General features: G+C 44.4%; 1 protein-coding gene across 1 annotated transcript; it reads right to left on the bottom strand.

Moving 5' to 3' along the window:
- Window positions 1-18581: 18581 nt before the first annotated feature.
- Window positions 18582-23760, bottom strand: LOC124653367 (ferrochelatase-2, chloroplastic-like). The gene is made up of 9 exons (XM_047192433.1): window positions 23566-23760; window positions 22819-23137; window positions 22130-22273; window positions 21846-21947; window positions 21432-21535; window positions 21223-21349; window positions 20250-20402; window positions 19922-20022; window positions 18582-19186 (listed from the first exon to the last, which is right to left on the bottom strand). The coding sequence occupies exons 1-9, from the start codon at window positions 23628-23630 to the stop codon at window positions 18871-18873; spliced, it is 1431 nt and encodes a 476-aa protein (XP_047048389.1). The 5' UTR covers window positions 23631-23760; the 3' UTR covers window positions 18582-18870.
- Between the last annotated feature and the right edge of the window lie 48329 nt (window positions 23761-72089).

Raw genomic sequence — 72089 nt, forward strand, 5'->3', positions numbered from 1 at the left:
CCCCTATGCCTCGGCGATGAGGCTCTATCATGTATGCCATGCTATGTACTAGACCGGATATAGCACATGTTGTTAGTTTGACTAGCGAGATATCAAAGTGATCCAGGAATGAAAAAACTGGACAGCGGTCAAGAATATCCTGAAGTACTTGAAAAGAACTAAGGATATGTTTCTTTGTTATGGAGGTGACCAAGAGCTCGTTGTAACCAGTTACACCGATGCAAGTTGGAACACTGATCCTGATGACTCTAAGTCACAGTCTGGGTACGTGTTTATATTGAATGGTGCTGCAGTGAGCTGGGCAAGCTCGAAGCAGTGCACGGTGGCGAAGTCTTCAACAGAATCGGAGTACATAGCGGCTTCAGAGGCTTCATCAGAAGCGGTGTGGATGAAGAGGTTCATTGTAGAGCTCGGTGTGGTTCCTAGTGCATTGGACCCACTAGTCATCTACCGTGACAACATGGGTGCCATCGCCAATGCACAAGAACCAAGGTCACACAAGAGGCTGAAGCATATCAAGCTGCGTTATCATTCGATTCGCGAGTACATCGAAGATGGAGAAGTAAATATTTGCAAAGTACACACTGATCTGAATGTAGCAGATCCGTTGACTAAAGCTCTCCCTAGGGCAAAGCATGACCAACACCAGAATGACATGGGTGTTAGGTACCTTACAATGTAATCTAGATTATTGACTCTAGTGCAAGTGGGAGACTGTTTGAGATATGCTCAAGAGGCAATAATAAAAGTAGTTATTATATATCTTTATGTTTATGATAAATTTTTATATACCATGCTATAATTGTATTAACCGAAACATTGATACATGTGTGTTATGTAAACAACAATGAGTCCCTAGTAAGCCTCTTAACTAGCTTGTTGATTAATAGATGATTAGTTTCATAATCATGAACATTGGATGTTATTAATAACAAGGTTATATCATTATATGAATGATGTAATGGACACACCCAATTAAGCGTAGCATGAGATCACGTCATTAAGTTATTTGCTATAAGCTTTCGATACATAGTTACCTAGTCCTTTCGACCATGAGATCATGTACATCACTTATAATAGAAAGGTACTTTGATTACATCAAACGCCACTGCGTAAATGGGTGGTTATAAAGGTGGGATTAAGTATCCGGAAAGTATGAGTTGAGGCATATGGATCAACAGTGGGATTTGTCCATCCCGATGACGGGTAGATATACTCTGGGCCCTCTCGGTGGAATGTCGTCTAAATAGCTTGCAAGCATATGAATAGTTCATAAGAGACCACATACCACGCTACGAGTAAAGAGTACTTGTCAGGAGACGAGGTTGAACAAGGTATAGAGAGATACCGATGATCAAACCTCGGACAAGTAAAATATCGCGTGACAAAGGGAATTGGTATCGTATGTGAATGGTTCATTCGATCACTAAGTCATCGTTGAATATATGGGAGCCATTATGGATCTCCAGATCCCGCTATTGATTATTGGTCGGAGAGAGTTCTCAACCATGTCTACATAGTTCGCGAACCGTAGGGTGACACACTTAAGGTTTGATGTCGTATTAGTAGAACTTGAATATGGAATGGAGTTCGAAGTTTTGTTCGAAGTCTCGGATGGGATCCCGGACATCATGAGGAGTTACGGAATGGTCCGGAGAATAAGATCCATATATAGGAAGTCATTTTATAAGTTTGAAAATGATCCAATGCATTTATGGAAGGTTCTAGAAGGTTCTAGAAAAGTCCGGAAGAAATCACTTTGGAAGGCGGAGTCCCGGAGGGACTCCACCACCCATGGCCGGCCAACCCTAGAGGGGTGGAGTCCCAGGTAGACTCCACCTAAGGTGGCCGGCCACCCCCCTCATGGAAGGGTGGGAGTCCCACTTGAGGTGGGAATCCCACCTTGGGTAGGTTTCCCTACACATGGAAGGTTTTGGGTTGGGGTCTTATTCGAAGACTTGTAGTCCAACACTTGGGGGTTCCACCTATATAATGAGGGGCCAAGGGGAGGGGGCCGGCCACCACAACACCACCACCTTGGACGCACCCCAAGGAGGCCGGTCACCCCCTCTCCCAAACCCTAGCCGCCCACTCCTCCACCTCTCCCGCAACGCTTAGCGAAGCTCCGCCGGAGTTCTCCATCGCCACCGCCACCGCGCCGTCGTGCTTCCGGATTCAAGGAGGAGCTACTACTTCCACTGCCCGCTGGAACGGGGAGAAGGACGTCGTCTTCATCAACACCGAACGTGTGACCGAGTACGGAGGTGCTGCCCGATTGTGGCACCGTCAAGATCTTCTACACGCTTTTGAAAGCGGCAAGTGATCGTCTACCGCAGCAACAAGAGCCTCATCTTGTAGGCTTTGGAAATCTTCAAGGGTGAGTCTCGTTCATCCCCTCGTTGCTCCTGTCTTCTAGATTGCATCTTGGCTTGGATTGCGTTCTCGCGGTAGGATTTTTTTGTTTTCTATGCAACGAATCCCTACACTCCATGACATTGTATAAACACGAAGTCTTTGATCACCTTATCAAAGCGTCGGTTCCAACTACGGGATGCTTGCTTCAGTCCATAAATGGAACGTTGAAGTTTGGCCGAGCCAGGTATACTAATAATGGGTACCCGAAGGGTATGCCCATGCAAGTAGCCCCCGAGTTTATAGGGAAGTCGAAGACTTGCGTAGAAACTCCAAGCATAACCATCTCCGAAGTCGAAGAAATACAAGGCGAGGTCCATGTCGTAGATCATGTGTAGTGTAGATGATGTTGACGATTCTTGAAATTATCGGGTGCGCGGCAGCGCTCCCGATGGGAGTAGCCCCCGAGTCTATGGGCAAGTGCTTGCACTTAGGCATAGACTCAAGTTGTACTACTCGATGAAGAATTTGACTGTACTTCTGGGCCCAGCCCCTTTTTTTATCGACTCCTGTTAGAGGACTTAATGAAATCCAACATAGGCATACCTTGTCAGCATTTTTAGGATCGACAAAACCTTTGGGTTGTACCATATACAACTCTTCCTCAATGTCACCATTAAGGAACGCCGTTTTGACATCCATCTGCCAAATCTCATAATCGAAAAATGCAGCTATTGCTAACAAAATCCTCACGGACTTTAGCTTCGCTACAGGTGAGAAAGTCTCATCGTAGTCAACTCCTTGAATTTGTCGGAAACCCTTTGCGACAAGTCGAGCTTTATAGACAATAATATTACCATCAGCATCTGTTTTTCTCTTGAAGATCCATTTATTCTCGACAGCCTTGCGGCTATCAGGTAAGTCTACCAAAGTCCATACTTTGTTATCATACATGGATCCCATTTCGGATTTCATGGCTTCATGCCATTTGTTGGAATCTGGGCTCATCATCGCTTCTTCATACGTCGCAGTGTCTTCATCATTGTTGTCCACAATCATGACATTTAGACAGGTGATACGTCTCAAACGTATCTATAATTTCTTATGTTCCATGCTACTTTTATGATGATACTCACATGTTTTATACACATTATATGTCATATTTATGCGTTTTCCGGAACTAACCTATTGACGAGATGCCGAAGGGCCAGTTGCTTTGTTTCTAGCTGTTTTTGGTTTCAGAAATCCTAGTAAGGAAATATTCTCGGAATCGGACGAAATCAATGCCCAGCATCCTATTTTTCCACGAAGCTTCCAGAACACCCGAGAGCCACCAGAGGGGAGCCCTGGTGGGCCCAGATGATAGGGCGGCGCGGCCAGGGCCTGGGCCGCGCCCCCTGTTGTGTCGTCGCCTCGTCAGCCCTCCGACTCCGCATCTTCGCCTATTTAAGCCTCCTCGACCTAAAACCTCGATACAGAAAAGCCACGGTACGAGAAACCTTCCAGAGCCGCCGCCATCGCGAAGCCAAGATCTGGGGGACAGGAGTCTCTGTTCCGGCACGCCGTCGGGACGGGGAAGTGCCCCCGGAAGGCTCCTCCATCGACACCACCGCCATCTCCATCAACGCTGTTGTCTCCCATGAGGAGGGAGTAGTTCTCCATCGAGGCTAAGGGCTGTACCGGTAGCTATGTGGTTAATCTCTCTCCTATGTACTTCAATACAATGATCTCATGAGCTGCCTTACATGATTGAGATTCATATGAGCTTGTATCACTATTAGTCTATGTGCTACTCTTGTGATGTTATTAAAGTAGTATATTCCTCCTTCACGGTGTAATGGTGACAGTGTGTGCATCGTGTAGTACTTGGCGTTGGCTATGATCATAATCTCTTGTAGGTTATGGAGTTAATTATTACTATGATAGTATTGCTGTGATTTATTCCCCCTTCGTAGTGGGATGGTGACAGTGTGCATGCTATGTTAGTACTCGGTTTAAATTGCAAAGATCTATTATGCTCTAAAGGTTACTTAAATATGAATGCCGAATGTTGTGGAGCTTGTTAACTCCGGCATTGAGGTGCTCTCGTAGCCCTACACAACGAATGGTGTTCATTATCAAACAAGAGTATATGTAGCACAAAGGAAGAGAACTTATTTATTTATGTGATCAATGTTGAGAGTGTCCACTAGTGAAAGTATGATCCCTAGGCCTTGTTTCCAAATACTGCAATCATCGCTTGTTTACTCGTTTTACCGCATCTTTACTTCCCGCAATATTACTACCATCAATCGCACGCCAGCAAGCACTTTTACGGCGCCGTTACTACTGCTCATATTCATTCATACCACTTGTATTTCACTATCTCTTCGCCGAACTAGTGCACCTATACATCTGACAAGTGTATTAGGTGTGTTGGGGACACAAGAGACTTCTTGTATCGTGATTGCAGGGTTGCTTGAGAGGGATATCTTTGACCTCTTCCTCCCAAAGTTCGATAAACCTTGGGTGATCCACTTAAGGGAAACTTGCTGTTGTTCTACAAACCTCTGCTCTTGGAGGGCCAACACTGTCTACAAGAATAGAAGCACCCGTAGACATCAAGCACTTTTCTGGCGCCGTTGCCGGGGAGGTAAGGTAAAAGGCACTCATACTCCGGTCCCAGGTAAAGTACTTTTCTGTTGCCGTTGTGTGAGTGCTCGAAGCTATTTCCTTTAGATCCTGCAATTGCACCTTTTTGTTTCTTGTTTACACTAGTTAGGCATAATGGAAAACATCTGTGAGCTTTTTGTACTATTTCTCGAGTCAAGACATGAATGGTTTAATGCGAAAATTAAAAAACCTATGGAACCTTATTTGCATGCTCGGTAGTAATATTAGTATGAACGCTTTGAACACCATTGTTGCTAATGATATAGAAAATTCTAAGCTTGGGGAGGTCGGTTTTGATGAAAATGATCTCTTTAGCCCTCCGGGTATTGAGGAGAAAGTTTATGTTGATTATGATATGCCTCCCATATATGATGATTATAATGATAGTGGTCTTTTGGTGCCACCTACTATGGAGGATAAAGTTTATTATGATTATACTATGCCTCCTATATTTGATGATAGCTACTTTGTTGAATTTGCTCCCACTACAATTAATAAGAATGATTATGCTTATGTGGAGAGTAATGATACTTTTATGCATGTGAATAAGAATGCTTTATGTGATAGTTACATTGTTGAATTTGTTCATGATGCTACTGGATATTATTATGAGAGAGGAAAATATGGTTGTAGAAATTTTCATGTTACTAAAACACCTCTCTTTTTGCTGAAAATCTTGAAGCTGCACTTGTTTTACCTTTCTATGCTTGTTGCATTATGCTTCATGAATTTTTTATTTACAAGATTCCTATGCATAGGAAGTGGGTTAGACTTAAATTTGTTTTGAATTTGCTTCTTGATGCTCTCTTTTGCTTCAACTCTTATGTGTTGCGAGTGCATCATTAAAACTGCTGAGCCCATCTTAATGGCTATAAAGAAAGCACTTCTTGGGAGATAACCCATGTGTTTATTTTACTACAGTACTTTTGTTTTATATTTGAGTCTTGGAAGTTGTTACTACTGTATCAACCTCTCCTTATCTTTATTTTATTGCATTGTTGTGCCAAGTAAAGTCTTTGATAGTAAAGTCAATACTAGATTTGGATTACTGCGTAGAAACAGATTTCTTGCTGTCACGAATTTGGGTATGGTTCTTTGTAGGTAACTCAGAAAAATCTGCCAATTTACGTGCGTGATCCTCAGATATGTACGCAACTTTCATTCAATTTGAGCATTTTCATCTGAGCAAGTCTGGTGCCTCTTTAAAATTCGTCTTTACGGACTGTTCTGTTTTGACAGATTCTGCCTTTTATTTCGCATTGCCTCTTTTACTGTGTTGGATGGATTTATTTGTTCCATTACCTTTCAGTAGCTTTGAGCAATGTCCAGAAGTGTTAAGAATGATTGTGTCACCTCTGAACATGTGAATTTTTGATTATGCACTAACCCTCTAATGAGTTTGTTTCGAGTTTACTGTGGAGGAAGTTTTCAAGGGTCAAGAGAGGAGGATGATACAATATGATCAAGAAGAGTGAAAAGTCTAAGCTTGCGGATGCCCCCGTGGTTCATCCCTGCATATTTTAAGAAGACTCAAGCATTTAAGCTTGGGGATGCCCAAGGCATCCCCTTCTTCATCGTCAAATTATCAGGTTTCTTCTCTTGAAACTATATTTTTATTCAGTCACATCTTATGTACTTTACTTGGAGCGTCTGTGTGCTTTTATTTTCGTTTTGTTATTTTCATTCTCTGAATAAATGCTTGTGTGGGAGAGAGACACGCTCCGCTGGTTCGTATGACACATATGTTCTTCGCTTTATCTTTAATGTTCATGGCGAAGGTTGAAACTGCTTCGTTAATTGTTATATGGTTGGAAACAGAAAATGTTGCATGTGGTAAATGGTTTAATGTTTTGAATAATGTGATACTTGGCAATTGTTGTGCTCATATAGATCATGTTTAAGCTCTTGCATCATGTACCATGTACCCATTAATGAATAACTACATAGAGCTTGTTAAAATTTGGTTTGCATGATTGGTTTCTCTAAGTCTAGATATTTTCTGGTTAAGGTGTTTGAACAACAAGGAGACAATGTAAAGTCTTATAATAGTTACAATATGTTCATATGTGAGCTTTGCTGCACCTTTTATACTTGAGTTTGCTTCAAACAACCTTGCTAGCCTAGCCTTGTATTGAGAGGAATTCTTCTCGTGCATCCAAATCCTTGAGCCAAATACTATGCCATTTGTGTCCACCATACCTACCTACCACATGGTATTTCTCTGCCATTCCAAAGTACATTACTTGAGTGCTATCTTTAAAATTCTATTCTTTGCCTTTACAATATATAGCTCATGGGAAAGTAGCCTTAAAAACTATTGTGGTGAAGAATATGTAGCTATGTATCTTATTTCTTATAAGTTGCTTGTTGAGCGGTAACCATGTTTCTGGGGACGCCATCAACTCTTTTACCTTTGTTGAATATCAAAGTTGCTATGCATGTTCGTCTTGTCTGAAGTAAGGGCGATTTTCATGATCATATGGTTTGAGTATGCATACTGTTAGAGAAGAACATTGGGCCGCTAACTAAAGCCATGATTCATGGTGGAAGTTTCAGTGTGGACAACTAATCCTCAATCTCTTATGAGAATTTTAATTGTTGTTGAATGCTTATGCATTAAAGAGGAGTCCATTATCTCGTTGTCTATGTTGTCCCGGTATGGATGTCTAAGTTGAGAATAATCAAAAGCGAGAAATCAAATGCGAGCTTTCTCCTTAGACCTTTGTACAGGCGGCATAGAGGTACCCCTTTGTGACACTTGGTTGAAACATATGCTATGCAATGATAATCCGTGTTAATCCAAGCTAATTAGGACAAGGTGCGAGTACTATTGGTATACTATGCATGAGGCTTGCAACTTATAAGATATCTTATACATAACACATATGCTTTATTACTACCGTTGACAAAATTGTTTCTTGTTTTCAAAATGAAAAGCTCTAGCACAAATATAGTAATCAATGCTTCCCTCTGCGAAGGGCCTTTCTTTTACTTTATTGTTGAGTCAGTTTGCCTACTTCTTTCTATCTTAGAAGCAAACACTTGTGTCAACTGTGCATTGATTCTTACATGTTTACCTATTGCACTTGTTATATTACTTTGTGTTGACAATTATCCATGAGATAAACATGTTACAAGTTCAAAGCAATTGCTGAAACTTAATCATCCTTTGTGTTGCTTCAATACCTTCTACTAAGAATTTATTGCTTTATGAGTTAACTCTTATGCAAGTCTTATTGATGCTTGTCTTGAAAGTATTATTCATGAAAAGTCTTTGTTATATGATTCATTTGTTTACTCATTATCTTCATCATTGCTTCGAATCGCTGCATTCATCTCATATGCTTTACAATAGTATGATCAAGATTATGATAGCATGTCACTTCAGAAATTATCTTTGTTATCGTTTACCTACTCGAGGGCGAGTAGGAACTAAGCTTGGGGATGCTTGATACGTCTCAAACGTATCTATAATTTCTTATGTTCCATGCTACTTTTATGATGATACTCACATGTTTTATACACATTATATGTCATATTTATGCGTTTTCCGGAACTAACCTATTGACGAGATGCCGAAGGGCCGCTTGTTGTTTTCTCGCTGTTTTTGGTTTCAGAAATCCTAGTAAGGAAATATTCTCGGAATCGGACGAAATCAATGCCCGAGCATCCTATTTTTCCACGAAGCTTCCGGAACACCCGAGAGCCACCAGAGGGGAGCCCTGGTGGGCCCAGATGATAGGGCGGCGCGGTCAGGGCCTGGGCCGCGCCCCCTGTTGTGTCGTCGCCTCGTCAGCCCTCCGACTCCGCCTCTTCGCCTATTTAAGCCTCCTCGACCTAAAACCTCGATACGGAAAAGCCACGGTACGAGAAACCTTCCAGAGCCGCCGCCATCGCGAAGCCAAGATCTGGGGGACAGGAGTCTCTGTTCCGGCACGCCGTCGGGATGGGGAAGTGCCCCCGGAAGGCTCCTCCATCGACACCACCGCCATCTCCATCAACGCTGCTGTCTCCCATGAGGAGGGAGTAGTTCTCCGTCGAGGCTAAGGGCTGTACCGGTAGCTATGTGGTTAATCTCTCTCCTATGTACTTCAATACAATGATCTCATGAGCTGCCTTACATGATTGAGATTCATATGAGCTTGTATCACTACTAGTCTATGTGCTACTCTTGTGATGTTATTAAAGTAGTCTATTCCTCCTTCACGGTGTAATGGTGACAGTGTGTGCATCGTGTAGTACTTGGCATTGGCTATGATCATAATCTCTTGTAGGTTATGGAGTTAATTATTACTATGATAGTATTGATGTGATTTATTCCCCCTTCGTAGTGTGATGGTGACAAGTGTGCATGCTATGTTAGTACTCGGTTTAAATTGCAAAGATCTATTATGCTCTAAAGGTTACTTAAATATGAATGCCGAATGTTGTGGAGCTTGTTAACTCCGGCATTGAGGTGCTCTCGTAGCCCTACACAACGAATGGTGTTCATTATCAAACAAGAGTATATGTAGCACAAAGGAAGAGAACTTATTTATTTATGTGATCAATGTTGAGAGTGTCCACTAGTGAAAGTATGATCCCTAGGCCTTGTTTCCAAATACTGCAATCATCGCTTGTTTATTGTTTTACTGCATCTTTACTTCCTGCAATATTACTACCATCAACCGCACGCCAGCAAGCACTTTTCTCGGCGCCGTTACTACTGCTCATATTCATTCATACCACTTGTATTTCACTATCTCTTCGTCGAACTAGTGCACCTATACATCCGACAAGTGTATTAGGTGTGTTGGGGACACAAGAGACTTCTTGTATCATGATTGCAGGGTTGCTTGAGAGGGATATCTTTGACCTCTTCCTCCCTGAGTTCGATAAACCTTGGGTGATCCACTTAAGGGAAACTTGCCACGCCAGCTATTTTGACTCAGTCAAAGCTGCGTGGCAGCTGACATGGACACTGGCCCACTGGTCAGTGTCAGGTGGGTAGAATAGCCGGGTACACTTAGTTATTTTTCTTGTTTTAATTCAAATCCTATTAAATTGCTGCAACTTTACATGAATTGATAAATTTCAATTTAATTCAGAAAAATACAAATGAGATATCAAAGTTCTTATAAAAGAAAAATCTATCTACTAAAAATATAAAATGAAATTTTCATTTCTAATAAGAATTCAATTATTTAAATACCTATTAAATTAAGCCTTTTCTTTTAATTCCAAATGCAACTAAAATTCAGAAATTAAGAAAAAGGTTCTAAAATAAATAAAAACCAGTAAGTAAATAAGGAAAACATTAAAATTAATTTTCCTTTACTATTAACTTATTAAATCCTTATTAGGAGAATTTAAAACCCTAATTAATAATTGTCTTAATTATTAATTCTTTTAAAAATAATAAAATGCCAAATCCTATTTTATTTTATTTTAAAGTGATTAATAACTTCAACTTTATAATGAAGTTATTACCTTAAGAACTAGATGGTAGATTAGGACACCCTAATTCCATTATACATAAAATAGTAGTTCATAATTTTATGTGGGATTCTAAAACCCTAATGCCATTAAGAGCACTAGCTCCATTAATCCATATGAACCCTAAATTGTCCTAAACCTAAACCTTAGGTTATACCATGTGATCATCATACTTTGTTTTGATCCATAGCACCATAATCAGCAATTAAATACTTGCCATGTCCACATAAAATGTAGGAACCCTATTATCCATAATTCCATTCCATGTATGCATACCTATCCCACCTAGATGATCAAATAGGATCAAAACTAGTCCTTAGTACCAAGAATCTTATCCCTACTCATCCTTAATTAGCATCACACCATTTTGATGAGCTCCAATAGCATCTATGCCCAATAATTATCATTACATAACCATAGTCCACTAAACCCTACAAGTACTTCATAATTATGAACCATCCTATTTAGGAGCCAATCATTTCTTACTTAGTGGATCCAATAGCAAACCCTAGTCAACCACCACCCTAATTGAAATACTTCTTATTACTTAAGAAGTATGTTCTTCAAAAGTTATTCTTTTGAAGAAAATAAAGAGTAGCCATCAACCCTGCCTTATAGGACAGATAAACCCTAGCTAGCTATCACCAGCAAGATGAACCCACCATGATAGCAACCATGTATAAACAATTGCTTAAGTTGCTCATTCTTAAGTAAAACCAATCAAGCCTAGTTGCTGATGAATCCAACCATGTTGTGATCCATCTAATACTTACTCCAGAAACTAGTAGAAACCATAGTCAACCATAGAACCCCAACAACCTAATTATCATACTTGTTCATTATTAAAGAACAAGTTCTTCAAAAGTTATTCTTTTGAAATATATAATAAGTAATCATCAACCATGCACCATAGGACTTAAAAATTGACAACTGCTCTTTACTTATTATACAACTACTATTCCTTGAGGTGTATGATTGTTACTATGCATTTTACCACTTGCTTACGATTCTTAAACAACACAAACCTGAATAAGAACCTTGTTTGTGAATCACTCTAAAAGTGTAACACAACCAATCATATCAACTCACTAATCTTAAATCATCGGGGTTAGGTTACGCTTAGAGCGATTGCATCTCATACTTATGCATTATTGCATCCTTGCCAATCTTTTAAACATCGTCCTTACCGGACGATGATGCTATTTCAGAATTTGGAGTTATTGCGTATCAAAGACCTTGTCTGCATAATCTTGCAGCCAAGAAAGGCAAGTTCATCACTTGCTCATGTCATTTGAGTATCTCTATCAAATTACTTGCAAAGTATTATGGTTATCACTATTGCATAAAAACCAAAACCACTACTTTCATAACTATGAATATGACTATGTGGTGGGTAATGGAACCATGGATTGTGTTGATATGGTGGAGGTTCCATTGCAAGGGTTAATATCCATCTAGCATTAAACAACAAATGTCGCCAGTGATTCTTGTGCCGTAATACCCGTGTTAACCATAAGATCCGGAGTGGGACGGAGTAGTCAAAAGTGTTTCCACCTCTCGTACATCAACGGATGCGCTTACCGTAGACACTTGACCCAGGTTGGGCAAGCGGTGGGGTGGGGATCCCATTCTAATTCCCCACGGTAAGTGGTCTATGATGGGTTGCGGACTACCGGCGAAGGAGTTTGGTTAACGAGTCCCAAACTGTTGTCGTGGTCGGGGTCCATCCTTAACTCGGTATAAGAGGACCGACGAGGACCCGTGGTCGGGGTATGCAACAAAGGGTGGGTGTGCGAGGTAGCGGAGGAACAGGATTGGCTAGACCTTATACCGGGCCTCACACCATAGGAAGTGTGGACGGGTCATTCCCGGTTGGCACCAAGGTTAAGATCTCTTATGGGTAAAGCAACACACCTCTCGCGAGTGTAAAGAACCGTGACATGTCACTCCCTGTTCCGGGATATGGAACTGCGAACGCTGCCGGAAAGGAGCTCCATGAAGTTCTAGTAAACCGGTGAAGGCTGACGGACATAGTTCTTCCGAATAAAAGCAACCTCTTGAAGAAATGATTATGAAAACCTGCATTGGTATTAGACTTTCTGGTCTAATGCTGTAGCTAGTGCATTAAACACCTCTTTCCTATAATGAACTTGTTGAGTACGCTAGTACTCATCCCACTCTTAAATCCCCTGCTTAGATATGGAGGCATCGAAGGAGGATCTACAATACAACTCGAAGGCCGAGGAGTCAACAACTACTTCAAGGGACAGGACCCTGTCAGAAGAGTTAAATACTACATCCAACAAGGAGAAACCTAGATTAGTCATAGGAGGGAACTAGCTTCCTAAATATAGCTCCTTTTTAGCTAGAATCTATTCTTAGCCTCTGTAGCTAGTTAGTTACTCTACAAATAGAGTTCGTGTTAGGACTAGACTACGAGTCGTTCTTCTGGAGTTTATTTGCAGTTTTACCTCATTGTAAAGTAGGAGGCTGTGATGATCTTATGTAACAGAGTCTTTGTGTAATTCTATAGACATGCCTTGGACCCGCATATGTTTCTGTTGTACCACTCTGAGCGATATAAGACTAGTGGAACGGTGTTTCATTGGTGTTATATCAGACTTGCATACTACACCATGCAGTGGTATGCCGGGTCACCACACATTTGCCCCGGTAAGCGGTGGTGGTGGTGGTAGCTGCTGCTGACGCGGCATATCTTGTGGCGGCGGCATCATTGCATTGCCCCCTTGTCCTTGGGCATCTTTTACCGCCCCCTTTTGCATCAGGTACTTGGTCCAGGTGCAATCTTTCGTTAAGTGGTTTGACGGGTGAGCCGGATTCGGCGTGTGCCACCGGCAGGGTTGATCCATGGCGGCTTCCATGGTGTATTTTGCGGGTTCTTGCCAATTCTTTTTCTGGCCCCAGGGTTTCTTTTCGACCCACTATTTCTTAGGACCTGCCCATGGCTGCGATCCGGTTCTTTGCCTCTGGCTGCCGCTGGCATCAGAGTTTTCTTGCACAGCGGCAACTTGCTGCGAGCCATACCTTCGATCCGGGAAATCTTCCCTCCTTTTGTTGTTCCGGTTATCCCGGTATTGCTGCTGAGGCGGGTTTGACCGTTCCGGCTCGGCTTGTATCGCCGGTTGCATTGGGTCTCCCAACGCATAGTTTTCCGCCACACGCATCATCTCCGCCAACGTTGTTGGCATGTTCCTCTGCAGCCTTTGCCACAAAGGCGAACCTCGCCGGCATCCTTGGCTAAACCAAGCAATGGCCTCGTGCTTCTATCACTCCTTCACAAGAGTTTCGGTGGAGTTCCACCGAGTCGAGTAATCCCGGTCTGTTTCTTGTGGGCGCTACACGCACAAAGCAAGCTGCTGAGGCCTGTTTGGCCTTCTGTAGGTGCTGCTGAAGTTGCTCACAAAAGCTTCCTCAAAGTCCAACCAGCCATTTATGCTTCCTTCCGGCAAGTTGTTCAACCAGATTCTTGCCGGTCCTACCAGAAACGTTGGCACGATTCTCACGGCCCAACGCCGGTTTCCTCCTCCAGCTATGACACCTCCGCCACCAGCAACGTATACCGCGGTCACGTAATCCGCGAGCCAGTCTTCCGGCTTAGTGGTGCCATCGTATGTTTTGGTGTCACGGGGCAACTGAAAGTTGCGAACTGGTGGTTGCTCTTTCATGATCCTTGGGCCAAAGCACTTCGGACCCGGAGGACCCTCTGCCTCAATCATTTCAGACAGGTACACTCTGTCCAGATGGTGCCTCGCATCCCGTTCCGGCAAGTTTCTTTCTCCCAACCGCTCTCCCAAAGGTTTCCGGTAAGCGGTGAGTCTTGTTGAATCAGCTTCATCGTAATGTTCCGGTACCGCGGCCCTTGCCTGCCGGTACCTTGGTGGAGGCATCTCCTCATCATCATACGCTGCCCTTGCAGCCGGATAGTTTTGCCCGGTTTCGTGTCTGCCGGCATGATTGTTTCCGGCATGGCCTCCTTTGGCGTAGCCTCGATCTGCCCCTTGGCTTTTTCTGCCGGCATCGTGTTGCCCGGCTTGTTGTTTACCGGCAAGGACCGGATCGTACACGATCATCCGCTGTGCGTTCACCTCTTTTTCTCTTCTTCCGTCCGGATGGGGGACGAGGCCTTGCCCATGGGACTTGCTTCCGGCATTCTTTGTTGAACGCGCGGATTTTGAGGCCATAGCCTTGTTCAGCTTAGCCAGCTGCTCAGCGTTCTGCTGCTCTACAGTATCTAGCAGCTCTCTGACACGCTCTTGTTGTTTTGCCAAAGCCTCTCCGGTAAGCGAATCACACAGATCTACGGCAGCCTTAGCAGCTTTTATGGTTTTATCCGGACTATCGTACTTAGGTTTCTCTACGATGCTAGCGAGATGCAGAGGTACTCTTGCCGGTAAGAACTTCCTTACGCAAATCCTGATCTAGATTGCGAGCCTTAAGCCGGTTCTCCGGTATCCTAGCAGCATGAGCGCTAACAGAAGCAAAGCCATGGGCAGCATTATACTCACGTACGGTTAGGTTCAGCTCGCGCTGCGCCCTGGCGACGTCCTTGCCGCTCTCGAGTATCTTCTGGCGTTGCGCCTCCAGCTCCGCCTGAGCCGCTGCCGGTTCGATGTTCTGCGCGATGGGCGTTGCCAGCACGTTCATCGCCGCCTGGAGAGGTGTTGCCGGTGGTGCGGAAGACGCTCCCGGTGCGCCGGTGTCGCGCTCCAGCGGTGGCTTGGCCGCACGGGTTGCAGCCGCACGACCAGCAACTTCATCCGCAGCCTCCTTGCCCGCACCGGCTGCGCCAGCCATCATCACCTCGACGCTGCTGGCAGCGCGGCCAGCACAGAGCCACCTTGGCGGGTCCGGTGCCACCAGCACCGGCGAGAGGCGCTGGCGCACGGGGACGGTGCCGAAGTAGACGCGGTGGCTGCCGAACTCGATGATGCGGCCGTTCTTGGGGAAGATGCCGCCGTTGGCGAAGCAACCCGCGTTGTCGTTGATGAAGTCGATGGAGTAGAAATGCTGGACGAGCGCAGACACTGTCCGCTCGCCGGCGACCTCGAGGATGCCCGCCCGAATGTGTACTCCAGCAAGCGCCACTTCATGCCCCACGGTGGGCGCCAACTGTCGTCGTGGTGAACAAACAGATGCCATAGGATGGCTTAGGTTGGGGCCGAATGGACGCAAGAGGATTTGGAGGAGGGTTTGTGATTAGATGGGATGAACTTCCGGATGGTTTCCTCAAGAACTTAGCCAAGGCTAGAGGTTGAAGAAGAAAGACATAAGGAAGAACTCGCTCTAGATCATCTTCTTTATTGATCTCAACAGGTTACAAGTTCCTCAGTACAAGTGTTCTTCTAACCTTAGCTCTTTTCGTGCGTCTCTCCGTAAGAAGGGCTGCCCCCTCTCCTTATATAGGGGAGAGGGTGGCTTACAGGGCAAGAAACCCTAATGGCATCTTTGACTAGACAAACTACTTTATAAAGCTACTTTTATCATAGATGACACCGGAGTACTCTTTAATCAGGGATGCTGACGTCCTCCGGCTTCTTTGACCGTCATCCTTCTCTTTATCGTCACCCCTTCGTTTAAAGCTACTTTGCTTAGCTCATCTTTGTCTTCTAGCTCTGGAGAGAATCTTTGACCAGTTCTGCCGACACGTTCTTCCTTCCGGTAGCCCGGTATCTTCTTATCCGGTTCCGGCATACCCCTCTTGGGGATACCGGCTTAGCCTTACTTAGCTAAATTCTTATCTCTATGTTCCGGTACGAACATTAAACCGGTATCTCGATGGCTCAAACCATCCGGTTTGACATGCCTTTGGCATACCGGGGGTCATCCCCCCAACATCTTCCAACACCTATGCAAGAAGAGAACATGCTATCCTCCTCCTCTACCCGCTCAACGTCGCATGTCCCCTCTTAAATAAAAATCATTCAAAGAAACATATATGATTAATTTTCTATATGAAAGTGCACCTTCTTTTTAGTGTAGTGTACCATCACATATCCCTCTCAAAGGTAAAACATCCAAAGAAATACTATATATGATTAATTTCCTATATGAAAGTGCACCTTCCTATTACAAGTAGTGTGACCAAAACTTTGGATTCCGTTTTGTGTTTTTTACCGGGCCCGACCTAACCGGCCGAAATTCGGATAACTCATACCAAAAGCTCAATTTTTCTTTTGAAATATAGAACAAAAAACGAACGCAATAACAACAATAAGAATGAAAAATGACTGATTTTTTCCTTACTTGTTTTGAATAAAGCAGTAGCAAAATGTATAGCAGAATCACCATCAATTTGAGGAAAATGTATAGCACAATCACCACCAACTTCAAGACGACGCCCTCAAGAGGGGGCACGACGAAGAATCGACGCCGTCGTCCGATCCCGCGGGATCTAGGCTTTCACCCGAAGACGTGAACCCAAGGCAGCGAAGGCCGTAGAGCTCCACGACCACCCCCCAAGAAGGACGGCAACATCCGCAGACGCCGCGTGGTCAGGCTTTCGCCCGGAGCAAACGAGCCACCACACCCTCACGCGGCCGGACAACAAGACGAAAACCGAAAACGCTGCCAGCCCGCACTCCGAAGACACACCTCATGTGCAGAAGCGGTGCCACCGTCGCACACAAGCCACCACCACCACCACCACCAAAACTAGACCAAGGAGCTCTGCGAGCTCCGCTGCCACCACTCGCACCGCCCGGGGCTGAAGAGCCGAGCCGCAGCAGTACTGACGACCAAGCTCACCGAGAAGAGCTCCACGGGCGCCGCCAACCGCCATAGAGAGGGAGCTTCGACAGACGCCGACACAGGGGTCGAAGGTTGAGCCGTCGGCCGCAGCAGCGCGAGCTCCCCGGTCCAGCCACCTATGCAGCCACAACGGCCGCCAAGCCACCCAGAGCACACACCGGGCCGCCACCCCGCAGACCACCCCCGCAGCCAACCCATGCGCGCGCCGCCACACCCCACCACGTTGCGCCACCGGACAGCACGCCGCGCGCCCCGGTCAACACAGCACCGCATGTCGGCGCCCCTGCCATCCCCGCACCGCACGCCGGCCGGGGACCGCACGCGTCGCCGCCCTGCCGCCCACACGGCCCGAGCGCCACCGCATCCACCGGGCCGCTGCCATGGCCCGCCTCACCATCAAATCGGGGCGTACCTGCCCGGATCCGCCACCCCACTGTCCCGGAGCCGCCGCTCCGGCGTCCTAGCTCCGGGGAGCCACCATCTCCGCCCCAGCTAGATTCGGCGGCCGCCCGCAACGCCACGAAGAGGGAACCACCCCCGGCACCATTTGGCAGCGGGGGGCCACCGCCACCGTGGTGCGAAGGCCGGCAGCAGCGGCGGCAGAGGGTGGCCAAGGAGGAGGATGGGGGGCGGCGTGGGATTTTGCCCCCGGTGCCGCCCGGGGTGCGGCATGGGGGAGCTGTGTTTACTACCCTGCTTCTGACGATCGATCCTGCGGAGGAACCAGAAAGTGCATGATCACCATCGATCTGTAGTTGACCTACATCGTGTTCTTTGTAGTTCTTTCCTTACTAGTTCTTGAACTTATAGATCAGGCGAAACAAGCCTCTTGTACGTATATCTCGTATGAAAATGAAAAATTCTTGATGTTTTTCATTTTCAGTTATTTTTATTTTAGATTCTTTTGTTATTGCCGTCAAATAACACATGCATCTTAGGGTTTAGGGTTGCACCTAGCAAATCTTGTTTGTGAGTGATAAGTGCATGGCGGACTCGGAATCTAGAATGTTCTCTATCCTTGTTGGGAGTCCACTGTGTTTTTATTCAATGCATCCACTTTGAACCTAGAGCTACTCGGGAAATTTGAGACCAAAAGTTTGTGGGCGATTCACATCTTTCTTACGGAGATATCTGTTGATTTATCGTTCACTAGTAGAAATCCGTAATGGAAACAACTTAAGATGGTGGCCACAGGCATATGGATTGTCAGAAGAAGTACAAAAAACAACTTTTTTATATATAGGAAAGCCACCACAAAAACAGAGATTATTAAGAAAAGCTTTGAAGCGAAGCATAATTTAGAATTTTGAAACACAAGTTGTGAAAATAAGACAGCTAGAAGGATTGTGTATTTCATCGTTTTATTATATTAGTAATTAAAACTGTTCTCTGTTGGGGCCAAGATTACATGTCAAGTAGCACTATCTTACTCAAGTGCATAAACACTCCGTTATCTCGCCCAGACTTTCTTGCTACTATGGCAGATCACCACAGCAAATAAATCAAAAATCATTCGACACTAAATCTATATGGTTTCAAGTTACAATCACCAAAATAGCTAACCCCGGAGCATCCACATCAAAAAACTGCACACACCATTACTGCTTCTTGAAAAAAAGTAGCTCACCGCAGAGTGTTCCTGAAAGCAGAAACTAGTCTTGGCGATAACAGCAGGAAGAAGGCCAAGACAGAGCCGAAGAACATCTTCGTCAGGTAATGCCTCATGTCCATGTCAGAGTCGGTACCCTTGACCTTTCTGGTTGTCAACGCGGAAGCAGAGGGAAGGGCTTCAACAACAGCATCTGCGAGGTCCGAGATGAAGGATGAGGTGCATCCAAGAGCTGGAACCCTGCCCCAGTTCTCAATGCCTGACTCTAGAGCCAACTCTCTGTACTCCATGTCGATTTCTTCCAGTGTCTCGATATGCTCACTCACAAAGCTGAATTTTATATTAGTACGTAAGCAATAGTCGAAAGAATGGCACAGAACGAACAAAAAATTATGGCGACTGAAAGACAATAATATACTTCTCCCTCCGATCCATAATAAGTGTTGTGGTTTTAGTTCATTTTTAGTCAAATTTGAACTAAAACCACGACACTTATTATGGATCAGAGGGAGTATTAAAAGAGTACGACATAAAGATGCAGCCTCAAGTTAGATATCAAAAGATCCTAACAGAATATACCAGATAATCATTATCTTGATGTGTAAAATGTACTGTGCAAAATACTATACCTCTCCCAAAATGTAAGACATATTTTGACTCATTAAGATTAAGTCTTTGACCAACAATCACTCGATTACTACATGGTTTATATGAAACAAAATCGTAATCATAAGTATACTGGGCCATTAAGATTGACAAGATTGTGCAAGTGACAACAATGTAAGGAGCACACAGGTACATGATGAACAAGTTGAGGTAAATGAAGATATGGAGCTAGCCATAGAGATTGATGATGGCATTATACTACAAGGCAGAAACTAATATATGCAGTTGAGTTGGTTTAGGTGTGAACAGGGGGCCTAATAACCAGAAATAGATAAAGGTGCATCGAAAACCATCCTTGAGGAAAATACTGGAGCTAATATATGCACTTCAAAGTGGTTCAGGTGTATACAGAAAGAGATACATAAACTGGTAAAGCATAATTGAACATTTGAAGATTACCTTACTGGAACAGCAAGGAGACTCTTTACACCCTTCTGACCAAGTTCCACTAAAACTTCATCAGTATAAGGCTTAAGCCACTGAATTGGTCCCACGCGACTCTGCCATACGTGTAGAAAGGTTAATGCGAGAGTATTAAGTAAAAGGAGAAATAACACAACTGCATGATGTTCCACCATGTAGATTTGTAGGGTAAGATGGCCAAAATTCGGTTTCTAGTTTCAAAGTACAAAGGATCACTTAAATATTCTTGGAATTTCCTAAACAAATGCATTCATAACTCGAAACAGTGGTTAACAAGTGTTTATTTGTTCCCGTACAGCTGTACCTGGTAAGCCAAAGTATGGTTATTCAACGTTCCTCTAGATTTCAATTCCTCCATGATCAAAGCAATGCAGTCTTCCATCTGATCTCTGTACGGATCTCCGGCATCCTGAACATAAGTAAGTGGTACTCCATGTGCACTGAAGAATATCATAACCTGCGAATTATGAGACATAATGTCAGAGGGACATCACAGTCTGTTTGTTAATTATCCAATAAGAAATGGTAGTGCCTGAGTTGCACTTACAAAATAGATATCATTTCAGATATCAACATACTCTTCAATGTGCAGTAGTATTCATAGTAAAAAGTTCATAGAAGTAACACAGCATAAAATATCACAGGAGTATCTTCTATGAGAAAACTATTTATATAGTTTTCATGTGCTCAATCACAGATCTACCTTTTGTAGCTACTACCTGTAAAATCTAACCAATTAACCAGAAATATTGTACAATGGTATCTGCTAAGAATGTTACAGTGATCTCATAGACTGCCAGTATTATTTCGGCGATTACTTTATCAGGATACTGCATCTTTCTCTTTCCAGGTCATTTTTAAGGTGCCCAGCATACTTCAGTATTCACAAGTGTCATGATATGCTAGTAACACATTTAATATGCCTCTCTAGTACAATTTCATAGTTATTTCCTCATTTTGAATGAGTACTGGCACAGTGACAGCATAATGCATTATACCACCCTCTCAAAAGCGGGCTAATGGTTATGCTGAGATTTTAGATACAAACACATCATATGATTTAATTACTTATTTCTGCCCAGACTCCAGAGTTTGGTGCCTGTAATGGGTAAAATACAAAACCACGGGCCCAAGTAAATTTCTATGCTAAAGAATGTACGACACATCAATGGAAATGCTGCAACCTTTGCAAGTATTCTAACAGATGAACAGCTACCCAAAATATGTGAATTTTAAGAGAAAGCCAGAAGCAAAACATGGAAAGGAAATGTGCAAACCTCTTCAGGATTCGAAAAAACTGTTAATTCCTTCTCAATTAAGTCCGCCATTGATTTCACATATCCCTCCCGCTGGTACCATGATTCAATAATGGAAATCGGCAAACCAGCAAAAAATGCATCTTCTCTGCACGAATGATGCCGTATTAGAATTTCAGGTTCTAAATAGTCTGAAAGATGAGATTTCATAAGATAAGGCAATTGCATACTTGACAATGTTTTGGAGAACACGGATGCTTGACCCGCTTGTCGATATGGAGTACTGAGGGTATAGTGGAAGAACCACAAGCTTCGTAATTTTATCCTTCTTGATCTATCATCAATCAAAAGAGTAATAGACCAGTAACGCCTCAGTTAAAAACTTGGAATCAATTAGATAAAACCAAACTATAAAAGGATTATCACTGATAAGGAATGTTGCAAGGCGTATGACCAAACTCATAGTCAAATTCAAGAAAGTAAAATACAGTTATATAAAATGAATATTAAAAGCATGGCTACAACAAGATTTCAAAACTAGAATATTGGTATGCATTAACTACCATGGATGAATAATTAAACAAAAAACCAAGAAACTACCATGGATTTAAAGGCACTTAAATTGATGAGGGAGGAGTTTTAACCTGATCGAAGGCTTCTTCAGTGAATGGGTACCAATACCGCATACCAACATATATATCTGCTTCCATATTCTTCTCTTTTAGTGCAATCTTCAAAGCATTTGCCTGAAATTAAAGTAATTCAGTTGGGATGCACTAACTCCCTTAGCCCCTTCTAAGCTGAAATGAGATGTAACTGTGATGGAAGTTGCATGGTTTAACAAGTGTCTGGCAAAGCTGTTAAGTCATAAGTATATATTAGATAAACACAAAAAGTTCCAAGTTCTGTTAGACTGGTGAAATTTTACCTGCTCGTCTGTAATTCTCCGCAGAGGTGATCCACCACCAATTGAAGCATACGCCTCTTTACTCTTAGGAGCTCTAAGAGTAGAGATAAGTTTGGCCAGTGGTCTTTGGAGAAATCTGAACAGCCTAGGGAGACGAATGATATCCTGGGTAGTAAAAAGTAAGTCAAGAGGATACATTGTTGAAGTACTGAACTGAAAAGTACAGAAATTATAAAATAATTAAGAAACAGATAGGGCTATGTGGTTCACATTAGGATATCTACGGTGCGAAGAATGGCCTACACAAGAGACCATAGAGTTCGATGATGAACTTTACACAGTACAGAAATACTTCTTTGTATTATCTAATCCATAATTGATACATGGCTATCCCTTATACAGCTTGTTTGGGTAGACCATGTTCTGAGTCAATCACTTCAAATGGATAGATATGGACTCAAACGCATTCCAATTGTAAGTGAAGAGGTCTAATCCCACCCCCATCCTACTAAACCTTATAGGGACGACATGACACCTCCTAACAGAAAATCTCTATATCTAGGCAAGTTAATCTCTACAGGAAGGATTATATCTCCAAGGGAATAAACCTAACTAGCAAAAATAACAAGCATCGGCTACACATAATTAACAAGGAACGTGTGAGGTTGCATTGGCAATCAAAACTACGAGCATGTGGAACGGTCACTTACTGGATCAGCGAATAGGTTGAACAGAAACGGCTGAACGTCATTGAGGGTCTCTGGACCACCAAGATTAAACAGCAGTACTCCAATCTTTTCTTCAACAGCATGCGAAGTTACGCCCTTGACATTTTCATCAAAAGTAGTGTATGCATCCGCAGCAGCAGCGGATCTCACAGCAAGACTGCGCTGACGTTTAAGCACTGGACCTCTGTGAACCAAGCTGGATGTTCCACTTGCTGACAACTGCGAATGTTTAGCCTTGGCGTGCAAGTTCTGTTTGGCAGAACCAGCAAGATTCGTAGAAGAACCAGCTTTACCACATGACCTGTGAATGGTAGCACAATCAGGAAAGTGAGTATAGGCTTGAGCGCATCTCAAGAAACTAGCAGAAGCTAGATTGATCTGACAATGACAGTATGACCCAATATATTACAGATTCAATTATAACCTATCTACCGAGAGAGCGATTCTTTAAGCAGTATAGCTTCTTAACTGATCAATCATATATCTTAGCAATTCTTTGAACTTCTTTGAGTTTTTTTTTTTACATCGTGTCGAGTTTTGTCTACACGATGGCATGGCAGGCGAATCGAATTTTCACAAAAAGAAATCGTTTTGCACTAGTTTACGACTGGATCATCAGAAATATTCCCGTGACTGCGAAATCTAGTTGGCGCCAAACCCCTCCGCCCAGATCAAGGAGGAAACATAATTGGACAACAGGGATGCCGAGGAGCGATAGACGGTACTCACGTCGCCGAGCCGAAGACCTTCCCCTGGCACCGGAGATCAAGGGCCCCGGAGCGGACGCAGTCCATGGAGGAAACAACCTTCCCCGGGAAGAAACGGCGCGGCGGCGCGGCGGGAGGGGAGAGAGATCTGCGGACGCAGGTGAGGACGGGGAGAGAGGGTTGGGAGGAATGATGGGCTGGCGCGTGCGTGCGTGGATCTGCCTGCCCTGCGCGCGCAGTGTCTTTCTTCTTCTTCTTCCCCTCTCCACGACTCTCCCTTTCTTTCTCAGCCTGTTTGGCAACGCAAGTGGGAGTTATGGGTGAGAGTTGGCCGAGGGGTTAGAGCATCTCCTGCCGCGTTTGGCCGCGTCCCCCCCAAACCCCTCCTCAAACATTTAAAATATTTTTTTTAGCATTTTTATTTCAATTTTCACAAACTAATACATAATTGGAACGTGGTTTACACGAAGACATAGTTAGGAATATGGTTTACACAAACTAATACATAGTTTGAACCATGGTGGACACAAATATAAAATATTACAAAAAAACTAAACCTAACTAGGCCGTGCATCGAAGGTTTCCTGTGTTCGCTGCTAAGAAAGAACACTCGAGGGCACACCCAGTCACCCAAACTGGAAAATCCAGCGGGAGGATGGTGCCCTTGTTGGTTCTACCGATGAGACGTACATCCGTGCACGTATTCGCTGCGAAGAAACAACACTCAGTCGTTCTCCTTGTCGGTGTTGTCGCCGTGTAGTCCCAACGGCAGCGCGTCTCGTCGAAGACCTTAACGCTCATGTCCCTGTCGCCGAAGTAGGAGAACAGGAGGATGAAGCCGGCTTCGAGGCTGTGGTGGCGCGCGAACTTCTCCCAGCCGATGTTGAGGTACATCTTGCCGCGCGCGTCGTAGATCGCGTCGACGATCCACCGGTAGTAGCCGCACGAAGCCTCCCGCAGATGCATCGTGCGCGGGCGGTCGTCGCCGGCGACGTACTCGGCGAAGGAGTCTGGCAGCCTCTGGATGCCGCGCGGGTCGCCCTTGAGGACGAGGACGAACTCGAACAGCACGCCCGGCTCCACGTCCATCTCCGACGATGAAGACAACGGCGTGGGAGGCGACGGCGAGCGTTCAGCTCTGCCGCGGCCACGACCACGACCACGACCACGGCCACGAGGTCGGCCTCCGCCTCTACCGGACATAGCGTCGAGTCTTGTTGAGATGGTGGCGGCTAGGGTTTGGGAGAGAGGCGCTAGGGTTTGTGTGTGAGAGGGACGATGAGAGGCGGCCCTTTTATAGGCCGGAGGGAGGCGGAGGAGCGGTGGCGCTCATTAACGCCGGCACGCAGAGCTAGGCGCGACGGGATGCGTCGCTGCGCCTCTGTGGGAACTGCACCGTCGCTGCGGGAACTGCACCGTTGCTGCAAAGCCAATAACTTCCGTCGCGAGGTACGCGACGGTTAGGTTAAAATTTATTGTGCCGCTGACGGGTCGGCCCCGCCACTCCCCGCCTCGCTTTTCGGTGTGTCCGGCGTCCCCGGAGCATCCCCTGTGGGACGGGGACGGGCTCGGGGCGCCGGACACCGTATAGGGCCGCACCGGACAAAAATGGGCTTTGGGGGACGCGGCTGGAACAGATTTTTGGTCTGGCGCGCCCCAAATTGCTTTGGGGGACGCTTTGGGGGACGCGGCTGGAGATGCTCTTAGACCATCTCCACCGGCGCCCCCGATAGCGTCCCCGATAGCATTTTGGGGCCGGGAGTGAAAATGGGCTCGTATCGGCGCGTCTCATACGGCGCCGGCCAATTTTGGAGCCCAATAGAATCGCCGGCAACCCCGTGCGGCCCCTTCGCTAAGGGCGCGAATCGGGCGCGCCGGTACCTTGCGAGGCTGAATGTTTTGGGCGTGAAAGCCGCCTGTCAGCCACACATCCCAAAAGTCGACGCCAGCGGGGAGTGGCGGGGCCGACGTGTCAGCGGCTAATTTAATTTTAACCTAACCGTCGCCTACCTCGCGATGGGAGTTAATTGGGCGCAGTGACGGTGCAGTTTCTGCAGACGTGCAGCGAACCGTCCCGTCCCGTCGCGCGCGTCTTGCTCTTCGTGCCGTCGTTAATGAGCGCCACCGCTCCCCCCTCCCCCGCTCCCCCGCTCCCCCGCCTCCCTCTGGCCTATAAAAAGGGCCGCCTCTCATCGTTTCTCTCACACACAAACCCTAGAGCCTCTCTCCCCAACCCTAACCGCCACCATCTGAAAAGACGACGCCATGTCTGGTCGAGGTCGAGGTCGCGGCCATGGTCGTGGCCGTGGTCGCGGCAGAGGTGCACACACTCCGTCGCCTGCGACGCCGTCGTCTTCATCGTCGGAGATGGACGAGGAGGGGCCCGTGCTGTTCGAGTTCGTCCTCGTCCTCAAGGGCGACCCACGCGGCATCCAGAGGCTGCCGAACACCTTCACCGACTTCGTCGCCGGTGACGACCTCCCGGACACGCTCCATCTGTGGGAGGATTCATGCGGCTACTACCGGTGGATCGTGGACGTGATCTACGACGCGCGCGGCAAGATGTACCTTCACATCGGCTGGGAGAAGTTCGCGTGCCACCACAGCCTCCAAGCCGGCTTCGTGCTCGTGTTCTCCTACTTCGGCGACAGGGGCATGAGCATCAAGGTGTTCGACGACACGCGTTGCCGCCGGAACTACCACGTCGACAACACCGAGGAGAACGACGACTGACGAGTGTTGTTTCTTCGCAGCGAATATCGACTCGCATGTTTTTGGATGTTCTTCCTCGAAAGAACCAACACGGGCACCCTCGCCAGCTGGATTTTCCAGTTTGGGTGACTGGGTGTGCCCTCGAGTGTTCTTTCTTGGCAGCGAACACACGAAACCTGCGATGACCGGCCTAGTTAGGTTTAGTTTTTTTTGCAATGTTTTATATTTGTGTCAACCATGGTTCAAACTATGTATTAGTTTGTGGAAAAACCACGTTCCAAACTATATCTTCATGTAAACCACGTTCCCAATTATGTATTAGTTTGGGGAATAAAATATTTCTTATTCAATTTTCTATGCATTTATTTATGATTTTAATTCAAAACATCTATCGAGGTCGCCGTTTTGGGGTGCCGGTGTGGGAACAACTCCCCTAAATAGAGGATGCAGCGCCGGCGCTCCTGCCGGTACCTATTTGAGGCCTACCGGTGGAGATGCTCTTATAGGTGGGAAATAGACTTTAGGGAATTCCCATTGCCTTGTTTGGTCAGCGTGAGATTATGCTAGGGCTTTTGTAGGCTCCTTCTTATTTCGAGTTGAGAAAAAAACATTCTTCCACTTGAGATTGATTAAACACGATCAGCTTCATGAGTTAGCGCCTTCTGTAAACCATTCATGGTCTTTGCGTTCTCTTGCTCTGCTTCCAAGAACTTGCCGATGATATTACATGCATTTACAATCCCCGACTCGATTGCATCATCATCAGGGTATGTTCTCTTATGACCCTGCCTAGAACCAAAAGTCGGGTTGATCTGTACATGAGAAAGAAAATAAGAAAAAGGAGAATAGACCTGGATACATCGCTGAGGCCTTATTTGGTACTAGTGTTTTAGTGGGGATTAGTGGGGATAATACTCTAGAGTATTGGGTGAATCACTGTTGTTACCCAATCCCCACAAAACCCCATCCCCAATCCACTAGGTAGGGGTAGAGTATTGGGAATTGAAAAAATTACACTAAAATTTGGGGAAAAGTGGGGATTAAACTCGCTCATACTCTAGCACCAAACATGTATTGGGGATAAGTGGGGATTTGAAGTTTGGAGCGGATTATCCCCGCTAATCCCCACTAAAAACTCTAGTACCAAACAAGACCTCAAGGGGACAGCTAGAAGAATCACTATTTGATGGAATCAAATTTAGCTAGATGGGTGCAAAACAAATAATATTTCCTAGCATGGAATTTCCCCGTAAAAAACTGACGTTGCAAGAGGAAGAACGAACTCACCTGATCTATTCGCACCTGGCGTTGCCTCTGGGCGATTTACACAGAATTAACTCTTTGTTGCAACTATAGCACAGACTGACTCTCCGGCCAAACTATTTCACCCATCTAACCCTTTTGTGTGGCGCCCCTCACGCTGGCGCCACACCTCATTGTGTGGCGCCCGTGCCGGCGGCGCCACTCTCCCAGCCGACGTGGCGCCCTCGACGCTGAGCTGTGCGCCGATCTGACGTGGCAGGATGTGTGGCACCGCTCCCATCGGCGCCACACGGTGAAACTGTGGCGCCGCTCGGAAGGGCGCCACACATCCACTTATGTGTGGCGCCCGCGCCCGCCCCCAGCCCGACCCAGCCTTCTTTCTTTATCTGCTTCGCGTCAAGAACTGGAGGCGGCCGGCGGTTCCTCCTCCTCCTCCCCCCTCTCCCCCACCAAATCCACCACCAAATCATCAGATCTGTCCGGCCAATCTCTTCCCAATCCCTTCCTCAAGGTATTCTCCCTCGATCCCCTTCGTTTCATCCATGATTTTCTCGGATTTAATTCAAATTAGACATGGAACCCTAGATATGAAAATCTTAGAAATTGAATCCATGTGCTCATGTATGTGTTGAAATCCATATCCTCATGTATCTATGTGTTGAAACCCTAGATTTGTGGAAACCCTAGACATCAAATTTCATGAATGTGTATGTGTAGGAACCCTAGATATGTATGTATCCATATTCTTATGCAAATGCATTCAAATGTGTTACATATGCCTATTATTTGTGATGGAATAACTCATATTTGTTAGGAATGGCTCATAATATGGTTTTTTATCCCTAGATATGTATGTATATGTATGTATGTGATGTATGTGTGATGGCTTATTTGGATATATTCTCATGTATGTGTTGCTCATATTTGTTAGGAATGGCTCATAATATGGTGTTTTATGTAAACATGTAGGATGGTGTATCTCTTAGATATTGAGTATGACAAGGATCACCGGGCTTTTCATATGACGGAGAAGAGAACGGATCTTCACCCTTTGAAGATTCGTTACCATGGCACAGTTGATATGGCGTATGACAAGAGGTACACGGTGTTCATCCAGCCTACCGGTCTTCTCCCGTTCATATCTCTTGTAAGCCGTGGGGGGCCGAACATGAACGCCGCGACACTCACCGCCCTTGTCGACCGGTGGAGGCCGGAGACGCACACCTTCCACTTGAGGGCCGGCGAGATGACCCCTACTCTTCAGGATGTTTCCATGATACTTGGACTTCCTATTCAGGGCGACCCACTGTGTATGAACACAGCTTCTGATGGGTGGCGCCAGCAGATGGAGGCGCTTATTGGCATGGCTCCTCCGCCGCCAGAAGATCCAAAGGAGAGAACTCCCGCCGGCGCATCTTTCTCTTGGATCAGGACTAACTTTGGAGAATGCCCGGAAGGGGCCAACGAGGACACTATCAGGACGTACACCCGTGTGTACTTGTGGTACATGCTGTCGAGGACTCTCTTTGCTGACAGTGGTGGGAAGCTGGCCCATTGGTGTTGGCTCAAGGCGCTTACAGTGTTGGAGCACCAGTGGAGTTGGGGAACAGCGGCACTTGCCTACCTCTACCGGCAGGTGATGATTTGATGTATTTACTATTCTTCTATAGTAGTGTGCTAGACAAAGTAATAACCTAATGTCTTATTTTCGCAGTTGGACGAAGCTTGTCACAGGACTGGAAAGGGCGGTATTGGTGGATGCTTGCTCCTACTTTCCGTATGGAGCTGGGACCGCCTATCAGTTGGGCGGCCCAGGATACTCGACGAGAGGCCATGGCCTCATCACCGGAACAACCTTGATCGGGAGCCGACTTGGGCATATCTTTGGGACAATGTCTCGGAGATGACGAGCGATTCAAAGATCATGTACAGGCACTAAACTGAGGAGTTGGACACTCTTACCGCTGAGCAGGTAACCGATCACTCTTTTGCAATCCGAGTTCATAAATTCTACTGGCATGTTGTAAATTCTGAAATATTTGTATGCTGCAGGTGGATTGGGAGCCATATGGTACCTACTACCATATTGGCGTGGGGATGCCTGACCTCAACCCCAAGTGCCTTGAGGAGGCGCGGTTCTGGCGTATGCGCCGCCCACTCATATGCATGTGGCTTGTTGAATACCACCAGCCGCGCAGAGTGATGAGACAGTTTGAGCTGTATCAGGAGTGCCCACCTCAGTGGCAAGACACGGACCACGCACTTCATAGGTAAACTTCTGGAATCATGCGATGGAAGATTCTTGATTGAAGAGGTAGAATCTAACTTCTTGATTCTTGCAGGCTTGATAGGCAGCGGCAGAGGAAGATCACAAATTGGCCTGTCCATCATAGCGGCCACATCACAGCGTTCCAACACTGTTTGGAAGCGATACAGAATGCTGGCCATGTGGAGATTGTGCCTCACGACTTGGCCGCTTTCAACAACTATCGCCAATGGTTTCATCAAAGCACGCGTATCGAGTTAGTGAACCCCGCGTATGATGACAACATCTTGGACGACCCCATCAAGTTCGATGAGGTTGCGCAAAGCCAGCACGACATCTATGCTCGCATAGGGAGATCGACTTCTATTGCTTCCGAGCTGAACTTCGTGGTAATGGATTCTCTCATTAACTAGTACATCATCTACATTGGCATGTGCTCTTGTGTATAATATGTTTGTCACAGCGGTCCGAGATCCAAAAAACAGCTGAGGAGTGCGAGGTTGTTTGGGATCAGAGTTATAGAGATGAAAAGCCTATCAGACCATTGCGGCATTTCATTAAGGTACGATCACCAACTTTGAATGTAAGCTATTATGTTCGGGTGGCTTTGTAACCATGACTTCCATGACGCAGAACACTGCACAAAAGATGCGGCGGTTAGCCAAGTTGCTAGGTTGTCGCGACGGCGAAATTGCTACATCCTCTTCTGAAGAGGCGGAGGTATGGACTATTTTGTTGCTGTCAAACATGTGCTTACTAATTTCAACTTTTGTAATCTCATGTGTTCATGTTTGTGAAGATTCCTGACGATGACACCATTCTGAGTCAAGGCATTCGGAGTCAAGGCATTCGGAGTCAATCCAAGAAGCAAGCCACACGGTCAGCTTACCAGTTGAAGCCAAGGGGCAAGGCTCCAAACCGATACACTCCGGACGATTATGTCAACCGAGGAAAGAAGGTTCTCATTGAGGAGGATGAGGCGCCGCCGCGGAGATCATCTTTGAGCAGGATGAGGAACGATGAGCCGTTATCTTCAGAGGAGGAGGAGCAGCAGGAGCATGAGGAGCAGCAGCAACAAGAGCCACGACATCGGACGAAAAGGATGGCCGTCCGGAAGCAGCCCGTGAGGACGGCACGTCGAGGACGATACTAGGATTTGCTACGTGTTGTTGTGAACTCTATCTTCATAAGTATCGTGTTGTGAACCCTATGTCATTTCGAACCAGGTCTCTATTGCTACGTGTTGTTTGAATCTATGTGCTACGATGTGAGCTATGATGTGTGCTATGTGTATGAAATTGCTATTGTTGTGTTGAAAACTGTTTAAATAAGGCAAGAATTTTCATGTTTTTAACACAAGTCAACGTGTGGCGCCCCTCACGCCGGCGCCACACCTCACTTTGTGGCGCCCACGGCGTCGGCGCCACATATGTTGATTACATGTCGAAAACATCCAGGGGATCCGGACGCTTGGTCCTTAGCCGTTTTGGCGAGGCTGTTTGTGTGGCGCCGATGACATCGGCGCCACACTTCTCGCCAAAACAGCTAAGGACCAGGCAAATTGTCTTACAGTATGTTTTGGACAATTATAAGTGCATGTGTGGCGCCGGTGGGAGCGGTGCCACACATCCTGCCACGTCGGATCGGCGCACAGCTCAGCGTCGAGGGCGCCATGTCGGCTGGGAGAGTGGCGCCGCCGGCACGGGTGCCACACAGTGAGGTGTGGCGCCGGCGTGAGGGGCGCCACACAAAAGGGTTAGATGGGTGAAATAATTTGGCCGGAGGGTCAGTCTGTGCTATGGTTGCAACAAAGGGTTATTTCTGTGTAAATCGCCTTGCCTCTGTCCAGATCAAGTGGTAGTTAAGCCTGGTGATTTCAATGGATAAGGAGAGTTGCAGGCTTATATAACGAGTATTTTCCCGCTAGGTGGGAAAGATTTTCGTGGTTTTTTTTTTTTGCCTTCGATCGCGGGATTTATTCTGCAACCGCGAAAAGATTTTTCTTTTTGACCAAATTCCCAATCTCGATCGAATTACCACCTCCCACAGGGAAGAGATACGAGGGAGTTGCCCTCCGCTATTCCCCTTCCCCTTCCTGCCACAACTCCCAATCCCCCAACCATACGATGGCTATTTAGTCCCATACCCCCTAAATTCCCATTCCCTACTTAAAACTCCCTCCAACCAAACAAGTTGTCTGGAATCAGATGAACTCCCCTTTGTGTTTGGTCAAATAAGGGCAGCGAATCGGCAACTACCCAACCACACTCCATAAATTCTTCATGTGCCCACGTTCGTCCATGTCCACGGAGACGCTAGGGCCCACTGGGGCAGAACGCGCCACCGCGTAGTACTGCAGCTCGTGAAGGCCCATTTTTCTATTGGATTGGATGGGGCCTTCTACTTATTTATACCTGGCAAGGCTGGGAGAGTCAAGTAGGATCAAGGATACCACTAGCAACGAAAGTCCAGTGTCTTAACTGGATTGTATTTCCCAACTGCTCCCGTTCCCCTTCCCACGGGCGAACGGGAGGCGGTTCCGTTTTCCTCCCTCGACGGCCGGCGAGCCTGTGGGTTCCTCTCCTCTGTCTGCCGCTCCGGCGACGGGAGGAGGGGAACCCTGGGTCTTTGTGTCAGGCAATTTTGATAGCGCAAAACATTAACCACGCTCTGTAAATATGTAGAAATGTGCGACGCTCGATAGAAGTTGTTCACGGATGCAAAACAGTTGTGCTTACTAGTTTGAGGAGCTCATAACAATCAATCAATTCAAGGATTCGCTAACATATTTTAGTCCAGAAATAAAGATTGTAGCAAGTGCAGAAACATTTCTCATTCTACCGAGTTTTGACTACACAACGACATGGTAGGCAAATCCAATTTACAAAAAAACAATTTATACACAACTTTACGACTGGATCATCACAAAAATTCCAGTGACTGCGACGGCACCCGAAATCTAGTTGGTGCCAAACCCTCCATCCAGATCAACGATTAGCCACCGACGCAAGGAAAAAAGGAGAATGCAAACATGGAAGGTGAGGAGGGGGAGACGGGCACTCACCTTGCGGAGCCGAGGAGCCTCCCCGAATCAAGAGCCCCAGAGCGGACGCACTCCATGGAGGAAAAACCTTCCCCGAGAAGAGACGGCGCGGCGGAAGGAGGGAGAGATCTGCGGGCTTCGCTTGAAGCTGGGAGGGAGGGTTCCTAGGAATGGTGGATCTTCCTGCGCAGTGCCTTCTTCTTCTTTTTCCCCTCTCCATCACTCTCGCTTTCTTTCTGGAGGAATCAGATGAGCTCCCCTTTTTGTTTGGTCAAATAAAGCCAGCGAATCGGCAACTACCCAACCACGCTCCATGAATTCTTCCTGCGCCCACGTTCGTCCACGTCCACGGAGACGCTAGGGCCCACTGGGGTAGAACGCGCCACCGCGTAGTACTGCAGCATGTAAAGGGTTATTTTTCTATTGGATTGGATGGACCCTTCTACTTATTTATACCTGGCAACGCTGGGAGAGTCGAGTAGGATCAAGGATACCACTAGGAACGAAAGTCCAGTGCCTTAACTGGACTGTATTTCCCAACTGCTCTCGTTCCCCTTCCCACGGGCGAACATGAGGCGGTTCCGTTTTCCTCCCTCGACGGCCGGCGAGCCTGTGGGTTCCCTCTCCTCCGTCCGCCGCTCCGGCGACGGGAGGAGGGGGACCCTGGGTCTTCGTGTCAGGCGATTTTGATAGGGAAAACATTAACCATGCTCTGTAAATATGTAGAAATGTGCGACGCTCGACAGAAGTTGTTCACGGATGCAGAACAGTTGTGCTTACTGGTTTGAGGAGCTCCTAACAATCAATCAATTCAAGGATTCGCTAACAGATTTTTAGTCCAGAAATAAAGATTGTAGCAAGTGCAGAAACATTTCTCATTCGCCGAGTTTTGACTAGACGACATGGCAGGCAAATCCAATTTACAAAAAAAAACAATTTATACACAACTTTACGACTGGATCATCACAAAAATTCCAGTTACTGTGACGGCACCCGAAATCTAGTTGGCGCCAAACCCTCCATCCAGATCAACGATCAGACCGCAAACACGGAAGGCAAGGAGGGAGAGACGGGCACTCACGTCACGGAGCCGAGGAGCCTCCCCGAATCAAGAGCCTCGGAGCGGACGCACTCCATGGAGGAAAAATCTTCCCCGAGAAGATACGGCGCGGTGGAAGGGGGGAGATCTGTGGGCTTCGCTTGAAGCGGGGAGGGAGGGTTCCGAGGAATGGTGGATCTGCCTGCACAGTGTCTTCTTCTTCTTCCCCTCTCCACGACTCTCGCTTTCTTTCTGTAGGAATCAGATGAGCTCCCCTTTGTGTTTGGTCAAATAAAGACAGCGAATCGGCAACTACCCAACCACGCTCCATGAATTCTTCCTGCGCCCACGTTCGTCCACGTCCACGGAGACGCTAGGGCCCACTGGGGTAGAACGCGCCACCGCGTAGTACTGCAGCCTGTAAAGGGTTATTTTTCTATTGGATTGGATGGGCCCTTCTACTTATTTATACCTGGCAACGCTGGGAGAGTCGAGTAAGATCAAGGATACCACTAGGAACGAAAGTCCAGTGCCTTAACTGGACTGTATTTCCCAACTGCTCTCGTTCCCCTTCCCACGGGCGAACATGAGGCGGTTCCGTTTTCCTCCCTCGACGGCCGGCGAGCCTGTGGGTTCCTTGTCCTCCGTCCGCGCTCCGGCGACGGGAGGAGGGGGGAACCCTGGGTCTTCGTGTCAGGTGATTTTGATAGCGCAAACATTAACCACACTCTGTAAATATGTAGAAATGTGCGACGCTCGACAGATGTTGTTCACGAATGCAGAACAATTGTGCTTACTGGTTTGACGAGCTCCTAACAATCAATCAATTCAAGGATTTGCTAACCGATTTTTAGTCCAGAAATAAAGATTGTAGCAAGGGCAGAAACATTTCGCATTCTGCCAAGTTTTGACTACACGACGACATGGCAGGTAAATCCAATTAAAAAAACAATTTATACACAACTTTATGACCGGATCATCACAAAAATTCCAGTGACTACGACGGCACCCGAAATCTAGTTGGCGCCAAACCCTCCATCTAGATCAACGATCAGCCACCGACGCAAGGAAAAAAAGAAGACCGCAAACACGTAAGGCGAGGAGGGGGGACTGATGGCGTGTAACTCACACGTTCGTTGGGAACCCCAAGAGGAAGGTATGATGCGCACAGCAGCAAGTTTTCCCTCAGAAAGAAACCAAGGTTTATCGAACCAGGAGGAGCCAAGAAGCACGTTGAAGGTTGATGGCGGCGGGATGTAGTGCGGCGCAACACCAGGGATTCCGGCGCCAACGTGGAACCCGCACAACACAACCAAAGTACTTTGCCCCAACGAAACAGTGAGGTTGTCAATCTCACCGGCTTGCTGTAACAAAGGATTAGATGTATAGTGTGGATGATGATTGTTTGCAGAGAACAGTAAAGAACGAGTATTGCAGCAGATTTGTATTTCAGTATAAAAGAATGGACCGGGGTCCACAGTTCACTAGATGTGTCTCTCCCATAAGATAGCATGTTGGGTGAACAAATTACAGTCGAGCAATTGACAAATAGAGAGGGCATAACAATGCACATACATGACATGATGAATATTGTGAGATTTAATTGGGCATTACGACAAAGTACATAGACCGCTATCCAAGCATGCATCTATGCCTAAAAAGTCCACCTTCAGAGTTATCATCCGAACCCCTTCCAAGTATTAAATTGCAAACAACAGATAATTGCATTAAGTATGGTGCGTAATGTAATCAATAACTACATCCTCGGACATAGCATCAATGATTTATCCCTAGTGGCAACAAGACATCCACAACCTTAGAACTTTCGTCACTCGTCCCGCATTTAATGGAGGCATGAACCCACTATCGAGCATAAATACTCCCTCTTGGAGTTAAGAGCAAAAACTTGGCCAGAGCCTCTACTAATAACGGAGAGCATGCAAGATCATAAACAACACATAGGTAATAGATTGATAATCAACATAACATAGTATTCTCTATCCATCGGATCCCGACAAACACAACATATAGAATTACGGATAGATGATCTTGATCATGTTAGGCAGCTCACAAGATCCGACAATGAAGCACATGAGGAGAAGACAACCATCTAGCTACTCGCTATGGACCCATAGTCCATGGGTGAACTACTCACTCATCACTCCGGAGGCGACCATGGCGGTGAAGAGTCCTCCGGGAGATGATTCCCCTCTCCGGCAGGGTGCCGGAGGTGATCTCCGAATCCCCCGAGATGGGATTGGCGGCGGCGGCGTCTCGCAAGGTTTTCCGTATCGTGGCTCTCGGCATCGGGGGTTTCGCGACGAAGACTATATGTAGGCGGAAGGGCAGGTAAAGGGGCGTCACGAGGGGCCCACACCACAGGCCGGCAGGGCCTGGGCCGCGCCGCCCTGGTGTGTCGCCACCTCGTGGCCCCACTTCGACTCTCCCTCGGACTTCTGGAAGCTTCGTGCAAAAATAGGACCCTGGGCGTTGATTTCGTCCAATTCCGAGAATATTTCCTTTGTAGGATTTCTGAAACCAAAAACAGCAGTAAAACAACAGAATCGGCTCTTCGGCATCTCGTTAATTGGTTAGTGCCGGAAAATGCATAAATACGACATATAATGTGTATAAAACATGTAGATATCATCAATAATGTGGCATGGAACATAAGAAATTATCGATACGTCGGAGACGTATCAGCATCCCCAAGCTTAGTTCTCGCTCGTCCCGAGCGGTAAACGATAACAAAGATAATTTCTGGAGTGACATGCCATCATAACCTTGATCATACTATTGTAAACATATGTAATGAATGCAGCGATCAAAACAATGGTAATGACATGAGTAAACAAGTGAATCATAAAGCAAAGTCTTTTCATGAATAGCACTTAAAGACAAGCATCAATAAGTCTTGCATAAGAGTTAACTCATAAAGCAATAAATCAAAGTAAAAGTATTGAAGCAACACAAAGGAAGATTAAGTTTCAGCGGTTGGTTTCAACTTGTAACATGTATATCTCATGGATAATTGTCAACATAGAGTAATATAACAAGTGCAATATGCAAGTATGTAGGAATCAATGCACAGTTCACACAAGTGTTTGCTTCTTGAGGTGGAGAGAGATAGGTGAACCGACTCAACATAAAAGTAAAAGAAAGGTCCTTCGCAGAGGAAAGCATCGATTGCTATATTTGTGCTAGAGCTTTTATTTTGAAAACAAGAAACAATTTTGTCAACGGTAGTAATAAAGCACATGTATTATGTAAATTATATCTTACAAGTTGCAAGCCTCATGCATAGTGTACTAATAGTGCCCGCACCTTGTCCTAATTAGCTTGGACTACCGGATCATCGCAATACACATGTTTTAACCAAGTGTCACAAAGGGGTACTTCCATGCCGCCTGTACAAAGGTCTAAGGAGAAAGCTCGCATTTTGGATTTCTCGCTTTTGATTATTCTCAACTTAGACATCCATACCGGGACAACATGGACAACAGATAATGGACTCCTCTTTAATGCATAAGCATGTAGCAACAATTAGTGTTCTCATATGAGATTGAGGATATATGTCCAAAACTGAAACTTCCACCATGATTCATGGCTTTAGTTAGCGGCCCAATGTTCTTCTCTAACAATATGCATGCTCTAACCATTAAGTGGTAGATCTCTCTTACTTCGGACAAGACGGACATGCATAGCAACTCACATGATATTCAACAAAGAGTAGTTGATGGCGTCCCCGGAAACATGGTTATCGCACAACAAGCAACTTAATAAGAGATAAAGTGCATAAGTACTTATTCAATACCACAATAGTTTTTAAGCTATTTGTCCCATGAGCTATATATTGCAAAGGTGAAGAATGGAAATTTTAAAGGTAGCACTCAAGCAATTTACTTTGGAATGGCAGAGAAATACCATGTAGTAGGTAGATATGGTGGACACAAATGGCATAGTGGTTGGCTCAAGGATTTTGGATGCATGAGAAGTATTCCCTCTCGATACAAGGTTTAGGCTAGCAAGGTTTAATTGAAACAAACACAAGGATGAACCGGTGCAGCAAAACTCACATAAAAGACATATTGTAAACATTATAAGACTCTACACCGTCTTCCTTGTTGTTCAAAACTCAATACTAGATATTATCTAGACTTTAGAGAGACCAGATATGCAAACCAAATTTAGCAAGCTCTAGGTGTTTCTTCATTAATGGGTGCAAAGTATATGATGCAAGAGCTTAAACATGAGCACAACAATTGCCAATTATCAAATTATTCAAGACATTGTAGAATTACTACATGTAGCATTTCCCGATTCCAACCATATAATAATTTAACGAAGAAGATTCAACCTTCGCCATGAATGCTATGAGTAAAGCCTAAGGACATATTTGTCCATATGCAACAGCGGAGCGTGTCTCTCTCCCACACAATGAATGCTAGGATCCATTTTATTCAAACAAAACAAAAACAAAAACAAACCGACGCTCCAAGCAAAGCACATAAGATGTGACGGAATAAAAATATAGTTTCGGGGAGGAACCCGATAATGTTATCGATGAAGAAGGGGATGCCTTGGGCATCCCCAAGCTTAGACGCTTGAGTCTTCTTAAAATATGCAGGGGTGAACCACCGGGCATCCCCAAGCTTAGAGCTTTCACTCTCCTTGATCATATTGCATCATTCTCCTCTCTTGATCCTTGAAAACTTCCTCCACACCAAACTCGAAACAACTCATTAGAGGGTTAGTGTACAATAAAAATTAACATGTTCAGAGGTGACACAATAATTCTTAACACTTCTGGACATTGCATAAATCTACTGGATATTAATGGATCAAAGAAATTCATCCAACATAGCAAAAGAGGCAATGCGAAATAAAAGGCAGAATCTGTCAAAACAGAACAGTCCGTAAAGATGGATTTTATTGAGGCACCAGACTTGCTCAAATGAAAATGCTCAAATTGAATGAAAGTTGCGTACATATCTGAGGATCACGCACGTAAATTGGCTTAATTTTCTGAGCTACCAAAAGAGGGGCAGGTCGAAATTCGTGACAGCAAAAAAATCTGTAACTGCGCAGTAATCCAAATCTAGTATGAACCTTACTATCAAAGACTTTACTTGGCACAACAAAGCACAAAACTAAGATAAGGAGAGGTTGCTACAGTAGTAAACAACTTCCAAGACTCAAATATAAAACAAAAATACTGTAGTAAAAACATGGGTTGTCTCCCATAAGCGCTTTTTTAACGCCTTTCAGCCTAGGCGCAGAAAGTGTGTATCAAGTGTTATCAAGAGATGAAGCATTGATATCATAAGCTCCCCCATCTGTAGTGGTACTAAGGGCTTTGTAAATTTTAGGCCTATAATAATATTTTTTTGGTTTAGGCACTTTAGAGACATACATAAACTTTTGCTCCTTACCCACATAAGCTTTTTCTCTAAACTTTAAAGATGAAAAGGTTGAACCCAAGGTTCCCATAGCTTTTTCAAGTTCGCCAATCCTATTGATTTGATTATCATGGACAACACAAGTTCCTAGGACACTAATTCTTTCATCAATTCCTCCTAAGGATTTATCAAGTTCATCAGTTTTATCAAGTAACATTTCCAATTTAGTTTCAATACATGGAAAATTTTTCTCTATGGTTTCCAATTTTTTCATGACATCTTCAAGAGAGGTTTCAATTTTAACTTCATTAACAGGTGGTGTTCCAAATAAACTATCAATAATGCAACTAGCTTCTAAAGCAGGAGCGCCTAGGAAGTTACCTCCTGCGAGACAATCAAGAACATACCTATTCCAGCTAGAGATACCAACATAAAAATTCCTGAGTAGGATAGTGGTGGAGTATTTCTTAGTGCACCTATTATGAGCATCACTAATTCTATACCAAGCATCTTTTAAACATTCTCCCCTTGTTGCTTAAACGAACGAACTTCAACTTCAGGATTACTCATTTTAGCAGTAGTAAATAAAGCAAACTAGATAAAGTAAATGCAAGTAACTAATTTTTTTTGTGTTTTTGATATAGAGTGCAAGATAGTAAATAAAGTAAAGCTAGCAACTAATTTTTTTTGTGTTTTGATATAATGTAGCAAACAAAGTAGTAAATAAAATAAAGCAAGACAAAAACAAAGTAAAGAGATTGGATTGTGGAGACTCCCCTTGCAGCGTGTCTTGATCTCCCCGGCAACGGCGCCAGAAAAAGAGCTGTTGACGTGGGAGTTGAAATCTTTGTGGAGTAACTTTTCTTCGTTCCCCGGCAACGGCGCCAGAAAAAGAGCTTGATGGCGTGTAACTCACACGTTCGTTGGGAACCCCAAGAGGAAGGTATGATGCGCACAGCAGCAAGTTTTCCCTCGAAAGAAACCAAGGTTTATCGAACCAGGAGGAGCCAAGAAGCACGTTGAAGGTTGATGGCGGCGGGATGTAGTGCGGCGCAACACCAGGGATTCCGGCGCCAACGTGGAACCCGCACAACACAACCAAAGTACTTTGCCCCAACGAAACAAGTGAGGTTGTCAATCTCACCGGCTTGCTCGTAACAAAGGATTAGATGTATAGTGTGGATGATGATTGTTTGCAAAGAACAAGTAAAGAACGAGTATTGCAGCAGATTTGTATTTCGATATAAAAGAATGGACCGGGGTCCACAGTTCACTAGAGGTGTCTCTCCCATAAGATAGCATGTTGGGTGAACAAATTACAATCGAGCAATTGACAAATAGAGAGGGCATAACAATGCACATACATGACATGATGAATATTGTGAGATTTAATTGGGCATTACGACAAAGTACATAGACCGCTATCCAGCATGCATCTATGCCTAAAAAGTCCACCTTCAGGTTATCATCCGAACCCCTTCCAGTATTAAATTGCAAACAACAGACAATTGCATTAAGTATGGTGCATAATGTAATCAATAACTACATCCTCGGACATAGCATCAATATTTTATCCCTAGTGGCAACAGCACATCCACAACCTTAGAACTTTCTCGTCATCGTCCCGGATTTAATGGAGGCATGAAACCACTATCGAGCATAAATACTCCCTCTTGGAGTTAAGAGCAAAAACTTGGCCGAGCCTCTACTAATAACGGAGAGCATGCAAGATCATAAACAACACATAGGTAATAGATTGATAATCAACATAACATAGTATTCTCTATCCATCGGATCCCGACAAACACAACATATAGAATTACGGATAGATGATCTTGATCATGTTAGGCAGCTCACAAGATCCGACAATGAAGCACATGAGGAGAAGACAACCATCTAGCTACTGCTATGGACCCATAGTCTAGGGGTGAACTACTCACTCATCACTCCGGAGGCGACCATGGCGGTGAAGAGTCCTCCGGGAGATGATTCCCCTCTCCGGCAGGTGCCGGAGGTGATCTCCGTAATCCCCCGAGATGGGATTGGCGGCGGCGGCGTCTCGCAAGGTTTTCCGTATCGTGGCTCTCGCATCGGGGGTTTCGCGATGAAGACTATATGTAGGCGAAAGGGCAGGTAAAGGGGCGTCACGAGGGGCCCACACCACAGGCCGGCGCGGCCAGGGCCTGGGCCGCGCCGCCCTGGTGAGTCGCCACCTCGTGGCCCCACTTCGACTCTCCCTCGGACTTCTGGAAGCTTCGTGCAAAAATAGGACCCTGGGCGTTGATTTCGTCCAATTCCGAGAATATTTCCTTTGTAGGATTTCTGAAACCAAAAACAGCAGAAAACAAAGAATCGGCTCTTCGGCATCTCGTTAATAGGTTAGTGCCGGAAAATGCATAAATACGACATATAATGTGTATAAAACATGTAGATATCATCAATAATGTGGCATGGAACATAAGAAAGTATCGATACGTCGGAGACGTATCAGGGACCACATTCCAAATGTATCTAGCCAGGGGACATTTGAAGAAAAGATGACTAATAGTTTCATTACACCCACAGAAAAGACACACTTGCCTCCCCTTTGCAACAGAACATCTCCTGTAAGTATGCTTTTCTTTAACATCAACCACACTAAAGTCTTAATTCTAAGGGGTATCTTAACCTTCCACATAAATTTATAAGGAACCACATCATTACATTGCATTGCTAGATATAGAGATTTAACTGAAAATTCCCCTGTGTTAGTTAATTTCCAAACCAACCTGCCAGGTTCATTATTCAGTGTAACCCTCTCTAACAGATTTTTTAAATTAAGCCATTGTTCTCTAAGTCCTCCCACCATTGCTCTTCTAAATCTAAGCATTCCCACACCTACATCAAAAACCTCTTTAAGTGTCACATTCCTATTCATAGATACCAAAACCAGTCTTGGGAAGGCCTTGGCCAGACAGGAGGAACCTATCCATTGGTCTTCCCAAAAACTTGTTTTTGATCCATCTCCAATTTGGATTTTGCAATGTTGCTAGAAGGATTTCTTGAACTCCACCCTTGCCAGAAATGTGAGTCTCCATTTTTGGTAACTGCCTGGCAAAGAGTTTGTTTCTGAAGATACTTTTTCTAAGGATTTTTTTGCCAAATTCCATCTTCATTAAATAATTTCCATAACCACTTAGCTAATAAGACAATATTCATTTTCTCCAAGTCTAGGACCCCTAAACCAACTTGATCTTTTGGCATACACACTGTCTGCCAGTTTGCCAAGTGGTATTTCTTTTTTCCCTCAGTTTCATCCCACAAGAAATTATTCATAATCCTATCCAGTTTCTATTTCACACCAATTGGTATCCTATAGAAGGAGAGCATATAAAGAGGCACACTGCTCAGAGATGAGTTGACCAGGGTAACTCTTCCTCCCATTACCAACATTTTCCCTTGCCAAGGTCCTAATTTATTTCTCATTTTTCCTTCAGTAGAGTCCCAATCAGAATTCTTCATTCTTTTTTTGTTTATTGGTACTCCCAAATATTTCATTGGTAATAAACCAGACTTACAAGTGAATATTCTTTCAAAATCCTTTTCCCTATCCGAAGCTCCCCCCAGACAATAAATATCACTTTTGTGGAAATTAATCTTCAGTCCTGGCATTTGCTCAAACAGACAGAGAATTACTTTCAGGTTTCTAGCATGGTCAAGATTATCTTCTAGGAGGAGGATGGTGTCACTTGCATATTGTAGAATAGCCACACCCCCTCCACAAGATCTGTACCTAGCCCAATCAGTAAACCCTCCTCTTGAGCTCTTTTAACAAGAACAACAAGGATATCTACAACAAGGTCAAAAAGAATGGGTGAGAGTGGGTCCCCCTGTCTTACTCCTTGGTATGTGGAGAAGTAGGCCCCTATCTCACCATTAACATTGATCCCCACCTTGCCACTTGTTACTGTCTTCATTATTAAGTCAATCCATTCGGACGGAAATCCTTTTGCTTCCATTGATTAATGAAGAAAAGGCCATTTGACCTTGTCAAAGGCTTTCTCAAATTCAATCTTGAAAAGCACACCAGATTTTTTATTTTTATTTGTGTCATTCAAAATATCATGCAATATATTTACACCCTCCATTATATACCTCCCTTTAATGAAAGCAGTTTGGTTCAAAAGCACAATCCTCCAAATTACCTGAATGAGCCTATTAACTAGGACTCTTGTTATAATTTTGAAGGATACATTCAAGAGGCATATGGGCCCGTACTTTTGAATCATATCTGCATCTTTCCCTTTTGGGACTAATGTAATTACCCCATAGTTCAATCTTGCAATATCCAATTCCCCCTTTTGGAAATCCTTAAGCAGACCAAAAAGGTCTTGCTTCACCAATTTCCAATTTTTCTGGTAGAATTCTGCATTGAAACCATATGGCACAACGGCTTTATTAGCTGCCATTTCAAATACAGCTATTTTAAGCTCCTCCATTGTAAATTATTTCACTAAAATCTCACAGTCTTCATCATTTAGTTTTTCCATCCATGTATCACGAAAACGAATATTATTTAAATCTGGATTACCAAACCGTATTTTTTTGTAGAAGTCAGTGATATATCTCTTAAGATTTTCCTGACCTTCTATCAAACCCTCATCGTGATTTAAATTTATAATCAGAGTTTTCCTTCTCTTCCCATTTGCTTTGGAGTGATAATACCTATTATTATTATCTCCTTCTAGTATTTATTTTTCTTTTGCTCTCTGAATCCACTTGATTTCCTCTTCCTTAATAATGTTTTTTAATTGATTATGTAACATATTTTTAACCTCTATCTCTGAATGTATTAAACCATACAACTCCCCTTTTTATCAATTTCATCTAGTTGTACTGCTAAAGCTCTTCTCTTCCTCTTATATCCCCCCTCAATATTCAAATTCCATCCTTTCAAAGTCTTCCTAAGACATTCAAATCTTTTTTGCCATATATCAATGTTCTTGTCTCCCAAGTAAGTTTTGTTCCACACCCTTTTAATTAATTCTTGGAGGTCAGGTCTCAAGAACCAGCAATTTTTAAATCTGAAATAGACTGTGTCTTGGGCCTGTCCCCTGATTTGATCAAAATGGGAGTGTGATCAGATAACTCACTGGGGAGAGTTGTTGCACACACCAATGGGAATTTTTCCTCCCATGATGGAGAAACAAGAACCCTGTCCAATAGTTCATAAGTGGGATCTTCATGGTTGTTACACCAAGTGAATTTCCTACCTGAAAGGCTTATCTCCATCAGACCACCCTGTTCAATTACAACATTAAACAAGGGACTCCATCTGTTATATCCCCCTGGCTTATTTTTCTCACTATATTTTCTTGTCATATTAAAATCTCCAGTGATCAAAATAGGATATATAGAGCTTCTAATGACATTCACCAATTCTACTAGGAAGTTGGCTTTGCCATCCTGTTGTGCATCACCATATACCACCCCTAAGTTCCATGTAAAGTTGTCTATTTTGCTTTCTATGATAAATCTAACAAAATAAACCCCCTTTTGCTTTTCCACCACATCATAGGTTTCTTTACTAACTCCCAACAAAATTCCACCAGACCTTCCCCTTGCAGGAATACCATCCCAGTGGAACTCAGATCCCCCACTTATTTCCTTAAGAAATATAATGGGGTATTCTTGCCTCACTGTTTCTTGTATGCCAACAAAGTCAAGTTTGTGGTCTTTTATGTTTTGTCTAATATAACTCTTCTTGCTTTCTTCTCTTGTACCTCTACTATTCCATGTAAGACCACTAATCATTTTAAATCTTTCTTTTTCCCTTGCTACACATCATCTTAGATTTAATGGGGGTTTTGCAGTGAAACTCCACAGGAGTCATCCTCTCCCCATCTTATGTTTCTCTCCACTAATATATGTAGTGACCAGATTGTCTGTTAGAACCACACAATCTTCTTTACCCATTTTTTGAATATCCAATAGAACTTGGTCAATAGCATCTGGCTGGTTGTCCATGTCTGTTGGATATTCCATTTTTTCAGGGTCCTCTTCTTTGCTCAAGAAAATGTTTACCCTGGCCTTCTCTTGTTGTCTTATCAAAGCTAGGTTTGTATCTATCATGTCCAAAGTAGTACCAAGATCAATCCCTACCTTGCTAGCAATGTCTAAGATACTATAATCAGAAGTGTTAGCAAGAGTAGGAAGGGTAGTCCTACCTTGTGATGACTGAAGATTCATTGCCATGGCTATTTTTTTTGCCCTATCCATGATGGGGACATCACTCTTAGGAGAAAGTCTGTTGCTGAAGAGATATGCAAACCAAGAAAGTTGGACATTTGCTTCACATATCTGATCATCATGTAATATCCTGAAACCTAATGTTTGCTCTTTATGTCTATAGTTTGTAAATGTAATTCTGTGTAATGAAGTTGTGCTATATTTAATTATACACTACATATTGATGGGATTCGTAGCATAGAAAACAAAAAAATTCCTACCGCAAGAACGAAAAACACAAGCTAAGATCTAATCTACAGACGGTAGCAACGAGGGGGTGACGAGACTAACCCTTGAAGATTTCCAAAGCCTACGAGATTAGATCTCGTTGTTGCAGAAGATGATCACTTGACGCTTTCAAAAGCGCGTAGAAGATCTTGACGGTGCCACAATCGGGCAACACCTCCGTACTCGGTCACACGTACGGTGTTGATGAAGACGACGTCCTCCTCCCCGTTCTAGCGGGCAGCGGAAGTAGTATATCCTCCTCGGAATCCCGGCAGCACGACGGCGTGGTGACGGTGGTGGTGGAGAACTCCGACAGGGCTTCGCCTATGCGCTGCGGGAGTTGTATGTGGAGGAGGGGCGCTAGGGTTTGGGGCGCCGGCCTCAAGGGGGTGCGGCCAACTAGGGCTTGGTGTGGCCGGCCCCCTCCCCTTGCTCCTCATTATATAGGTGGAAGCCCCAAGTTTTGGACTACAAGTCTTCGAATAAGACCCCAACCCAAAACTTCCCATATGGTGGGAAACCTACTCAAGGGGGGAGTCCTACTCAAGGTGGGACTCCCACCTTTCCTTGAGGGGGGGGGGGTGGTCGGCCACCTTAGGTGGAGTCCACCTGGGACTCCTCCCCCTTAGGGTTGGCCGGCCATGCTAGTGGAGTCCCTCCGGGACTCCACCTTCCATAGTGATTTCTTCCGGACTTTTCTAGAACCTTCCATAAATGCACCGGATCATTTTCAAACTTATAAAATGACTTCCTATATATGAATCTTATTCTCCGGACCATTCCGGAACTCCTCGTGATGTCCTGGATCCCATCCGAGACTCCGAACAAAACTTCGAACTCCATTCCATATTCAATATCTACTCAAACAACATCAAACCTTAAGTGTGTCACCCTACGGTTCGCGAACTATGCAGACATGGTTGAGACTTCTCTCCGACCAATAACCAATAGCGGGATCTGGAGATCCATAATGACTCCCACATATTCAACAATGACTTAGTGATCGAATGAACCATTTACATACGATACCGATTCCCTTTGTCGCGCGATATTTTACTTGTCCGAGGTTTGATCATCGGTATCTCTATACCTCGTTCAACCTCATCTCATGACAAGTACTCTTTACTCGTAGTGTGGTATGTGGTCTCTTATGAACCTTTCATATGCTTGCAAGCTAATTAGACGACATTCCACCGAGAGGGCCCACAGTATATCTATCCGTCATCGGGATGAACAAATCCCACTGTTGACCCATATGCCTCAACTCATACTTTTCGAATACTTAATCCCACCTTTATAACCACCTATTTACGCAGTGGCATTTGATGTAATCAAAGTACCCTTTCAGTATAAGTGATTTACATGATCTCATGGTCGAAGGACTAGGTAACTATGTATCGAAAGCTTATAGCAAATAACTTAATGACGTGATCTTATGCTACGCTTAATTGGGTGTGTCCATTACATCATTCACATAATGACATAACCTTGTTATTAATAACATCCAATGTTCATGATCATGAAACTATGATCATCTATTAATCAACAAGCTAGTTATACAAGAGGCTTACTAGGGACTCCTTGTTGTCTACATAACACACATGTATCAATGTTTCGGTTAATACAATTATAGCATGGTATATAAATATTTATCATAAACACAATATATAATAACCACTTTATTATTGCTCTTGGGCATATCTCCAACAGTCTCCCACTTGCACAAGAGTCAATAATCTAGATTACATTGTAAGGTACCTAACACCCATGGCATTTTGGTGTTGGTCATGCTTTGCCCTAGGGAGAGCTTTAGTCAAAGGATCTGCTACATTCAGATCAGTGTGTACTTTGCAAATCTTTACTTCTCCATCTTCGATGTACTCGCGAATCGAATGAAAACGCAGCTTGATATGCTTCAGCTTCTTGTGTGACCTTGGTTCTTGTGCATTGGCGATGGCACCCATGTTGTCACAATAGATGACTAGTGGGTCCAATGCACTAGGAACCACACCAAGCTCAACAATGAACCTCTTCATCCATACCGCTTCCGATGAAGCCTCTGAAACCGCTATGTATTCTGATTCTGTTGAAGACTTCGCCACCGTGCACTGCTTTGAGCTTGAAAGTATTGAGATGGTAAACCTAGAGGGGGGGTGAATAGGTTTCTACAAGTTTTAATTCTTTCTTTGCAATATTAGGCTTTGCGGAATATAAAGATGAGCCTAATGCAAACTAGGTGAAGCAACCTATATGAGGATACAACTAACTCGAGCACGGAGGCTCTCACGAGCGCTTAAATCACAAGTAAGGAGTTTGGTTAGAGATAACCGATAGCACGCGGAGACGAGGATGTATTCCCGTGTTCCCTTGCTTTGCAACAAGGTACGTCACGTTTGGAGGGGTGGAGGTCCCACGAAGGATTCCCCACGCCACGAAGGCTCACCCTATTCTCCGGAGCCTATCCCACGAAGGAATAGCTCACTCACTTGTGGTAGACTTTGAGGTAGCCTCCAAACCTTCACAATCTTGCCCGGAGCAAATCCACAGCCCGGATGCTTCCGGACTCCTCTTGCCCACCTAGGGTTTCCAAGGAACCCTAGGAAGCAAGCTTCTCGATGAATACAAGGGGGAATGAGATTTGACTTGGTAGAACAGTAGATCGGGTCCTCCTCTAGCGATTCCCCGGAGGGATTTGAGTTTGGGTGGAGGAATAGGTAGATCTGAGGCTTTTGGTGTTTCTAGCAATGGAGTAAGAGAGAGAGAGCTCAAGAACAGCTTGTAGTGTAGTGCCTAACTGTTCAGAGGTAGGAGAAGGCCTATTTATAGTGTTCTTCGAAATATGGCCGTTGGTCACTTGCCACCTCAGCTTTTTCCTCGACAAACCCGGTTGACCGGGCCACAGACCGGACTGCCCGGTGGTGAGGCCGGTCGGACCGGGCCAGTGACCGGATGCCCTTTGCTGGTCCTGGAGCTCCTCCGGTTGGCGGCCGGTTGGCGCCCGGTTGGCGACCGGTCGACCGGGCCGTGCGCCGGACTCGTCGGTCATTAGGCCGGTTGACCGGTCGGCAACCGGATTTGCTGTGTTCTCGTGTGGAGCCCGGTTGGCGGCCGGTCGACCGGGTCGTGCGCCGGACAGCCCCGGTTGGCGACCGGTTGACCGAGCTGTGCGCCGGATTGGCCGGTTGCTGGCCCGGTTGGACCGGGCTGCAGACCGGATTTCTGCTGTAGACCCCTTTTCGATTGTTGTTGAAGTGGGGGGTCTCCTTTAGCCTTCTTGTTCCTTTGATACACCATTTATGCCTCATTGCCTAATACCTGAGATTATCCTTACAAACATATTAGGCCAAATACTCTAGCACGGTGTCATTGTTACCAAAATAATGGATAAGGGTAAAATACCCTTACAGAGCTGCACCAGCTTACTGCAGCACCATTCAATATAAACACGTACCTGCATTGAGACTTAGAGTCATCGGGATCGGTGTTCCAACTTGCATCGGTGTAACTCGGTTACAGCGAGCTCTTGGTCACCTCCATAACAAAGAAACATATCCTTAGTTCTTTTCAAGTACTTCAGGATATTCTTGACCGCTGTCCGAGTGTTCCATTCCTGGATCACTTTGATATCTCGCTAGTCAAACTAACCGCATGTGCTATATCCGGTCTAGTACACAGGCATGACATACATGATAGAGCCTACTTCCGAGGCATAGGGGATCCGATTCATCCTCTCTCTTTCTTCTCGCCGTAGCCGGACCTTGAGTCTTGCTCAAGACCTTACCCGGCAACATAGGTAAGAATCGTTTCTTACTTTCATCCATTCTAAACTTCTTTAGAATCTTGTCCAGGTATGTACTCCGTGAAAGCCCTAATAGGCATCTTGATCTATCTCTATAAATCTTGATGCCTAAAATGTATGCTGCTTCATCAAGGTCCTTCATTGAAAAACACTTATTCAAATAACCTTTTACATTGCTTAATAGTTCTATATCATTCCCAATCAATAATATGTCATCTACATATAATATCAGGAATGCTACAGAGCTCCCACTCACTTTCTTGTAAATACAGGCCTCTCCATGACACTGTGTATAAACCCGAAGTCTTTGATCACCTTATCAAAACGCTCGGTTCCAACTCTGGATGCTTGCTTCGAGTCCATAAATTGAACGCTGAAGTTTGCACACCTTGTCGACATTTTTAGGATCGACAAAACCTTTGGGTTGTACCATATACAACTCTTCCTCAATGTCTTCATTAAGGAACACCGTTTTGACATCCATCTGCCAAATCTCATAATCGAAAAATGCAGCTATTGCTAACAAAATCATCACAGATTTTAGCTTCGCTACAGGTGAGAAGCGAGCAGCACCATGCTTGGAGCGCCGAGAGTAGCTGGAGCTAGCATCATGATCATGGCGTTCCTTGGAACGGCGCTCAGTGGAGGGCATCATGGAGGGAACGTCCGGACGAGTGGCCTCCTGAATGGGTATCCTGAATGGGTCCATGATGACTTTTTCACCAAAAACGTTGAGAGGAGCGGGGACAATGTAGTTGGGAGTCATGCGGTCCATAACTGCACGCTTCAGCTCACAGTGGATAAGATCACAGCCATCAATCGTTCTTACCCTGTCAGGATGGCAATAGTACATCAGATTGAGGTGATAGTTCCTGACTTCACTTGGGTCGCCAGACTTGCTGATGAGGCTTTCACGGAACATCTTGGCAAGGACAAGGTATGAGTAATACATCCCAGAGATAGTGGGAGGTCCAGGTGTAGGGTCCGCGGGATAGCGAAGGAGATGTCACCCTTAGTAAGCTTGGACCGTGAATGAATCTTGTACCCGGGATTACTATCACCACCACAACCCATGGCTGCACGGAACCGAGAGTAGGTGCATGAGTACTTTTCCTTGCCGATCATCCGGGTGATGGTGCGGTCCTCATCATCATGGAAGAAAACGGTGCGGTGGAACCGACGGACTAGGAGAGGACGAAGGTAGGATCCTCTTGGTGATCATCGAGGCTTCGGGCACACAAGGTCATACAAGCCCATCCCTTCAAGGTTTCAACCACAAAGCGGTACTTTGTGGCTTCATGCAAGGCAAGCTCTTCAGGGTTGATGGCCTTGGGCAAGACAATATCACCATTCTTCATAAACTCATGAGAATCATAGTAACCATCCCATAGGGTTGCTTGTGTCTTGGTCCAGAAGAACTGGTCCCCACGAAGGTAAGTCCGTTGCTCAAAGTGATACGGATTCACCGTCCTCATTTCCTGCCACTCAACACGGTTTGCATTCCCAACATTGATATTTGGCACTATTTCCTCATCCTATTGGGCGGCATGCTTAACCTTTTTCTTGCCACCAATAGACTTGTTTCTACCCCCAGCTGAGCTGCCAATGTCAGTACCCTGATGAGCTTGAGGGGGTACGCGGCTACTAGAACGGCGGGGAGGATCAGCAGTCCTTCCTCTCTTGGAAACATTGCCACGTGCCTCACCACTCCAACTACCTGTGAATGAGAAAATAGAGCAGGGATAGCAGTGGGGTAAGAGTACATGTCATCAATAAGAGGGAAGCCAAAAAGCATAACATATATCCAAGTGTATCGATGAGATTGTGCGAAAACTGGGCAACCCGGCGCACAGGCCGGTCCAACCGGGCAGCAGACCGGATGAGCCGGTTGGCGACCGGTTGACCGGGCCGCACGCCGGGCCGGCCGGTTGAGCGGCCGGTCGACCGGGCTGGTGACCGGATCTGTCGAGTTGTGAAGTTTTGCCCAGATTTTCTACCACAAATTCATGCAAAAACTCATAAACTTGAATATATACTATAGCAATAGAGTGGAGTAAGTGCATTGTGTTGTGAGACACTCTAAAGGCATGACGACTTACAAACCCTAACCCTAAAATTTCCCCAAAATTTGTCAAAAATTTGCAATGTGTGAGGGGGACTAGAGGATAGGGAGAAAGATAGATCACATTACCCGAAGACATGGTACTCCTTGATCAAGAGAGCAAGAAGAACACTAGGTAGGGCTTGAAACCCAAGAACTCCAAGATTTCCCAAAATAGCTTGAGAGGGACCAAATCCTTTGGTGGAGATGTTCCAAGGGGCCCGATCTATGATTTGGTGAAGTTTGGGGGGGTCTTGTGGTGGGAAGGCCCTAGAGCTTGGTGGAGGTGATGGGGGCGGCGGCAATGGAGGTGTGGGAGTTGGGGAAGAATGAGGAAGAAGACCCCAAGGGGTATCCTCTTCCCAACATAACAGGCCGCGCGGCCGGTCGGGCACCCGGTCGAACCGGACCTGGCGCCGGCTGATCCGGCGCAGAGGCCGGTCCAACCGGGCCAGAGGCCGGCCACCCAGTTTTGTCTCGTTTTTGCCTCGTTTTGCCCCTATGCTTTGTGTAAATGTGTGTGAATGCTCAGATGATGACATGTACATATAGATAGATAGATAATGATGAGATGAGCATAGACATGGGGTTGGAAACACAAAGTTCTCTATGCATACCCATTGGAGAGAAAATCCAAACAAGATGCAAATAGCAACAATGGGCATGATTCGAAGTATATATCAAGAATCATAAGTCATTTTTGAAGTAAGTTTTTGCAATAAGATCATTTGGCCTTATATAGTCAAATCAAGTTGTCATGAAGGCTCAATGAGGGGCGGGGGATTACTCCCCCTATGTGAAAGCGCAAATGTCATGAGACCTCGAAGAGACATGCTTGGGTCCATATAATGACATTGGGTCTATTTATGTTGCACACATAGGTATGCATCTTACCAAGACATGGTAGGATGACTATCCCCATATGTGCTATGCCTCTAAGCTAGATAGCAAGATAAATGCAAGAATATAGTGCAAGAAGTTAATCAATCCAAGTTTTTAGGATCAAGAATACCAAGTTCTCCTCTCAAGTTAACAAAGCGGGCTTCATCCAAAGGCTTAGTGAAAATATCCGCCAATTGGTAGGTTGTTCCCACATGAGTGAGATCAATATCCTTATTGGCAACATGATCACGTAGGAAGTGATGGCGAATGTCAATATGTTTGGTGCGACAATGTTGAACCGGGTTATTGGCGATCTTAATTGCACTTTCATTGTCACAAAGAAGAGGCACCGTACCAAGAGACACACCATAGTCTTTCAAGGTTTGCTTCATCCATAACAATTGAGTGCAACAAGATGCCGCGGATATGTATTCGGCTTCGGCGGTGGATAAAGCGGTGGAGTTTTGTTTCTTGGATGACCAACTCACCAATGACCGGCCAATAAATTGGCAAGCCCCGGAGGTAGACTTCCGGTCAACCTTATCACCGGCCCAATCGGAATCCGAATAGCCAATGAGTTCAAAGGTTGACCCCTTTGGATACCATAGCACGAGAGTAGGAGTGAGAACAAGGTATCTTAGAATCCGTTTGACCGCCATTAAATGGCTCTCCTTGGGAGCGGATTGAAAACGAGCACACATCCCTACACTTAGCATGATATTCGGCCTAGAGGCACAAAGGTAGAGCAAGGATCCTATCATGGAGCGGTATACCTTTATGTCCACATCCTTCTCACCGTCACATGAACCAAGTTGCCCCTTTACGGGCATGGGTGTCTTCATTGGGCTTGCATTGGTCATGTTGAATTTCTTGAGCATGTCCTTCACATACTTTTCTTGAGAGATGAAGGTGCCTTTTGCAAGTTGCCTCACTTGGAAGCCTAGGAAGAACTTCAACTCTCCCATCATGGACATCTCAAATTTCCTAGTCATCAATAACTCAAAAGCTTTGTTATGATTGGGGTTAGTTCCACCAAAGATAATATCATCAACATATATTTGACATATAAATAGGCCACCCCTTTAACCCGTTTGGTGAAAAGGGTGGAATCGACCGTACCCATGCAAAACCCATCATGTAGTAAGAAATCCCTAAGGAACTCATACCAAGCACGTGGAGCTTGCTTGAGACCGTAGAGTGCCTTATGGAGTAAATACACGTGGTTGGGTCGGCATGGGTCTTCGAAACCCGGGGGTTGAGCCACATATGCGGTTTCTTTTAGAGGACCATTCAAAAATGCACTTTTCACATCCATTTGATATAGTTTGAAATTGTGGAAAGATGCAAATGCAAGCAAAAGACGAATAGCTTCAAGACGGGCTGCCGGCGCAAAGGTATCCTCAAAATCCATACCTTCTATTTGGGCAAACCCTTGCGCCACTAACCTTGCTTTGTTTCGTATGACAATGCCATTCTCATCTTGCTTGTTCTTGAATACCCATTTGGTCCCAATAACATTGATGCGATGATCTTTGGGTCTCTCAACTAGAGACCACACTTCATTACGAGTGAAACACTCCAATTCTTCTTGCATAGCAATTACCCAATCCGGATCAACCAAGGCTTCATGTACCTTGAGTGGTTCAAAACTAGACACAAAAGCATGGTGTTGACAATAAGTGATAAGTAATGCATGGTGTCTACGAGTTACCACTCCCCTTGAGATGCTACCAAGGACATGATCTACTTTCATGTCACTTGCCCTTGTAGCGGCCTTGATCTTCCGAATGGTTCCTTCATGATCAATGAATTCATATCTTGCTAGTGCTTGATCATGAGGGACCACTTGAGCTTGATCATGAGTTGAGGATGTTTCTTGATCATCATCATGGTCTTGCTCCGTGGAATGAGGACTTTCTTCTTGTTCTTCGAATGTCACTCATCTTGAGTGGAGGATGGTTCTTGAGTTGCACTTGACGGTTCGGCTTGAGTTGAGCTAGGCTCCACTTGAGCCGTGCTTGATACTTCTATTCCATCATCTTGATCATCACTATGAATTTCCATGGGCCGAATGTGTCCAATGACCATATGCTTGATGGCACTAGATGGATCATCATCATTACCTGCAACACATGGAACAAATTGCTCCACTTGGGAGCCATTATCCTCCAAGAACTCCACGTCACAAGATACTTCAATAGTCCCGGTGGACCGGTTGTAGTACCTATAGGCGTGAGAGTTCTCCGCATAACCAACAAATATGCCCTCTATGGTTCTAGTTTCAAATTTACCGAGCTTTCCTTTGTTGTTCTTAACAAGGCATTTGCATCCAAAGACACGAATGTACATGACATTAGGCTTGTTACCGGTAAGAAGCTCGTATGGAGTTTTGTTGTGGAGGGGACGAAGGAAGAGCCGGTTGGAGTAGTGGACGGCCGTAGAGATGGCTTCTCCCCAAAAGTTGTGGGGTGAGTTGAATTCACTCAGCATGGTTCTTGCCATCTCAATGATAGTCCGGTTCTTCCTTTCAACAACACCATTTTGTTGAGGGGTGTATGGCGCCGAAAACTCATGCTTGATGCCCTCATCATCGACGAACTCTCGCATGGTGTAGTTCTTGAACTCGGTGCCATTGTCGGTCCTTATCGCCTTGATCTCGGATTCATACATACGTTGAGCTTTCTTGGCGAAGACAATGAATTCCCTATGGGTCTCGTCCTTAGACTTAAGGAGAAAGACCCAAGAGTATCTTGAGTAATCATCAACAATGACGAGTCCATACTTGCTCCCACCAAGAGTATCATAATGTGATGGCCCAAAGAGATCCAAATGAAGGAGCTCCAAAGGCCTAGATGTGGTGACGATACTATTGATAGGATGTCTCTTCTTGAGTTGTTTTCCGGCTACACATGCACTGCAAACACGATCTTTCTCAAAAGAAATGCCGGTTAGTCCCACAATGTGTTCACCCTTTAGGAGTTGTTTGAGATTCCTCATGTTGACATGACCAAGGCGGCGATGCCACAACCAACCTTCGTCATGCTTGGTCGCCATTAGACATGTGGAGTGAGAGGAGCTCTCTTTCGAGAGGTCAACCACGTAAAGGTTGTTCTCCACATATCCAACGAGGACCAATTTGAGATTGTCACTCCTAAAGACTTTCACACAATAATTAGTAAAATATGAATTGTAACCGGCATCGGCAAGATGATATATAGAAAGTAAGTTATAGCCAAGGGATTCAACAAGCATAACCGTCTCAAGGCACAAGTCCTTAGAGATTGCTACCTTGCCATACCCAAGTACCTTTCCCTTTGAGTTATCACCAAAGGTAATGCTTGACTTCTTGTTGATATCTTCAATGAATTGATCAAGCACACCTCTTCCTCCGGTCATATGATTGGTGCATCCACTATCAAACACCCATTTTGGACCACCGGAGGAATACCCCTACAAAATCAAGTAGAGGATTTAGGAACCCATCGATTAATGGGTTCCTTTGCAATGGCAACAATATCTTTTGGTACCCAAATTGAGTACTCTCTATAAGCATAGCCATTAGGAGGGCCAACATAGTTAGCATAGACATCACCATAATAATCAACAAATAATGCATAGTGATCGTTTGGCCCGTGCGGTCACCACTAGTGGCTTTGCCCTTTGAGGCTTTGCCATTATTAGTGACCTTTTTGTTCTTATCTTGAGCGGGTTTCTCCTTGTTGTAGTTCTTCTTCTTGTGAGACTTGGGAACATATCCAATTCCAAACTTTTGATTGTTTGACCTTTGCTTACTCAAGAGGTCATCCAATCCCATCTTGTTCTTGGCGGTGGTGAACTTTGCAAGTTCCTTTGTTAACCTAACATTTTCCTCAAGAATAGATGCATGCTCACAAGAGGATTCATTAGGATGATAGTCGAGACCATATTTAGTCACCAAGGATTCAAGATATGCATTGGTCTCAACATGCAAAGAGAGTTCCTCTTGTAAAAGAACATGTTCCTCAACAAGCTTAGCATGCTCACTAGTAAAAGATGTAGGGGAACTGGCATGCTTTTCAACAACAATGGGATCCTTCATTGATTCAAGTGCTTTTGTGTAGGTTTCTTGGAGTAGGTCATGGTTCTCTCCAAGTTTCTTGAGCTCATCCTTTACAAGCTTGTTAGCTCTTTCAAGGTGGTCAAGATCCCTAGTGAGAGTAGCATGAGCAACTTCAAGTTCCTCCTTTGAGGTATGTAGCACTTGAGTCAAAGATTGAGCCCTATCAATAGTTTCTAGGTCCTTAATATCAAGTTCATAAGTTTCAATTTGTTGCTTAAGACCTTGAGATATGCACCTTTCGGTTTTTAGCTCTTGTCTTAGGAGATTGAATCTCCGTTCCTTCTCATTTAAATGATATTCTAATTCCTCAATGGACTCATCCTTTTCCTTGAGTGAGTCCATCAAGAAATCAAACTTGATAAGAGCTTCACCACGAAGGGTGCATCTAACATCATAGAGTTCCTTAAGCACAATTAATTCTTCTTGATTTTCGTTTTCATCATCAAGAACACTAGATAGGGAAGGTGGAGGTTCCATTACCTTGGTTTCCCTTGCCATAAGACAAGAGCCAACGATTGTAGAGGAGGGAGAGTCATCGGAGTCATCATCTTGAGTTGTTCTTGCCATGAAGGAAGAACCAACATCATTCTCCGTGGAGTAGTCCTTGGAGTAGTCATATGTGAAGAGTGACCCGGGCTTGGAGAAAGCCAAGCCGGCCACCCGACCTCCTTCTCCTCATCTTCCTCTTCATCATCGGACAAGTACTCGGCTCCAACAAAGGCTCTTCCCTTGTTCTTCTTGAATCGATCGTTGATTGGGTTTGGCTTCAATCTTGGCTTGACCCCTTTGATGAATCTTGGCTTGTCTACCCTTTTCTCATAAGGGCACTCATTTGCAAAGTGGCTATCTTCATCACAATTGTAGCAAGTTCTTTTCTTCTTATTGTCATTGAGGAGCATTGGGAACTTTGCCTTGTATTTCTTGGCAAAGAAAGCAAAGTCGGTAGCAATGTCACTAGTTGAAGTCATCTCTTCTTCTTCTTCAATTTCATAGTCTTCATTGCTTCCATGATCGGCCCTAGCTTTGAGAGCAAGGTTGTGTGGTGCTTCATGGTTGTGTGAGGCTTCATCAACACGGTTCATTGCCATGAGCCTCTTTCCCGCTTTGGCCATGTTTTCATTGGCGGCCACATAGGAGACGAGATCATCGGAGTTGAGATCGGCACTCTTGGTCATGATTTGCAAGTTGAGTGCAAGGTTGGTGTCTTGTTGCTTGACGGCAATCATAGCAATGACCTTGGACTTTATGAATTCTTCATTCATCTCGAAGCCATCATTGTACTTCTCAACACCAAGTCCCTTGACTCTTACTCTAAGAGCACCAAGCCTAGCGTAGGCATCGGACACGGATTCTCCATCTCGAATCATGAACTGATGAGCCTCTTGCTTTGCGGTCTCATAAAGAGCTGATTGAATCAAATCGGTTCCCTCTTGGAGTACTACGATCCGATCCCACAACTCTTTAGCGGAGTCGATGTCATTGACTTGATCAAGAAGCTTGCGGTTGATGCCACTTCTAATCTTGTCACGTGCGGAGGCATTGAGTTGACAGTTGTAGAACTCGGTGGAGGTCAACCGAATGGGATCTTGTGGCTCCCGGTATCCATGAACAATGATCTCCCATAACTCCACACTTGCAACTGCGAATATGAGATTCCATAGAAGATTTCCAAAAAGGAAAGTGAGTTCCATCAAAATGGGGAACATTCCCACTATGGTTTATATGAGGCATGGGTGAAGTGTTTTTGGGATAGTCATGATTAACTTCATGGAAATTCCCTAGAGAGGCCGAAGCCGTACTAGGAGGAGGTCCACTAGTTAATTTCTTAAGCATGGAAGACATTTCTGTCATTTGGTTTTGTAGCTCATCCTCCTTTTTCTTCTTCTCGGCATCATATGCCAAGAGTCTAGATTTCATCTCTTTAACCGAAAGGTTAGAGTCGTCATCTAGACCCTCGAAGAGTTTATCCATCTCACTCTTAAGGCGGTGAAGCCCTTAATAAGAGTCCGGGCTACGATACCAATTGAAAGTATTGAGATGGTAAACCTAGAGGGGGGTGAATAGGTTTCTACAAGTTTTAATTCTTTCTTTGCAATATTAGGCTTTGCGGAATATAAAGGTGAGCCTAATGCAAACTAGGTGAAGCAACCTATATGAGGATACAACTAACTCGAGCACGGAGGCTCTCACGGGCGGTTAAATCACAAGTAAGGAGTTCGGTTAGAGATAACCGATAGCACGCGGAGACGAGGATGTATTCCCGTGTTCCCTTGCTTTGCAACAAGGTACGTCACGTTTGGAGGGGTGGAGGTCCCACGAAGGATTCCCCACGCCACGAAGGCTCACCCTATTCTCCGGAGCCTAGCTCACTCACTTGTGGTAGACTTTGAGGTAGCCTCCAAACCTTCACAATCTTGCCCGGAGCAAATCCACAGCCCGGATGCTTCCGGACTCCTCTTGCCCACCTAGGGTTTCCAAGGAACCCTAGGAAGCAAGCTTCTCGATGAATACAAGGGGGAATGAGATTTGGCTTGGTAGAACAGGTAGATCGGGTCCTCCTCTAGCGATTCCCGGAGGGATTTGAGTTTGGGTGGAGGAGGAGGTAGATCCGAGGCTTTTGGTGTTTCTAGCAATGGAGTAAGAGAGAGAGAGAGCTCAAGAACAGCTTGTAGTGTAGTGCCTAACTGTTCGAGAGGTAGGAGAAGGCCTATTTATAGTGTTCTTCGAAATATGGCCGTTGGTCACTTGCCACCTCAGCTTTTCCCTCGACAAACCCGGTTGACCGGGCCACAGACCGGACTGCCCGGTGGTGAGGCCGGTCGGACCGGGCCAGTGACCGGATGCCCTTTACTGGTCCTGGAGCTCCTCCGGTTGGCGGCCGGTTGGCGCCCGGTTGGCGCCCGGTCGACCGGGCCGTGCGCCGGACTCGTCGGTCTGTAGGCCGGTTGACCGGTCGGCAACCGGATTTGCTGTGTTCTCGTGTGGAGCCCGGTTGGCGGCCGGTCGACCGGGTCGTGCGCCGGACAGCCCCGGTTGGCGACCGGTTGACCGAGCTGTGCGCCGGACTCGGCCGGTTGCTCGGCCCGGTTGGACCGGGCTGCGAGCACGGATTTCTGCTTGTAGACCCCTTTTCGATTGTTGTTGAAGTGGGGGGTCTCCTTTAGCCTTCTTGTTCCTTTGATACACCATTTATGCCTCATTGCCTAATACCTGAGATTATCCTTACAAACATATTAGGCCAAATACTCTAGCACGGTGTCATTGTTACGAAATAATGGATAAGGGTAAAATACCCTTACAGAGCTGCACCAGCTTACTGCAGCACCATTCAATATAAACACGTACCCAGATTGAGACTTAGAGTCATCAGGATCAGTGTTCCAACTTGCATCGGTGTAACTGGTTACAGCGAGCTCTTGGTCACCTCCATAACAAAGAAACATATCCTTAGTTCTTTTCAAGTACTTCAGGATATTCTTGACCGCTGTCCAGTGTTCCATTCCTGGATCACTTTGATATTTGCTAGTCAAACTAACTGCATGTGCTATATTCGGTCTAGTACACAGCATGACATACATGATAGAGCCTACTTCCGAGGCATAGGGGATCTGATTCATCCTCTCTCTTTCTTCTGCCGTAGCCGGACCTTGAGTCTTGCTCAAGACCTTACCTGGCAACATAGGTAAGAATCGTTTCTTACTTTCATCCATTCTAAACTTCTTTAGAATCTTGTCCAGGTATGTACTCCGTGAAAGCCCTAATAGGCATCTTGATCTATCTCTATAAATCTTGATGCCTAAAATGTATGCTGCTTCACCAAGGTCCTTCATTGAAAAACACTTATTCAAATAACCTTTTACACTGCTTAATAGTTCTATATCATTCCCAATCAATAATATGTCATCTACATATAATATCGGGAATGCTACAGAGCTCCCACTCACTTTCTTGTAAATACAGGCCTCTCCATGACACTGTATAAACCCGAAGTCTTTGATCACCTTATCAAAACGTCGGTTCCAACTCCTGGATGCTTGCTTCAGTCCATAAATTGACCGCTGAAGTTTGCACACCTTGTCAGCATTTTTAGGATCGACAAAACTTTTGGGTTGTACCATATACAACTCTTCCTCAATGTCTTCATTAAGGAACACCGTTTTGACATCCATCTGCCAAATCTCATAATCGAAAAATGCAGCTATTGCTAACAAAATCATCACATATTTTAGCTTCGCTACAGGTGAGAAAGTCTCATCGTAGTCAACACCTTGAATTTGTCGGAAACCCTTTGCGACAAGTCGAGCTTTATAGACAGTAACATTACCATCAGCATCTGTTTTTCTCTTGAAGATCCATTTATTCTCGACAGCCTTGCGGCTATCGAGTAAGTCTACCAAAGTCCATACTTTGTTATCATACATGGATCCCATTTCGGATTTCATGGCTTCTTGCCATTTGTTGGAATCCGGGCTCATCATCGCTTCTTCATACGTCGCGGGGTCCTCATCATTGTTGTCCACAATCATGACATTTAGACAAGGATCATACCGGTCAGGAGTGGCACGTTCCCTTGTCGATCTGCGAGGTTCGGTAGATATCTCGCTCGAAGTTTCATGATCATTATCATTAGCTTCCTCTCGTTACCGGTGCGGGCGGTACGAGAACATCTTCCGGTACTGCGCTACTCTGATCAACGAGAGAAGGTTCAGTAACCTCGTCGAGTTCTAGTTTTCTTCCAGTCACTTCTTTAGAGAGAAATTCTTTCTCAAGAAAGGTTCCGTTCTTAGCAACAAAGATTTTTCCTTCGGATCTGTGATAGAAAGTATACCCAATAGTTTCCTTAGGGTATCCTATGAAGACGCATTTCTCCGCTTTGGGTTCTAGCTTTGTAACTTTTTTACATAGGCTTTGCAACCCCAAACTTTAAGGAACGACAACTTAGGTTTCTTATTAAACCATAATGCATACGGTGTCGTTGATACGTCTCAAACATATCCATTATTATGCATTTTCCGGCACTAACCTATTGACAAGATGCCGAAGCGCCAGTTCCTGTTTTCTGCTATTTTTGGTTTCAGAAATTCTACAAACGAAATATTCTCGGAATTGGAGGAAATCAACGCCCAGGGTCTTATTTTTCCACGGAGCTTCCAGAAGACCGAAGAGCATACGAAGTGGGGCCACGAGGCGGCCAAACCATAGGGCGGCGCGGCCTGGATGGGGCCCGCGCCGGCCTATGGTGTGGGCCCCTCGTCAGCCCTCCGACTCTGCCCTTCCGCCTACTTATACTCTCCGTCGCGAAAACCCTATTACCGAGAGCCACGATACGAAAATAGTTCCATAGACGCCGCCGCCGCCAATCCCATCTCGGGGGATTCAGGAGATCGCCTCCGGCACCCTGCCGGAGAGGGGAATCATCTCCCGGAGGACTCTTCATCACCATGATCGCCTCCGGACTGATGTGTGAGTAGTTCATCCTTGGACTATGGGTCCATAGCAGTAGCTAGATGGTTGTCTTCTCCTCTTGTGCTATCATGTTAGCTCTTGTGAGCTGCCTATCATGATCAAGATCATCTATTTGTAATGCTACATGTTGTGTTTGTTGGGATCCGATGAATATGGAATACTATGTCAAGTTGATTATCAATCTATCATATATGTGTTGTTTATGTTCTTGTATGCTCTCCGTTGCTAGTAGAGGCTCTGGCCAAGTTGATACTTGTAACTCCAAGAGGGAGTATTTATGCTCGATAGTGGGTTCATGCATCCATTGAATCTGGGACAGTGACAGAAAGTTCTAAGGTTGTGGATGTGATGTTGCCACTAGCGATAAAACATCAATGCTTTGTCTAAGGATATTTGTGTTGATTACATTACGCACCATACTTCATGCAATTGTCTGTTGTTTGCAACTTAATACTGGAAGGGGTGCGGATGCTAACCCGAAGGTGGACTTTTTAGGCATAGATGCATGCTGGATAGCGGTCTATGTACTTTGTCGTAATGCCTTGATTAAATCTCATAGTAGTCATCATCATATGTATGTGCATTGTTATGCCCTCTCTATTTGTCAATTGCCCAACTGTAATTTGTTCACCCAACATGCTATTTCTTATCGGAGAGACACCACTAGTGAACTGTGGACCCCGGTCCAATCTTTTACATCTGAAATAAAATCTACTGCAAACTCTGTTCTCTGTTGTTCTTCGCAAACAAACATCATTTTCCACACCATACGTTTAATCCTTTGTTTACAGCAAGCCGGTGAGATTGACAACCTCACTGTTAAGTTGGGGCAAAGTATTTTGATTGTGTTGTGCAGGTTCCACGTTGGTGCCGGAATCCCTGGTGTTGCGCCGCACTACACTCCGTCACCAACAACCTTCACGTGGCCCTTGACTCCTACTGGTTCGATAACCTTGGTTTCTTACTGAGGGAAAGCTTACTGTTGTGCGCATCACACCTTCCTCTTGGGGTTCCCAACAGACGTGTGTTTCACGCGCCATCAAGCATATTTTCTGGCGCCGTTGCCGGGGACGAACGGGAATATTACACCACAGAGATTTCTAACTCCCACGTCAACCGCACGCCGAAGCATATTTTCCGGCGCCGTTGCCGGGAGATCAAGACACTGCTGCAAGGGGAGTCTCTCACATCCAATCTCTTTACTTTGTTTTTGTCTTGCTTTACTTTATTTTATTTACTGCTTTGTTTGCTCTCTATATCAAAAATACAAGAAAATTAGTTACTTGCATTACTTTATTTACTGTCTTGTTTGCGTTCTCTATATTAAAAACACAAAAAAATTAGTTACTTGCATTTACTTTATTTAGTTTGCTTTATTTACTACTGTTAAAATGAATACTCCTGAGAATACTAAGTTGTGTGACTTCACTAGCACAAATAATAATGATTTCTTATGCACACCTATTGCTCCACCTGCTACTACAGCAGAATTTTGTGAAATTAAACCTGCTTTACTAAATCTTGTTATGAGAGAGCAATTTTCTGGTGTTAGTTCTGATGATGCTGCTGCCCATCTTAATAATTTTATTGAACTTTGTGAAATGCAAAAGTATAAGGATGTAGATGGTGACATTATAAAACTGAAATTGTTTCCTTTCTCCTTAAGAGGAAGAGCTAAAGATTGGTTGCTATCTTTGCCTAAGAATAGTATTGATTCATGGACTAAATGTAAGGATGCTTTCATTGGTAGATATTATCCTCCCGCTAAAATTATATCTTTGAGAAGTAGCATAATGAATTTTAAGCAATTGGATAATGAACATGTTGCCCAAGCATGGGAAAGAATGAAATCTTTGGTAAATAATTGCCCTACCCATGGACTAACTTGGATGATCATCCAAACCTTCTATGCAGGATTGAATTTTTCTTTGCGGAACCTATTGGATTCAGTTGCTGGAGGTACTTTTATGTCCATCACCTTAGGCGCGGCAACAAAGCTTCTTGATGATATGATGATCAATTACTCTGAATGGCACACTGAAAGGACTCCACAAGGTAAGAAGGTAAATTCTGTTGAAGAAACCTCCTCCTTGAATGATAAGATTGATGCTATTTTGTCAATGCTTGTGAATGGTAGACCTAATGTTGATCCTAATAATGTTCCTTTAGCTTCATTGGTTGCTCAAGAAGATCATGTTGATGTGAACTACATTAAAAATAATAATTTCAACAACAATGCTTATATGAATAATTCTGGTAACAACTATAGGCCATATCCTTCTAATAATGGTAATGGTTATGGTAATTCTTATGGTAATTCTTACAACAATAATAGGAGTGTACCCCCTGGTCTTGAAGCCATGCTTAAAGAATTTATTAGTACACAAACTGCTTTTAACAAATCTGTTGAAGAAAAGCTTGGTAAAATTGATATCTTGCTTCTAAGGTTGATAGTCTTGCCGCTGATGTTGATCTTTTAAAATTGAAAGTTATGCCTAAAGAAGATAGATATTAAGTCATTTTCTACAGCAAACGCTATCCAAGTTCGAATTAATGAGAATATTAGATTGATGGCTGAATTGCATGCTAGGTGGGCAAGAGAAGAAAAACTAGCTAAAGAGAATAATGTAGCTAAAGTTTGGACTATTACCACCACTAGTAATGTTGATGCTTCACATGTTGCTGAACCTCCTACTATCAATGGTAAAATAATTGGTGTTGGCAATGTTTCTACTCCTAGTGCAAAGCATGCAAAATTTCCTGAAACTGTTAAAACTGCTGAAACTGTTTGTGATAAAACTGCTGAAATTTTTCCAAAATATTGGGGACAATGATCCCATTGCTTTAGACCATAATGGTTTAGATTTTGATGATTGTCATATCTCTGAAGTTATTAAGTTCTTACAAAAACTTGCTAGAAGTCCTAATGCTAGTGCTATAAATTCGGCCTTTACAAAACATATTACAAATGTTCTCATAAAAGCTAGAGAAGATAAATTAAAACTTGAAACTTCTATTCCTAGGAAGTTGGAAGATGGTTGGGAGCCCATTATTAAGATGAGGGTCAATGATTTTGATTGTAATGCTTTATGTGATCTTGGTGCAAGTATTTCTGTTATGCCTAAGAAAATCTATGATATGCTTGACTTGCCATCATTGAAAAATTGTTATTTGGATGTTAATCTTGCTGATAATTCTATAAAGAAACCTTTGGGGAGGATTGATAATGTTCGCATACGGTTAACAATAACCTTGTCCCCGTTGATTTTTTTGTCTTGGATATTGAATGCAATGCATCTTGTCCCATTATTTTGGGAAGACCTTTTCTTCGAACTGTTGGTGCTATCATTGATATGAAGGAAGGGAATATTAAGTATCAATATCCTCTCAAGAAAGGTATGGAACACTTCCCTAGAAAGAGAATGAAGTTACCTTATGATTCTATTATTAGAACAAATTACGATGTTGATGCTTCATCTCTTGATAATACTTGATTCACACTTTCCGCGCCTAGCTGAAAGGCGTTAAAGAAAAGCGCTTATGGGAGACAACCCATTATTTTACTTCTGCACTTTTGATTTATATTTGAGTCTTGGAAGTTGTTACTACTGTAGCAACCTCTCCTTATCTTTATTTTATTGCATTTTTGTGCCAAGTAAAGTCTTTGATAGTAAGGTTGATACTAGAATTGGATTACTGCGCAGAAACAGATTTCTTGCTGTCACGAAATTGAGTAGCCCCGTTTATAGGTAACTCAGAAAAATCTGCCAATTTACGTGCGTGATCCTCAGATATGTACGCAACTTTCATTCAATTTGAGCTTTTTCATCTGAGCAAGTTAAGTGCCCCTGAAAAATTCGTCTTTACGGACTGTTCTGTTTTGACAGATTCTGCCTTTTATTTCGCATTGCCTGTTTTGCTATGTTGAATGGATTTCTTTGTTCCATTAACTTTCAGTAGCTTTATGCAATGTCCAGAAGTGTTAAGAATTATTATGTCACCTCTGAATATGTGAATTTTTGATTATGCACTAACCCTCTAATGAGTTTGTTTTGAGTTTGGTGTGGAGGAAGTTTTCAAGGATCAAGAGAGGAGGATGATACAATATGATCAAAAAGAGTGAAGAGTCTAAGCTTGGGGATGCCCCCGTGGTTCATCCCTGCATATTTCAAGCTCAAGCATCTAAGCTTGGGGATGCCCCAGGCATCCCCTTCTTCATCGACAACTTATCAGGTCACCTCTAGTGAAACTATATTTTTATTCCGTCACATCTTATGTGCTTTACTTGGAGCGTCTGTATGTTTTTATTTTTGTTTTTGTTTGAATAAAATCGGATCCTAGCATTCTTTGTGTGGGAGAGAGACACGCTCCGCTGTTTCATATGAACACTGGTGTTCTTAGCTTTACTTTTAATGTTCATGGCGAAGGTTGAAACTGCTTCATTCATTGTTATATGGTTGAAAACAGAAAATGCTTCATGTGGTAATTGGTATATTGTCTTGAATAATTTGATACTTGGCAATTGTTGTGCTCAAATAGATCATGTTTAAGCTCTTGCATCATGTACTTTGTACCCATTAATGAAGAACTACCATAGAGCTTGTTGAAATTTGGTTTGCATGATTGGTCTCTTTAAGTCTAGATATTTTCTGGTGAGGTGTTTGAACAACAAGGAAGACAGTGTAGAGTCTTATAATGCTTGCAATATGTTCTTATGTAAGTTTTGCTGTACCGGTTCATACTTGTGTTTGCTTCAAACAACCTTGCTAGCCAAAGCCTTGTATTGAGAGGGAATACTTCTCGTGCATCCAAATCCTTGAGCCAAAAACTATGCCATTAGTGTCCACCATACCTACCTACTACATGGTATTTCTCTCGCCATTCCAAAGTAAATTACTTGAGTGCTACCTTTAAAATTTCATTCTTTGTCTTTGCAATACATAGCTCATGGGAAAATAGCCTTAAAAACTATTGTGGTATTGAATATGTTACTTATGTATCTTATTTCTTATAAGTTGCTTGTTGAGCGGTAACCATGTTTCTGGGGATGCCATCAACTATTACACCTTTGTTGAATATCATGTGAGTTGCTATGCATTGTCGTCTTGTCTGAAGTAAGGGTGATTTATCATGATCAAATGGTTTGAGTATGCATATTGTTAGAGAAGAACATTGGGCCGCTAACTAAAGCCATGAATCATGGTGGAAGTTTCAGTTTGGACATTAATCCTCAATCTCTTATGAGAATATTACCTGTTGTTGAATGCTTATGCATTAAAGAGGAGTCCATTATCTGTTTTCTATGTTGTCCCGGTATGGATGTCCTAAGTTGAGATCTATCAAAAACGATAAATCAAATGCGATCTATCTCCTTGGACCTTTGTACAGGCGATATAGAGGTACCCCTTTGTGACACTTGGTTGAAACATATGTTATGCAATGATAATCCATGTAAATCCAAGCTAATTAGGACAAGGTGCGAGCACTATTGGTATTCTATGCATGAGGCTTGCAACTTATAGGATGTCTTATGCATAACACATATGAATTATTACTACCGTTGACAAAATTGTTTCTATGTTTTCAAAATGAAAATCTCTAGCACAAAAATAGTAATCCATGCTTCCCTCTGCGAAGGGCCATTTTTTTACTTTATGTTGAGTCAGTTTACCTACTTCTTTCTATCTTAGGAGCAAACACTTGTGTCAACTGGGTGCATTGATTCCTACATACTTGCTTATTTGCATTCATCATATTACTTTGTGTTGACAACTATCCATGAGATATATCCATGAGATAAACATGTTGAAGTTGAAAGCAACCGCTGAAACTTATATCTTCCTTTGTGTTGCTTCAAAACTTTCTACTAAGAATTTATTGCTTTATGAGTTAACTCCTGTGCAAGTCTTACTGATGCTTGTCTTGAAAGTACTATTCATGAAAAGTCTTTGTTATATGATTCAGTTGTTTAATCATTGTATTTACCATTGCTTCGAATCACTTCATTCATCTCATATGCTTTACAATAGTATTGATCAAGATTATGATAGCATGTCACTTCGTAAATTATCCTTGTTATCGTTTACCTACTCGAGGGCGAGTAGGAACTAAGCTTGGGGATGCTTGATACGTCTCAAACGTATCCATAATTTCTTATGTTCCATGCTACTTTTATGACAATACTCACATGTTTTATACACACTCTATGTCATTATTATGCATTTTCCGGCACTAACCTATTGACAAGATGCCGAAGCGCCAGCTTCCGTTTTCCGTCGTTTTTGGTTTCAGAAATCCTACAAAGGAAATATTCTCGGAATTGGACGAAATCAACGCCCAGGGTCTTATTTTTCCACGGAGCTTCCAGAAGACCGAAGCATACGAAGTGGGGCCATGAGGCGGCCAAACCATAGGGCGGCGCGGCCTGGATGGGGCCCGCGCCGGCCTATGGTGTGGGCCCCTCGTCAGCCCTACGACTCTGCCCTTCTGCCTACTTATACTCTCCGTCGCGAAAACCATATTACCGAGAGCCACGATACGGAAATAGTTCCAGAGACGCCGCCGCCGCCAATCCCATCTCGGGGATTCGTGAGATCGCCTTCGGCACCCTGCCGGAGAGGGGAATCATCTCCCGGAGGACTCTTCATCACCATGATCGCCTCCGGACTGATGTGTGAGTAGTTCATCCTTGGACTATGAGTCCATAGCAGTAGCTAGATGGTTGTCTTCTCCTATTGTGCTACCATGTTAGATCTTGTGAGCTGCCTATCATGATCAAAATCATCTATTATCAATCTATCAAATATGTGTTGTTTATGTTCTTGCATGCTCTCCGTTGCTAGTATAGGCTCTGGCCAAGTTGATACTTGTAACTCCAAGAGGGAGTATTTATGCTCGATAGTGGGTTCATGCCTCCATTGAATCCGGGACGAGTGATGTAAAGTTCTAAGGTTGTGGATGTGCTCGTTGCCACTAGGGATAAAACATCAATGCTTTGTCTAAGGATATTTGTGTTGATTACATTACGCACCATACTTAATGCAATTGTCTGTTGTTTGCAACTTAATACTGGAAGGGGTGTGGATGCTAACCCGAAGGTGGACTTTTTAGGCATAGATGCATGCTGGATAGCGGTCTATGTACTTTGTCGTAATGCACTGATTAAATATCATAGTAGTCATCATGATATGTATGTGCATTGTTATGCCATCTCTATTTGTCAATTGCCCAACTGTAATTTGTTCACCCAACATGCTATTTCTTAGCGGAGAGACACCACTAGTGAACTGTGGACCCCGGTCCATTCTTTTACATCTGAAATACAATCTATTGTAAACTCTGTTCTCTGTTGTTCTTCGCAAACAAACATCATTTTCCACACCATACGTTTAATCCTTTGTTTACAGCAAGCCGGTGAGATTGACAACCTCACTGTTAAGTTGGGGCAAAGTATTTTGATTGTGTTGTGCAGGTTCCACGTTGGCGCCGGAATCCCTGGTGTTGCGCCGCACTACACTCCGTCACCAGCAACCTTCACGTGGCCCTTGACTCCTACTGGTTCGATAACCTTGGTTTCTTACTGAGGGAAAACTTACTGCTGTGCGTATCACACCTTCCTCTTGGGATTCCCAACAGACGTGTGTTTCACGCGCCATCAGTCGTTTCAACGGATTTAGATGGTGCCCTATTTAAAGTGAATGCAGCTGTCTCTAATGCATAACCCCAAAACAATAACGGCAAATCAGTAAGAGACATCATAGAACGAACCATATCTAAGAGAGTTCGATTACGATGTTCGGACACACCATTACGCTGTGGTGTTCCCGGCGGTGTCAATTGTGAAAGTATTCCACATTTCTTTAAATGCATGCCAAACTCATAACTCGTATATTCGCCTCCGCGATCGAACGCGTAAACTTGATCTTCTTGTTACGTTGATTTTATACTTCACTTTGGAATTCCTTAAACTTCTCAAAAGTTTCGGATTTATGTTTCATGAAATAGATATACCCATATCTACTCGCATCATCTCGTGAAGGTTAGAACATAACGATAACCACCGCGCGAGGCTACACTCATTGGTCCGCACACATCAGTATGTATGATTTCCAATAAGTCTGTAGCTCGCTCCATAATACCGTAGAATGGAGTCTTAGTCATTTTTCCCATTAGACATGCTTCACATCTATCAAGTGACTCAAAGTCAAGTGACTCAAGTAGTCCATCAGAATGGAGTTTCTTCATGCGTTTCACTCCAATATGACCAAGACGACAATGCCACATATAAGTAGAATTATCATTCAATTTAATTCGCTTAGCATCAATGTTATGAACATGTGTATCACTACTATCGAGATTTAATAGAAATAAACCATTCTTCTCAGGCGCTTGACCATAAAAGATATTATTCATAAAAAGAACAACCATTATTCTCAGACTTGAATGAATAACCGTCTTGCATTAAACAAGATCCAGATATAATGTTCATGCTCAACGCAGGCACTAAATAACAATTATTGAGGTTTAAAACTAATCCCGAAGGTAGATGTAGAGGGAGCATGCCGACAGCGGTCACATCGACCTTGGATCCATTTCCAAAGCGCATCGTCACTTCATCCCTCGATAGGCTTCGTTTATTCCGTAGTTCCTGTTTCGAGTTACAAATGTGAGCAACCGAACCAGTATCAAATACCCAGGCACTAGTACGAGAACCAGTAAGATAAACATCTATAACATGTATATCAGATATACCTTTCTTCTTCTTGACAAGGCCGCTCTTCGGATCAGCCAAGTACTTGGGGCAATTACGCTTCCAGTGCCCCTTCCCATTGCAGTAATAGCACTCAGTATCAGGTTTAGGGCCACCCTTAGGCTTCTCAGGAGGCGCATCAGCTTTCTTGCCGCCCTTCTTGAAGTTGCCCTTCTTAGGTTTTCCTTGTTTCTTGAAACTGGTGGTCTTGTTGACCATCAACACTTGGTGCTCTTTCTGTATCTCAATCTCAGCAGATTTTAGCATGGAGAAGAGTTCAGGTAACTCCTTGTTCATGTTCTGCATATTGTAGTTCATCACAAAGTTCTTGTAACTAGGTGGCAGTGATTGAAGGACACGATTAATGCCCAGTTTGTTAGAAATCACTATTCCCAAGTCACAGAGTTTCTTCGCATGCCCGGTCATGGCGAGCATGTGCTCACTAACGGAGCTGCCCTCTTCCATCATGCAACTGAAGAAGTGTTTCGATGCTTCATAGCATTCCACGGCCGCATGAGTTTCAAAGATAGCTTTCAGCTCATTGACCAACTCATGCGGATCGTGGTGCTCAAAACGTTTTTGAAGATCGGCTTCCAGACTGCATAGGATGGCACACTGAACTTGAGAGTACCGAGTTTTCCGAGTCTCGTAGACATTCTTTACTTCATCGGATTCAGTTTCTGCAGGTGGGGCACCTAGCGGTGCATCGAGCACATATTGCAGGTTTCCACCAGCGAGGAAAATCCTCACATGACGGAACCAGTCGGTGAAGTTGCTACCGTCGCTCTTAAGCTTTTATTTCTCTAGGAACTGGTTAAAATTGATTGATGGGGACGCCATGATCTACAACATATATTTGCAATAGTTTAGACTAAGTTTATGACAAATAGAGTTCAAATTTTAATTCAACAAAATTAAAAACTAAGTGAACTCCCACTCAAAACAATATCCCTCGTATTGTCTCATTGATCACACGAACCAAATCCACTACACCAAGTCCGATCATCACGAGACAAGATGTAACTTCAATGGCGAACACTCAAAGTGTTCATCATATCAATTATATGAATCATGCTCTACCTTTCGGTATCCCGTGTTCCGAGACCATGTCTTTACATGCTAGGCTCGTCAAGGCAACCTTAGTATCCGCGTGTGCAAATCTGGCTTGCACCCGTTGTATGCACATGTTGAATCTATCACAACCGATCATCACGTGATGCTTCGAAACGACAA

Source organism: Lolium rigidum, chromosome 5 (assembly GCF_022539505.1).
Source record: "Lolium rigidum isolate FL_2022 chromosome 5, APGP_CSIRO_Lrig_0.1, whole genome shotgun sequence".
NCBI classification, from domain to species: domain Eukaryota; kingdom Viridiplantae; phylum Streptophyta; class Magnoliopsida; order Poales; family Poaceae; genus Lolium; species Lolium rigidum.

Bases quoted from the DNA above. Each gene is read 5' to 3' on its own strand.
- LOC124653367 (XM_047192433.1), bottom strand. From the start codon at position 23,630: ATGGACTGCGTCCGCTCCGGGGCCCTTGATCTCCGGTGCCAGGGGAAG. The intron at 22,274-22,818 runs GTAAGTGACCGT...TTTACTACCCAG, and splicing joins TCAACCTATTCGCTGATCCA to GATATCATTCGTCTCCCTAG. The intron at 21,350-21,431 runs GTATGCAATTGC...TCATTCGTGCAG, and splicing joins GTTCTCCAAAACATTGTCAA to AGAAGATGCATTTTTTGCTG.